This window comes from Ursus maritimus, unplaced genomic scaffold, assembly GCF_017311325.1.
Source record: "Ursus maritimus isolate PB19 unplaced genomic scaffold, ASM1731132v1 scaffold_10, whole genome shotgun sequence".
Lineage (NCBI taxonomy): Eukaryota > Metazoa > Chordata > Mammalia > Carnivora > Ursidae > Ursus > Ursus maritimus.
Genome location: NW_024423344.1, coordinates 29,689,501 through 29,761,589, shown reverse-complemented (window position 1 = coordinate 29,761,589; position 72,089 = coordinate 29,689,501). Strand labels below are relative to the sequence as shown.

The following is a 72,089-nucleotide window of genomic DNA, read 5'->3' as shown; positions in this document are numbered from 1 at the left end:
CATTTTTTTTGTCTTTACCCAGTTATCTTACTTTGGGCTCTTGAAGCAGAAGCTGAGACAGGATTTGAGTGCAAGTAATTGATTTGGGAAATGAAGGGAAACACAGCAAGGAAATTGGGAAGCAAGACAGAGACAGGAAGGCAGCCTTGAAGAATGCATTAAGATGGCTCCCCGCGGGGGCAGCTGGAATGCAGTCCCATGGGAAATTGCAGGAGCCAGTTTGAGCACACGCCTCAGTTATCCCACCTGAGGGGCCAGGCTGCTGGGAGGTTTGTATGCTGACGCTCACTAGTCAGAGATTAAGGGCTGCTTCGGGTGGGTGTCAAGTTCCTGGCACCCGTGGCCCATTATGTGAGGGCAGATCGGCCTTCCATGGTTTCAGGAAGGGCCTTAGACATACAGACAAGAGTTGTGGAGTCTTGTGCTGAAGCGGGACACCAACAGCATCTGCTACATCCAACATTTCTCAATCTTCTGTGGCCATGGAACGCCTCCTCCCTTATTTCTGAACGCCTAAAAATATCCGGCAGAACTTTGGGAAACAATCCCTTCTGGTTCTAATGTTCTAATGTGCTCTGATTTTAAGTTACTTAAAAATTACTTAGGGTGCCTCTTCAGAGCTGAATGGCCATTCTATTTCTGAGCCTTGACCTTACTCTCACAGGCTAGGCAAGGCTGGCCTCCTGCCAGGGCCGGTGGAGAGACAGACTCTGTCCTGGAGAGACAGACTCTGTCCAGGCCTGGCAGGTGGAAATCCCAGAGACTGTCATCCGTCAGATCCATAGGAATCTGTTTCTTAGGCTTTCTTCCCTAAAGTGATGGAGAGCTGGCAATCTCATCTTTAAACACACCCATGCCTTTGAAACACAGAATTCTAGTCTAGGTTCCCAAGTTTGCACATTTGATTTTATTTTTTCCAATAATAAACTGACCACCTAAAATATTTTCTTGGGCATCTGGGTGGCTCAGTCAGTTAAGCGTCTGCCTTTGGCTCAGGTCATGATCTCAGGGTCCTGGGATCAAGCCCGGAATCGCATTGGGCTCCTTGCTCAGCCGGGAGTCTGTTTCTCCCTCTCCTTTCTGCTCCTCCCCCTACTCATGTGCTCTCTCTAAGTAAATAAAATATTTTTTAAAATTAAAATATTTTCTTGTGTTCAAAAGGAGAAATCTGTCTGAACCTATGGAAAGTTTGAGGTCAGAGATTAATCACTCAGGTATAATATCATGACAGTTCGTAATGAAGAAAAGAAAGAAGAACAACTCTTTAACCAAGAAACTCAGCCAACCCCTCCCGACAGATGGATTGTCTTTAAAGAAGCACTCTGACGAGCAGTCCCCCCACCCCAGTACTGCTGTCAGCGTTCTCTCTCCTAGCCAGGCAGTTTGAAGGCTTGCCTTGGGTGGAAAAAATTGCCTTGGCCTTGGTTCAAGTCTCTTCACTCTCTTTCGCTGACACGTCTTAAAAAGAAATCAAGAACCAGAAAGAATTAGAGGATTGCCTATTTTTTCCCCATTCAGAGGCTTTCCTGCTTCCAGGATTCATCTTGAAGTTCCACTTTTGATCTTTTCCCCTGCGCAAACAAATCAATAGTTGTGCGATTATACACATACCTGAACTGCATTTACAAAATATGAGTATTAATACCATTAATAATTAATAATTGATTATTAGCAAATGGTATCAACAGTGTGAATAAATATGTGTAGAAATACATGTGAAAAAATATATAAATATAATTTATAACTATGAATATGTGTTCGTGTGAAACAGAAAATCAGCCTATTTCTAAATACCAAATGCCAACATGAAATCCATTCACGTCAGTCCAGCCATGAGCCAAGCACCACGCTGAGGCCAAAGCAGACCCAACGCAGTGGATCTGCCGGTTCTGCAGGCAGAATAGGGTCAGATGCTGGCATTTGACTATGATTCAACCTCATACAGAAATGAATGACACAAACCCTGGGTTCAAGAGGTTTAGGGTTCAGAACAAGGACTTAAAAAGGTACAAGCAATGTGTTAAGGGGCTGTTGGGGGTAAGCAGAGAGATGCCCCAAGGAAGTCAAGTTCCAGCCTTTTATAAAAAATAAAATAAAATAGGGGATCCTCAGTTGGTTAAGCGTCTGACTTGAGCTCAGATCATGATCCTGGGGTTCTGGGGTTGAGCCCCACATTGAGCTCCGTGCTCAGTAGGGAGTCTGCTTCTCCCCTGTCTCTGTCCCTCTCCCCAGGCTCGTGCTCTCTCCCTCTCTCTCTGTCTCAAATAAATAAAATCGTGAAAAAAAAAGAAATTAAATTAAATATTTTGCAAGTATCAGAAAAATGAAAAACTCCCTCATAGTCCTACCCTCCAAAGATAATTTACATCATCAATAGTTTAGTGTATTTCTAGACTTTCCCTATATGTATGCTTTTATTTCTATTTATTTTTTAAGAAAATTTGTTCATACAACCCATATTGCTTTACAGTCTGGTTTTTTTCCCACTTAACTATGTATCTTGAACATCTTTCTGTGCTGTATCCATCTCATTCTTTTCAAACTGCAGCACGGGAGTCTGTTGGGAGGCGCTATAATTTATTTCACTCTCCCTCGTGAGTGGACAATCAGGTTGCTTCCACTTTTTGACATTTCGAACACGGTTGCAGTGACCATCTGTGAACTTAGATCTTTGAATCCTTAATATCAGTGTTTTCTAGCTTAAAACCCTAAAAGTGGAATCATTAAATCAAAAGCTACAAACCTTTTCCATCTTACGAACATTGTCAGATTAGAGGAAATGAATTTTATTTTATTTTTTTTTAAAGGTTTTATTTATTTATTCGACAGAGATAGAGACAGCCAGCGAGAGAGGGAACACAAGCAGGGGGAGTGGGAGAGGAAGAAGCAGGCTCATAGATGAGGAGCCTGATGTGGGGCCCGATCCCATAACGCTGAGATCACGCCCTGAGCCGTAGGCAGATGCTTAACCGCTGTGCCACCCATGCGCCCCTGGGAAATGAATTTTAAATTGGCCTTGGGGATCAGGAGGGAAAGGGGACTCTGGTTTTCAGACTGAAGTCAGTGCATGAGAAAGGATGCAGAGCTGTAGGAGTAAACAGCATGGTGATTCCTGTAACCTACAATTTAGGGCAGCGGCAGATGAGGCCAAAATGTAGTTTGGGGGATGATGGTGTTTGGAAGGACCAGGCAGCCACAGCGCCTCATTACTTCTCAGTTTCCATTCCTGTGATTTTTTTCTCAAACTCACACCCTTCATTGCTGTAGGTGACTGAGCTGTGATTGTGCTGAGGACAATGGCTGTGGCTATGGCCCTGTGTGAAGTAGGGTTTCTCTACTTAAGGGCAAGTCAGGGGGAGGGGAATTCCCCATCCCTTCAACCAATCCTGAGCCACCTGAGCACTGGCCCTTGGCTGCCCATCCGGACCCAGGTGGCCAGGGCGTGAATCCAGCTCCGATACTCACTCCCAGTGGGGCACCAGGCCAGCCCTCTACCTTCCCTGTGCCTCAACTGATAAGTGAAGATAATAATAGCCTTACACCCTGTCGTGTTGCCATGAGGATAACATGAGGTGGTCCCTACAAAGCCATCAGAAGAGGGCCTGGCACATACAAGAGCTCCAGGACTGTCAGTTCATGGAATGATTATTCTTCTGTGACAGGTCATCTTCAGCCCCTCTCCTCTCCAGCGACAGTGATCTGACACCTCTCACTGTGTGCAGAAGGGAAGAGCATGGGCTTCGGCAACCAATGGCCTCAGATGTAAAAGGAAGGTAACACAGTCTACCTTCAGGCTTGTTGCAAGATTCCAGATGAGCAATGTGAGGAACTATGTGAGGAACCTTGCACCCAGCTGCAACTCAATAGCGATTAGGTGGTAATCTTATTACTGCTGATGTCATCAGAAGTACGAATACGCTGGTATGCGCGTGTCTCCTTCGTCGTCAAGGGGCCTTATTAATTCCCTGAGCCTCTCTAAGGTGGTAGACAGAGCCAAAGTCCATATGCGATGTCATTGATCAAGCAATAAAGTAGGAAGTGTTTAAGGTGGACAAGCGCTGTTTGGAAATCATGGAGACAGTGATAGGAACAGAAGCGATGGGCTGTATTCCATGATGGTTAATTTTATGTGTCAGCTTGACTGGGCTAAAGGATATCCAGATAGCTGACAAACAGATAGCTGTTTCTGGGTGTATCTGTAAGGGTGTCTCCAGAAGAGATGAGCATTTGAATTAGTACACTGAGTAAAGAGACCACCTTCTCCAACGCAGGTCGGTACCATCCAATCCCAGAGCTTGAACAGAATGAAAAGATGGAAGAAAGGTGATTTTGCTCTCTCTGCTTGAGCTGAGACATCCATCTTCTCCTGCCTTTGGCCACCGGACATTGGCACTTCTGGTTCATCAGACCTTTGGACTCAGACCGGGATTCTTGGATTTGGACTTATACCATCAGCTTTCCTGGTTCTCCAGCTCCCAGAGGGCAGATTGTGGGGACTTCTCAGCCTCCACAATTTCATGAGCCTATTCTTACAATAGATATCCTTTTATAGCTCTCTGTCTGTATATATATCTCCACCATACTGGTGTTGTTTCTCTGGAGACTCCTGACTAATACAATAGACAGTAGAAAATAATACAGTAGACAATAATGAGAGCATTAACAGAGACAGATGGAAGCTTACATTCCTTTGGCTTGGAGGTTGTATAAAGGGTCTCCCCTTAAATCTGAAGGGAGAGAAGGTGTTGAGAGAGAAGGGAATGACCTCAGAAGCACAGACTTTGAGAGACAAAGCATATGTGGAGAGCAGCAACCTTTTAACGAGAGAACCTGAGCCCTGGGGTATACACAGGCTTTCCAAAGGTTATGTGGGCACAGGTGGTTCAAAGGGAATTAAGTTCCACTAGCTCCATTTCCATGCAAAGTCTCTTCTAGAATTAATATTCCTGAGAACATGTCTGTGGCCAAATGTCCTGGAGATTTTCCTTCCCCACCTTTCCTTTAACAAACACCCATCCCCCATTTTTAGCTATTATTTTGTTGTGATTGTTGACCATTCCCTAAGTGCATAGATTTTCTATATTGGGGCATGATTTTGCCCAGAGGGGAGTCTCGTAAGATTCTTATGGGGAGAGCAAGAAAAGGATGGGCTCAGTAAATGTCAAGAAACTGGGAGAGGTGTCCTAACCTCCTGTGTGTGATGAAAGATAGCCAGATCAGAGCTCCCATTACACTCCGTCCAATCCGTGTATCAGAAGGGATCCCAACACACGACGGGCTGTATTCTGTAATCAATGGGAAATTGTCAAAAACAATTTTTTAAATGAATTGCTTAGATGACATTGTGCTTTGAGAAAAAATGGCCCTGTATTCGGGAAAAAAAAAATCTCATTTTTTAAGAGAGGCAATTGCAGTAGCTAAATATTTGAATGTAGTTAAATATTTATAGATTCACAACGTTAAATATTCAGGTTACCTCTGTAGGCAGATGTTCCATATCATCAGTCATGGCCTCACAGATGCATGTATCTCTCATTACCTGCTTCTTTAGTTATTCTTTTAAGCCCTTTCAAGTCATCTAATTGCCCCAGCAGCCAGGACATTTTTATCAACTCCTGTTAATTAAAAGGCTTAGTTTCCAGTGCTCTGTGCCTAGAGCCAGAACTCATCAGGAATTCTTCAGCTTGGTCCTTGGCCCGCCCCACTCCCTACTTCCACTGCCACCACAGCAGCACCTCCAGCCCCATCCCTCACCTGTCTGCTCCTTGCTCCTTCTAAAGCTCCTACTCTCCCCCCCTCAAGTGGAAAAGAAAGGGGCAGGCTCTCCCTGTGGGTCTGCTTCCTCTGCAGGAAGCAGAGGACACAATTAGGGATTGTCCTATAAATCTTACAGCTTGGGTCAAAAGTAATAGGACAGAGCCCTGTCATCAACTTAATCATCTTCTGTGATCATACGTGACCCAGATGAGTCCGGCCCTTCATCCTTCTCCCCCTCATCCTCCCACCTTTCCTTAAAGTTAACTCCCAGAGAGAAGCAAAATGACATGCAAATACGGTCCACACAACCCACAGAGCTGCGGATCCCTGTCCCTGAGGTCCTTGGAACCACCCTGGGTAGTTCGTCTTCCTCCTCAGTTCTGCAAACCCGTGTCCTTCCAGTAAACCCCTTTTTTGTCTAAGCTGGATTGCGCTGCATTTCTGTTCACACATATAATAATGAACATGCATACAAATATATAATTTCTAATCCCTTATAATCCCATTGGTGGAACATCTAAGGGGCCTCGGTTCTGTTTTTCCAGAAAACACTAAAGCTGCTGCCAGGCACTGCGTGCCAGGAATGCACGGACGGATACCAGTCCATTCGCCACAATCAACAGACCTTTTGAGTCCCTGGTAGAAGTCACTGCCCCCATGAGTTTGCTATCCCAAGAGGGCACTCACCACTAATTTTGACGACTATCAGAGAAGTAAGAGAAGGACAAAAGTAAGAGAAGGACAAAACCCTTGCCACGATGGTTCAGGATTGGAGCAGTCACACCCCATCTGGAGACAGGGGAAAGGCTTTGTGAAAGAGGAGCTATCTTCACTGGGTACTGAAGGATAGCGAGAGATCCAGCCGCCAACATCCCGAAAAGGAGCATTCCAGCCAGAGGGCTAGACGTGAAAGCAGAACAGCCACCCAATGCAGGGTGAGCCGATGCAGGTAGGGAAGCTATGGCCACACCGGGTTGGAGCCTGCCTTGTGCGAAGCCAAAACAGCATTCTCTTAATTTGATAAACAACCGGAAGAAGTCACAAAATACTTCTGAGCCAAAGAATGACCCGATCTGAGCTACACTTTAAGAAGATTAATCCGGTGGCATTATGTGGGGTGATTTCAAAGGCAGAGAGAATGCAGGCAAGAAAGGCGAGGAAATCAGCTTAGGCAGCAGATAATGAAGGATTGAATTAGGACAGTGGGAACGGGAAGGAGGGGATTGATGGACGGAAGGCATAAGGCAGAGGTAGAAACTGACAGGATTTGACAACTGTAAGTATGAAATCTTTCACAAAAGTGTGTATCGTTCTTATTTGGTGTAACTTAGGGTAGTCAAGATTGTGGACCATCTGTCATCGATGCTAAGAAGTGAGACAGATTTTATCCCCATCGAAAACAGATTGTTGGACAGTCAGAGCCCCCGGGCTTACAGGGGGGTGCAGCAGGGAATATCACAGGGCCAGGCATTTCCAGGGCCAGCCACCGACGCAGAACAATGCCAGGGATCACACCAGGCTCCTATACCCCCAACACCTCCCAAAGCAGAACAGCCCCGTAGGTAGCTGAACTATCACTGCATTCACGAGCTGTCCAGGGGTCCAGCTGGGCTGCATTGCACTCAGAGACAAGCCTGCTGCACAGCGCCCCTTGGGAGCAGGCCCAGGGCTCAGGACAGGGACAGAGTATACGTAAGTTTTCGAGGACAGTGAGTGATGCTGCCTGTTTCTTCCCGGCACCCCCAGCACCCGGCATACAGCCAGCCTACATATAGATGCCCAATAACTGAATGCATTAGGATTTCCAGAACGTCCAACGCTACTGCGGAGACCCCCACAGCTGCCAGCCCTCTCCGCTGGCAGCCCCCCCTCCTCTTCTGAAGCACCCCAGAAAAACTGAGCTTCCCATGGCTTCAGCCGCAGGCTAAGAGGTGGCAGAGCACGCCCCCCACCACAGCGGGGAGCAGAAGTGGGGAGGAGAGAGGGCTGGGAGAGGACGGGTTTGCAGAGATAGGAATCCAACGCGGCCCACCCCCACCCATTGGAAGGCCATAACAGGCACTCTCTCGGGAGTAGACAGATCTAGTGAATACATTAAATAATCATTTTTTAATTTGAGTCGGTAAAGCATTTGGGAATAGCAACAGTGTGAACAGCCCTCACAACCCAATAACATTGCAGGCGGCCACCGCAGTGGCTGCTTATCTCAACACTTTCTCCCCCCTTATCTCTCTATTGCTTCAAGCCATGATTTGATGAATCTCGGTGCCAGGAAAAAACAAAACTTATTAAAATTATGCTGTCAAACTGTTGTAATTTTCTTTTCTCTTGCTCTCAGCTGTTAAAAAAAACAACTGTTCCCTCCCCAGCCCTGGAGCCCTCAACTTGGAAACAATACCGGTCTCAGGTCCTTCTGTTTCTCTCTTGCACAAACAGCAGGGTCTCGTGTAATAAGGGGGGTTCTACAGAGGTCCAGAGAGAGAAATCACTTGTTGTCTCCCCCCTTCGCTGACTATATGTGGGTTGTCATTACATACGTGTGAGGCATTTTGAAATTGAGAAGTTATAACGATCAGAATTCTGCCCCCCACTCACACTCACGCACACACACACACACACACACACACACACACACATTCAGGCAAAAAGCCTTGACCTCTATTGGGCTGTGGTCATGTCGATGACCATGGCCCTGCAGACGACCTCAATGGAAACTTCTCAGGAACTTCTGAAGCGATCCTGCATTATCTTGGATGGTGGAAAGTAAGGGGCCTGTCACTCTTCTTCGGGTGACAGGGGGCTTCATCAAGGATGCCCTCCCGGGGGATCACGTGGCCAGGGGAGCCTCAGCCTTTTGTGGCCAGTGAATGGGAAACCAAAGAACGAGCTGGTGAAAGCACCTGTGGGAAGTGCTTTCAGCCGCAGGCTGGGCATGAAACAAAAGGTCTGGGGGCCTAGCAAGCAGTAGCAGCCATCCTGGTGGGGGGCAGACCTTTACTGAAACTAAGATAAGGAGTCAACGCTCTGTGATCCCATGCAGCTCCTCAACTCTTATATTTCTGTGTTGTTTGCTTCATATTCATATTCTATGCCTTTCCTCATAAGATTCTTTTGGGGACAGTCCATCCTCACTTCAGCTGAACAAAGGGAGGAGAGGGTGCCGGCTGCTGGACCAACGTACCTAAGGGCGATCGGGCCACTGCTTAGCCACTTGGAGGAGTGGCGGCCACGGCGGCAGCTGAAGTAGAGGCTGGCCGGGTGGGTAGGAAAGAAAAATGAGATGTGGGGGCTGGACGTCAGAGACCCGTCCTCCTGGGGACACCCCTTTCTTCCCCCTTTATCTGCTCTGGTCTCTCACCTCCATCGGCTGTGCTGGAGAGTGTGGCCGAGGCCTGGGGAAAGAGAGGTGTTTAGATTAGGGACTTGCATTTGGACAGAATGGCTCAGCAACTCACTCTCACTCTGCCGGGCTTGGCTGGGGGACCTTGGACGTGATATTGAAAATCTCTAAGACTCAGTGTTTTCATGTGTTAAAAGGGAATAACATTGGTACCTACGTCAGGGCAGTTGCTGGAATTCAGTGAGATGCTCTCTGTAAAAACTGAGCAGAATTTCACGGCCCCGGCAGCCCATCAGCCCCACCTCCCCTGGGAGAAGCACCCCTTCTCCTTCAGGGAACTGTCTTTCCTGACGCCTTCACTCTCTTGGCTACGTGGGAGTTGCCACCTTTAACACGACCTGGACCGCAGTAACGGATGGAGAGGCAACAACTACAGTCATTGGTCCAAAGAGGGCATGTGTCCTTAAGCAAGTCACCCGGACTCTTCAAAAGGAACAGGGAGTACAGATGTTGAAGTCCCTGGCTCCAGCCCCCTGCCCCTCTGTGGTTTAGCTCTGTGCTAATTCAAATCGTGTCAAGGCAACCAAAGAATCCTATAAAAACCAGAAGTGGGATGTATAAAGTGACAGACCCTAAAAAGGGGCACAGGCTGAGTGAAGGTCAGGAGAGTGGTTTTGACATATGTTTGCAAAATCTGTCCCCTCCCCCTTGAAACTGGGCAGGCCTTGGTGACGGCCTCAATGAACAGTGCAGCAGAGAGGACACTATGATTTCTGAGGTTGGGATAGAAACAGCCATGGAGCTTCTGCCAGTTTATCTTGGGACAGTCATCCTGGGAGCCTCCAACTGCCATGTATGGAGTCCAGAGCCCTGAGGCTGCCAGATGGACACACCTCGAGGAGAGAGAGTTGCCTGAGGAGGCCAGCCATCGGAGGCTTCCCAGCCAGGCAACCTTTGTGGGATGAAGAAGGCTTTGAGAGGCCCCCAGCCCCAGCTGCTGTCTTAGACCATGACTGAGAATTACCCAGCTGAACCCAGGTAACCTCCAGAACCGTGAGCAGAATAAATGATTGTTACTGTTGTCACCGTCGGAAACTGTGGTTTGCTGTGCAGCAACAGATAACCAGAGCAGCAAATGCAAGGCAGTCAGGATCCCCGGACGCTGATAGAGATCTTCTGTAAGAGTCAGTCAAGCTGTTTGCTACACGAGTGCCTGCCAGGTCTGGGGACTCGGCCCACTGAGACCAGAGCTCTAGGGGCTTGGGTAAGTTGAGAAAGATTAACTGTTCATATTGCCTGTAAATTTCAGAATCATAAGAAGCTACATCTAGGGCACCTGGGAGGCTCAGTCGGTTGAACATCTGACTCTTTGAGTTCGGCTCAGGTCATGATCTCAGGATCTTGAGATTGAGACCCGCATCGGGCTGCCAGCTCAGCAGGGAGTCTGTTTGTCTCCCTCCCCTTTCTGCCCCTCCTCCCGCTCCTGCTCACTTTCTCTCCTCACTAAAATAAATAAATCTTAAAAAAAAAAAAAAAGCTACTTCTAGAGCTAATGAATAGGAATGATGCATAGGCGGGGACATAACTTTGGAACATTTCAGAATGCTAAGGAAAAAAGCATGTTTGTGGTTTTGCACAGATGGATGCATTTTGTGGTTTTGCACAGATCGTGCACATGCACGCCCAGCCTTGAATAGCCAAGGGCGTTAATACCCGACTTCACTATCATGATGGATTAGGAGGTAAAACCTGGCCCAGGCTAGTCACCCCAAGGCCGTCCCCAGCATTGTTCGTACTTGAGCTAGGATGAGAATAGTGGGGGTGAGGGAAAGACCCTTCCTCTCTCGTCTTGAATCTGTAGACAGAAGATCAAATCTGACCGTGGAGATGGTTCTAGCCTCACGAAGAATGAAGCCAGCACACAGAGAAAAGAATTGGTGCAAGATTGGGGAAGCCCATCTGGTGTTTAACTACCTGCTTTTTCCATCATTATTTGTATTGGCCAAAAATTCACTGCCAAAGCTGTTTAATTCAATCATCTGCAACCAAAAGGATCTTTAACACAATTCCAGGGACATAGAAAGCACCTAATAAACGCTTTTCACATGTAGCTGCTCCCCATTGCTGTGCTTCTAGTGAGAAGGATAGAAGTCAACTATGCATGAGGAATGTGGTCAAAGCCACACCCCATTGGGGCTCAGAGGGCCATGAAGTCAGCTCACCTCATCACCCTACTGGGAGCCCCTAAAATACAGGAATGCCCAGATCCCACCCTACACCCCTTAATGAGAATCTTTAGGGATGGGGCCTCGGTGTCTGTATATCGTTAAAATTCCATTATCGGACTCCTGATTAAATAAACACAGGTGTTTATCTCTACTTCCTCCCAAAACCTAATAAAATGACAGCAAAAGAATTAAAGAGCTAAAAATATACAAACAAACAACAGACAGGAGAAGACTAAACAGATGAGAAATGTCAATAACATTTTGTAACATGGAAACTGTATGGGAAAGGCAACAAGGAAAGCCGAATCCAAGTGCCTGCAGGGGAAGGAAACAAGAGGCAAATCTGTTTATACCCCAGGACCCCAAAAAGCTCAGGAATTCATAATACTAGGTTCCCCTGAAGACAGGCACAAAGCAAGGCTGAAAAGACGAGGGCTGATAGGTCCACATGAGGAGGCCTGTGTCCCAGGTGCCTGCCCCACCTACGTAGCCAGGCACCAGCCCTTACCCTGCCAGGCAGAAGAGGAGGTTCACTCGGAGAGGACCAGTAATCCAGGTGCTAGAGTCTGGGGCTTAGGCATCGGTGAGAGCAAGATGAGCTGCATCCAAGAAAAGAATTAAAGGAGCACGGGGCACCTGGGTGGCTCAGTCAGTTAAGCATCTGTCTTCGGCTCAGGTCATGATCCCAGGGTCCTGGGATCGAGTCCCCCATCGGGCTCCCGGCCCAGCAGGGAGTCTGTTTCTCCCTCTGCCCCTCCCCCTGCTCATGCACTCTCTCTCTCTCAAATAAATAAATAAATAAATAAAATCTTAAAAAATAAACAAAGAAAGTACTGCACAGGATCATAGATGCGGAGAACAAACTGGTGGTTGTCAGAGGGCAGGGGGTGGGGGAGGGGCAAAGAAGGTGAAGGGGATTAAGAGGCACAATCTTCCAGTTATAATATAAATAAGACGTGGGGATGTAATGCACGACATGGGGAACAGAGTCACCAATACTGTAAAAATTACATCTGGTGATGAATGTTAATGGGGCTTACCATGGTGATCATTTCTATGTTTTACACCCGAAACTAAAATAATATTGTATGTCAATTATACTGCAATAAAAATTAAAATAGGATTGCCTGGGTGGCCCAGTCAGCTGAGCATTCCACTCTTGGTTTCCACTTGGGTCGTGATCTCAGCATCGTGGGATACAGACCCGACCTCACCCCATACTCACTGTGGAGTCTGCTTGAGATTCTCTCTCCCCCTCTTCCTCTGCCTGCCCCTCACAACGCCCCCAACTCTCACGTTCTCCCTCTCTAAAAAAATAAATAAAGTTAAAATTAAAAACAAAGAAAATACTAAAGGCTGAATGGAGAAGCTTCTGCCCTCTTCTCTTCTTGCTCCTAGAACTTAATTGGAACTCTGAAGACAGAGTAGATAGAGAGTTCCTATCTGAGAAAACTGCTTGGATTCAGGGAAGGACCCACGGGGAAAAAAATTGCATATCCCCAACAAAAAGCCAAGTCCCCATCTGTTGACCATACCAGTTCGCAGTCCTGCCCACGCATACGGAGCTTTCATGTGGCTTTTCAGGGCCTCACACGTAAGTATCGATGATGGCCAAGGATCCCAGACAAGTGAGGAAAACCACTACAGGGAAAGAGAGACCAGAAGCGATACACAAGACAAGGAAACCTGGAGGAAATAAAGACAATGCCGGGAGTAGAAGAAAGCTTCTGCAGTATTTAGAAGCGCGCATGTGCACGTACACGCGCGTGCGCTCGCACGCAGAGATCTTTACCTGTGCCATCCCTTCCTCTCAATTCTTGGGTAGCTGCTAACAAGTTTTACTATCTGCCTTTTTTTTTTTTTTGGTTGTTATTTTACTTTTCAGAAAGACTTAGTCCTTTCTGCCACTTCACAGTCTCAATTTTCTAATAAATTGGCCATTTTCTGCTTTTCATTTGGGAGCTTTGCACACAGAAAATAGGTCAGTCCTTGAGTCTGCCATACCCACTCATATGGCCCTTTAACCTCCTGTCATTCTCTGGAAGTCAAAATCCCCTAGAAGAGAAATATCGTCTTTTGTCCCTGTTCGACTAGGTACGGACCTGCTCGGGAGGGCTCTGCGGGGATACAGACAAGCACAACCGCTCTGTGAAATGCGAAGACCAGCTTGGGAGCCAATATTGATAGATCTTGGGATAGGAACAAGACTGCCTTTCACCAAGGAATGTTTTATTTGAAATTGCAAAGATAACGCCAACAGTGCCTGTCTTTGGGCTTTTTCTGAGCCAACCCTCTCCGAATAAAGGCAATGACAGAAACTTTCAAGACACGTTGGCTCTTAGGCGAACAGTGCCTATCACACGGTGGCACTGAAAAGCCTCAGAAAGCACTCGTAAAACGCCTCAAAGGGTACAATGTTGCCGCTCAGCAAGAAGAGGATTTTCTTCAAAAGAGGCAGATTGATGCGATTTCTTAAGTTCTATCTGTCCATCTACGAGTCCTCAACATGTCGGTTTCCATAGTGTCTCAGTCTCCCCTCCCACTCTGCAGAGGTCCTGTACAATGAATGCCCAACTTCTAGCAGAGATCACCTCTTCCAGAAGAGCAATGAGGGGATGAGGGTTGGCTCCAGCCCGATGTGTGCCACTTGTATGTCGCTGAAGCAGACAATAGAGAGATCAGGAAGCAGGGGGACATAACTACCCAAAGGAGAAAAGACGGGTACAAAGATGGGCCAGCATTCGTGAGGCAGTTGTCCTGGGAAGTAGTTGAAAACAACCCCGTGATAACATGAGAACAATATTTTCTCAAGCCACCAAATTGTATTTATGCCATAAACCACCTGAGAGATTATTAGAATTTTGGAAACCACCTGTAGATCAAAAGAAACCAACGGCAACATTCAACAGGCAATAGAAATCATTAAGTCATCCCAAAGTGGGCAACACTCAAGGCATTTCACTTGAATATGTTGAAATTAATTGTTTTAAATTGCTAAAATAACAAGGTCTTTTACCATATGCCTAGTTTTTCTCACATCGTTTCATTTTGAGCTTTACAGTACCTTTAGGGAGTGAATAAGGCCTGCCATTACCCTTCCCAGTTTACAAAGAAGGAAACTAAGGCTCAGGAAAGCTAAGACATTGTCCAGGGTCCCACAATTAGCAGGACTAATGCCTGACTCAGTACAGTACTTTATAAGACACAAAGCACCTTCGAAAACATCAGACGCCATGGAAGCCTCCCAATGGTCCTGTGAGAATAATGTTCCTCGAAGGCTCATTTCTCAAGCAAACGGAGGCTCTGAGAGGCGAGAAAGTGTTCACGGGTGCCAACATTGTCCATACAAGACCCAGATCCCAAATCCCAATCTCACCCTCTTCCCACTTGAACTCAAAGCCAGGTCTATTGACCACAGGGCAGTTGCGCTTTCCGGTAAGTCATCTGCCCTTGAAGAAGATAAAAAAATAAATCCTCCTCCTCCTTGACCAGGAATTGTTGAGCCAGGTGCTCTGAAAGCCTTAGCGTCCTTGGGCCCTATGTTGATTCTTTCAGCAATAGTCTACCAGACAGTCAATGTAAACTGACCTACAAATAGAGGATTCCTGAGAACCTGTCGAAGTCTTAGCATGTCCACGGATAGCACAATATTTGGCATTTTAGATCCAGCCAAGAAAGGCCATGGCTTTAGAAGAGCTAAGTGTATCTTGGCGAGCCATCACCAAGCCCTGAACCAAGGCAATGTACTAGAAAAAGCATAGGTGAGGTAATAATATCAAACCACGCTATAGGCAGTGGCCACCTACAAAATGTCCATCTGTCTGTGTGCCCCAGACACCCCCTCCCTTCACAGTAATCTCTGTCAGTGTCCATGTGGGAGACAAGAGTGGGTCTACTAGCAAAGCCCAAAGGTTATTAGTCTTCACTTGGCATTTGCTTACTTTTCTTACTTTTTCATTCAAAGCTAAACTTAATTTGGCACTGATCCGGGTGTCTAACGTATTTTCATTTTTCAAGCAATATTTAAAGACTGCCATTTCTACACTCCTCGTACCCAGTGAGAAACAGCTTTGGTGACAACTTTTTTATGAAAGTTCCTCATGACCAAACAATAGTGCTTCATTCATCTGAGTTGAAAGGCAAGGTTGTCAGAAAATCTGTAAGCTGTTTCTACACAAATCCCCGAGTGCTGTGAATAGTATGTCTGTCCGGCTCCAGCTTCAGCGCGAGACTTGGCTCAGTGGATTTCATCAAACCAGTCTTCAGATGCCATAAATGCCCAGTGGGTTTTGTGTTGACTCTGAAAATACCATACACTGTATTTAATCTTTCCACGCGACGCGCTCATTACTTTCATTTCCACATTCCTGAAGTACTAGAAATTTCTTGTATGCTCAGGGTGCACTTTTGAGAAATCAAAAAGCCTTATTACCTTTTAAGTTTTGTATAAATACTAAGCACTCCTCCTTTCAACATTTTTACTTTCCTAAACAAAGTGAAGGCAAAAATAAAGAAAAACTCAATACTGGTTTGCAAGAGTCTAAAGGTTTTCTGTTTTAGTTTTTCTAATTCTGATGTAACTAGGGAAGTAGTCTTTGAATTAATACTGAGTCTTAATGTCAGTGGAAATCCTGGTCCCAAGAGAATTGCTGGGGCTTTAAAACAGAAAAGAGTTCACATGATACGTGTAGCTGGCATACATCTGAGAAGCCAGCGCATTAGGGAAGCTTCTCTCTGAATGCAGCATGAAGGCTGATCTAGTTCAGAGAGGGATCTTGACTTCGGGCAGAGATGGTAGAGCAAGTGCCTATGGTGATTCTCAGATTATGCATTTGATTTTTTTTTTGCAATTAAATCAAAATGTAGGAGCCTCTTGATTGCTCACGTTTGCTTCTGTTACAGCTGCTCCCTGGAGAAACGGTATTTTCGCCATCTGTAAATTGGCAGCAACTCCCAGCTCTTCTTTACGCTACAGCATATGTTATCAACAGTTTTCTGTTTCCCATGCCCTGGATCTGCTCCTTTAAATCCTCACTTAAAACGCACTTTTCCTGTGCTTCCGCGTGCCAAGGCCCACCAGCTTGCTTCAGTCTGTCCCTATCGTGTGTCTCCAGTTCCTTCCCATTTAATTCAACACCTACTACGTGCCCGCTCATCTCCCGGCTCTCCACAAGCTTCGGGGATAGGTTCTGATGTCCCGATTCTACAGATGACCAAACTGAGGTCCAGAGAGATAACAAGTCACTCATCTACAGTCACAGAGCTTATCGGTGGGGAAAGTGGGATTCGACCCTGGGGCTATGGACTGCAGAGCCTGGCCTGTGCATTCCTATATTTCAAATGATGTGTTGCATCATTCCTGGAGCAGGAAACAGCACATGAACATCTAAGAGCCGCAACAAGGTGTATGGAAAGGGCACACCGATCACGGGTGAGGCTCATAGAAGGAGCTCAGAAGCTCCTCGAGATCATCCGGTTCAAGCTTCTACCCCAATCAGCAAACCCCTCTGCCACAGTCCAGGTAAATGGTTTCCCAGCCTCGTGCTTGAGTTGTTTTTAAATGGAAAAAAAGGGGGGGGGAGGGGGAGAATCGCTGTGGATATGAGCGCATTCATATATCAAGATTCATCCAGTGGTTGAGTTTCCGCAGCAACGTTGTGCTCGGGAACAATTGTGCAAACAGCCGTGCTCAGGGTGGATCTGAGTATTCCCACCAGCAGAGCCAGGCACCCAGGAGACACCCCCCGCAGTGAGGCGCGATCAGGAATTGCAGTCCTTGTCGCTGTGTATGTGCCTTCCCGGGACCGACCCTCTGGAAAGTGGTCCCCGAAAGGGCTAAACAGCATCCTTTCGAAATGGCACAAATGACGTGAGAAACACCAACTCCAAAAGATGAGGAATCCCTCACAATCCCACCAGCCGAAGTAATCTGTGTTCATTCTTCTTGCTTCCTGCCAGTCCTTGCCCACATGTAAACATGATGTTTAGAGTTGTAATCAAGTATACGTGCAATTTGCTCTTCTGCTTTGCGTGCTTGACATTATATCATAGGCATTTTTCTGTTGCTACACAGTCTGGGTAATTATAATTTTTAGTGACTGTACGATAGTCCATCAAATTGGCACAACATCATTTACTTAACTACTCTTGTTTTAGGTTTTCTTTATTATAAATTACTCCACGATGATCATCTTGATTTTTATTGACTTCCCCCCTTCTTTTGGATTATTTCCTTGGAATCAAAAATTAGCATACTCTTTAAAAAATAAAGCCAGTGCGAATGGCCTCTGTTTTGAATTTCGTGACATGCAAAAGATCCCCCATCCTTAGTAGAACTAACATGAGGTTGGCTGTTCTTTCATGTACTAATATTTAGGTGTCTAACAACCTTGTGCCATAAATAGATAAAATTCTCCACTGCACTCCATGACCGTACTTTCTAAAAGAAAATAAAAAGAGAACTTTTTAAAGAAGAGCAAAATGATTTTCAAGTCCTCCCCCCAAAGAAAGTTTTTCTTAAGATTGTTGTTATTTGCCCTTTTTAAATCGGCCACAGTCGCCTCTTATGCTCTTCAAACGGGTTTTTCAGCAGGAGGTGGGGTCATCGGATTTGTTATTCAAGCAGATCGCTTTGTCCCCAGCATGGGAGGTGGCCTAGACCGAGTAGAGGCATAGCTGGGGTCCGGGTGGGAAACCCCAGCAGTAGGCCAGGCAGGATGGTGTGAGGCTGCAAGGTAGGCATGGCAGGTGGAGTGGGGATGGCCAGAGATGGGCAAACGCAAGTGACACTTCTTAGAATGGTCAGGACTTGAAGATCAACTAGGTGCGTAAGTTGGACAAGTGCACCTGTTGGCCAGCTCTCTGGAGCTTTTCAGAAGGATGACCCTGCCCCAGGCCCAGGTGGAGGAAAGATAGATCCCTGCCAGCTCGGAGTCATCTGAAGCACTCCAGAATATCTGAGCTCACCTGCCCAAAACACCTCCCGAGAGAGTCGTTCGTTGAAGATGACGTCGTGCCTCTCCATCGGCCTCCAGTTACAAGGCCACCTGCTCCTGAATGAATGACGCCCTGTGACATTTTCCACAATGTGGTGCTGAGGACGGGACACTGGGCTAGGGAGTCAGAGAACTGAGTCCTAGTCCTTGGTGTGTGGTCATGGTAAGTCAGTTGATCTGGCGAAGGCTCAGTTTACTTAGCTGTAAAATGGGGATAATGAGGACTGTCCTCCCTGTTTCACGAGTTGTTTTGAGCATCATGTGAAATCACGTATGTGAGTCCCTTTGTAAACGCCAACGTACTGCACAGATGTTGGATGGGTTGGGGAGTAGAAAGGCGAGGCAGGAAGTTCGTCACATCCCCAGCTGTTGCTCACTGGTAGAAAGCAAAGCCTTAAAAGAATGGGACATGGAACAAGTAAATTTTGGTGAGTGTGCCTGAAGGGTTGTCTTCGTCTGCTTGCACATAGACTAGGTGGTTTAAACAGCAGACCTTTATTTCTGGAAGTTCTAGAGGCTGGCAAATCCAAGATCAAGTTGCTGGCAGATGCAGTTCCTGGTGAGGGTCCGGTCTCTTCCTTGCAGACAGCGCCTCTTGCTGAGTCCTCATAAGGTGGAGAGAGTGAGCTTTGACGTCTCTTCCTCTTCTTACAAGGGCACTAATCCCAACATGGGAGCCCCACCCTCATGACTTTATCCAAACCTAATTACCTCCCCAAACCCCTACTTCCAAATGCCATTCCCCTGGGGGTGAGGGGGTCAGGGCTTCAACATCTGAATGTGAGGGGGACACCACATTCAGTCCATAACACGGGAGATCACAGCACTGACAGGAACAGACCTACACAGGAGGCTGATGGAACTCGGAGCACCCAGAACTCGAGGATGCCTGAGGGCGGGGAATGAGGCTGTGAGTCCCGGCTCTGTCCCTTTCTAGAGCTCCACGACATGGACAGGTTACTAACTTTGTCACACCTCAACCGCCTCATCTAAAACGAAGACTCGTTCCTTCACCAAATATTTTATTGAGCAGCTACTATGCGCCAGCCCCTGCTCTAGGTGCTGAGGATTAAAAGGTGAACAAGACAGGCCACGTCCCTGCCCTTGTGAAACGCCCATCACCACGGGGGTGGGGGTGCTCTGAGGTCCTGTGGGGGTTCTGTGGGGGTCCCGTGGGGGTGCTCTGAGGAGTGCCTGCTGTAACCTACATGGCACGGCGTTGTACAGAGTAAGTGCTCTAGAATCGTTAGCTTCCATTATCACGGTTCATCATTTTTCCTGGGGCTGGTCCTGCGAAGACGCCGTATGTATAGAACAAATGAATAGAAATCAGGGGCATTAACCCAGAGGTCCATTCCTGTACTCCGCTCTGTTTGTATTTGCTGTCGTGGACAGAACTTGCAGGGTCACCCCCACACCGCTCATTCCACCGGGTAGCCAATATCTGGGCTGCTTCACCATCCACCCTCTGGGCTCCATTCTCCACTGAGTCCAGAAAGGCATTGCTTATTTAGGAAATGACATGTTCCGAGTTATTAATACATTCCAAATATTAAAATTTCAGTAGAAGCACTGGGAAAATCATGGCAGGATCATAATTTAGGAAGGCCAGGTGGCTAATGAATGCTTGGTGCCCAGGAATATCTTGATTCCTCTGCCCCTCTCTCCCAATTAACAAAGGCACTGATGATCTCGGGGCTGCTTCTGGCCAGCTGGGATAAATCAGCCTGCTGGCAGCTGCCCAAATGATGTATTTTAAGGGCACGGGCCATGTGGCTCTCTATTGCAAAGCAATTGGGGTCACTGTGTTTGCATATGGATTAACTTGCTGTGCAGGGATCCTACCCACTTACTGTGCCCGCTGTGGGTTGACACGCAATAGCTATTCAGCAATGATAAAGAGGAGGCAGACCAATGACCCTTCAGAATACCCCATCTTCATTTCTCTCCATTCCGGTTTTTATGACTTTCAGCAAAGAGAATGCAATTGGCCTTCCCTATCTATTTTCTCAGCCCCTATTCTTAGAAAGAATTTCCCACTATTGACAGAAAAAGGTATCTGGATGAGTATGGATGGAGGAAAAAAAAACCCATAAAGATCCATACAGATGGGACTTGAAAAATATCAGCTTGGCCCATATTCCTTAGTGATTCCAAGGCAAGATACGCTAAAGTTATGATCACGTTGAATAAACTGCTAATTGGATGAGCGGTTCTCTGGGGGGACCCCAGGGCAAATCCCAGCGGGCACAAGTGGTAATTGCTCTGTTGTGAACAGTCTAGAAGTTCCTGAATATTTTGTCTCCATTCCCCTGAGCAATCATGTGTGACACAGGGGAGATGACTAACTTAGTCCTTACTTAGCCATTCAATAAACTTTTATCAATGACCTGCTGTGTCCAACACACCATACTAAACATTGGAAGGGTCCAAAGATGTATGAGACAGTCCCTAGCAAGCCAGAAACTTGCTGTCTTAGAAAAGTGATTTGGAATTCACACAATAACCACCACACAAGGTCATACACTTCACGTGCCAACTTTTCTGTGATTCTGGAGACCTGTGATCACAGGTCCCAGATTTTCTGGGCTAGTTCTGATAGTTCATGTTCTATGCCATTATCCCCCTAAATCTTTGAGGTACTCCAAAAGTCAGAACCCAAGCTACATTTCTCAGACTGCCTCTTCTATCTGGAAGCAAGGCAAAAATCCTCTGATTTCTAGCTAAAAATGATGGTCACCGAACACACGAGTAGCTTATGCCGTAGGTGACTGACCATTCACAGTTCTGCAACAAGAAATCAAGGAGGGGCATGAGGCTTTCAGCAAGGGTTTCTGAACCGTGACTTGGCAAATGTTTCCGGTGGCCCTTGCACTGTTTTTCTTTTCATTTAGTAATTAACCATGTATCTGTCGAATCAACAACGGTGAATAAAACATAGTCCTGACTTCTCAGAGGCTTACGTGACAGTCTAGCGAAGAAAACAGACCAAAGCAAAACAGGCAACGATGCCCCTGGGGAAATGGCCAGAGCGTCACCCATGCATTCAAGGAGTTTAGACTTGACTCTGATGGCACTGCCAGCCGCTGTGGGGTCGTCCTAAGCAGCAGTGTGAAGGGAGAGGAGTCGCACTTTAGAAGAGCTGATCTCGAGGGGCGCCTGGGTGGCACAGCGGTTAAAGCGTCTGCCTTTGGCTCGGGGCGTGATCCCAGCGTTGTGGGATCGAGCCCCACATCAGGCTCTTCTGCTGTGAGCCTGCTTCTTCCTCTCCCACTCCCCCTGCTTGTGTTCCCTCTCTCGCTGGCTGTCTCTATCTCTGTCAAATAAATAAATAAAATCTTTAAAAAATAAAAAAATAAAAAAATAAAAAAAAAAGAAGAGCTGATCTCGCGATGGTACCAAGAGATGGAGGGGGGCAGGGTCGGAGGGAGGCAGGCGGACAGGGAGGACGTTCTCTTGTCCTTCCGGGGATGACTGCCATATAAAGCCCCATTGAGCGGGATTTCCGCTCATGAGAGCGCAAGGCTGAGGTGGAGCCAACAAGCCAGGAAAGAGCCCCTTGGCGGGAGGCAGGGGCACCTGTCGCTCTGGTTATTTCTACACAGTGCAGTATCTCCGTGCTCTGTGCACTTTCTCTACACTTCGGCATGTAGCTGAGGAGATGGAGGCAGCAGCATAGGGAAGAGCAGTTAAAGATAACTCGAAAATTAACCTGTCTATGTGCACTGACACAAATTTGGAAGGCTCAAAATCGGCTGAGCTAAAGGGAAGGAACCCTGCTTTGATAATCCCCAAGGGCAAATAATCCCTGGTATTATGCATTGCAAGACGACATTCTTTTTTCTGCAGTGCATCTACCATCAATGCAATGTCCTTTATTATGCCAACAAGGAAATATTTGCTATATTAACTCCAAACTGGCCGGAGAGCAGAAAAATGAGAAAGGAGAAGCGAATAGGACCCGCGAGCCCATCAGTTCATGAGCACAGGGATGCGGGGACTCTGGAATAATGCCCCAAAAGTTAATTGTCCATAATAGCTTTGCCTCAACGTCCTCTTCATCTCCCTAAGTTGGGGACTGTCATCGTCAGAAAATTCCAGAGAAACTCCTGCTGCCTGTGCAGTAATTCTGCGTGAGTGGCTCTGTGGGATCCCCTCTTCTGTCTTTGACAACTTGTCCCTAAGCTGCCTGCCTTCTCCTCCTAAATGCCAGCGAGCACAGAAAGAAGTCGTGGCAGAATGAGAAGGTATGGTGCTGAGCGAAATAAGTGGGAGAAAGACAGTTATCATATGATCTCACTCGTATGTGGAATTTAAGAAACAAAACAGAGGCCTATAGTGGAAGAGAGGAAAAAGTAAAACAAGATGAAATCAGAGAGGGAGATAAACCATAAGACAGTCTTAATCTTAGGAAACAAACTGAGGGTTGCTGGGGCGGGGGCTGGAGGGATCGGTCACTGGGGATGGACATTGGGGAGGGCATGTGATGTGATGAGCACTGGGTGTTAGATAAGACTGATGAATCACAGGCCTGTACCTCCGAAACCAATAATACACTATATGTTAATTAATTGAATTTAAATTAAAAAAAAAAAAGTAGTGGCAGAAAGCGGTGTGTAAAAGCAGCTACAGTAATAGTCCTGATGTTGGAGCTCTGCCGCTCTCCATGCCTCTCCCAGAAGAGGGAGGCTCTGAGGCCTCCATAACCCGCCGCCGACGGCCGTTGCTGGTTCTCCACTGTCCTTTCCAGGACTTCATCTCACCGTGTTCTTGGCACAGTCTTTTCTCCTGAAATTCCTGTCACGCCCTCACCTCTGGCAGGGGAGCTCCATGTGGGACGTTCTCCTATTCTCCTTAACCACCTCTGCAATTCCCTCGCAGTTTTCCTTTGCCACGTCCCTACTGGGCCTACTTGCAACCTCAAAACCCACCCTGACTCTGATGCCTGACCTCAGCAGCCTCAAATCCTGGAAGCGCTCACCCCCACCGTGCTTCGTCACCAGGCCCACACGTTAGACCGTGTTCCCATGCAGAACCGGTCTACCTGTAAGATCTCGAAGCCTTCTCCCTCTCTGGTTATCTCTGGAGCTCTTCCTTCTCCTGCCCCTTCACTGCCGTCATGCGAGTTCTCCCCTCTCCTCCCAGTTCATCAGCCTGTCCCTACTTCACCCCTACTTCACCGACCTCCCCTCTCAGCCACACCCTACGATCGGCCAGGCCCTGACCTTCTGCCCTTCCGAAAACCATCTTCGACGCCCAATGTGATGGCTGGGTTTTTTTTTTTTTTTCAGCTTTACTGAGGTATAGTGGACATATAAAACCATAGAATATTTAAAGTGTACGATGTGAAAAATAAATAAAAAATAAAGCATATATTGTGGTGATTTAATACACGTATACATTGTGAAAGGATCCCCCCCATCTAGTTCATTAACACGTTGTGATGGATAATTTAATACGTCACCTTGACTGAGCTTAGGGAGGCCCAAAGGACTGGTAAACATTTCTGCCAGTGTCCGTGAGGGCATTCACATAAGAGATTAGCATTTGAATGGGTAGACTGAGTAAAGAACTACCCTCACCAACGTGGGTGGGCGTCATCCAATCTGTTGAGGCCCAAATAGAACAAACAGGTGGATGGAACTTGATCCAAGACACCCATCTTCTCCCGCCCTTGGACATCTGCGCTCGGGGCTCTACACCTGCTTCCCTTGGGCCACCAGTTTATAGACAGAAGATGGAGGCACTTCTCAGCCTCCATAATTGTGTGAACCAATTCCTCGTAATGAACTCTTTCTGTATATCTATAGGTATCTTATTGATTCTGTTTCTCTGGAGAACCCTGGCTAACATACCCAATTTCCCCCAACATCATCCATCAACCTCTCTCTTGCTCTGAGTTTGTTCGGTGTCAATGGAGAGTCATGTTCTCCAGCCCCAAAGGATCATTGCTTTTGTAAACTCCGACTGTATCTCTCATATGCTATCAATTTCTCCCACACTTTGTAAGGCCTGCTCGGTCCCCCACTTTCCATCTCAGCAGATGGCCCTCTCTGCCTCTTCACTGACACTAAGTACGACATCTGCCCTTGAATTTTCACGGATCTCAAACGTAATGGGCCCCAAACTTAGCCAGTGTCTCTTACATCTACCTAGTTGTTTGTGCCTGAAACGTGAGGGTCATCTTGACATCTCCCTCTCCCATGCACCCCACACTCATCAATCTCCAGAGTGGGTGGATTCTGCCTATTGAACAAATCTCAAGTCTGTTCTTCCCCGACTCCATCATTTACGACTGTGTTAGTTCCGGCCACCATAATCTCACCTGGATGCCCAAATGATGTTTTTAAAATGCAAACCTGGGCGCCTGGGTGGTGCAGTCAGTGAAGTGTCTGCCTTCGGCTCAGGTCATGATCTCAGGGTCCTGGGATCGAGCCCCATGTCGCACTCCCTGCTTGGCAGGGAGCCTGCTTCTTCCTCTCTCTCTTTCAATCTCAATCTTTCTCTGTCAAGTAAATAAATAAAATCTTAAAAAACAAAACAAAACAACTCTCTCCCTGTCTGTCCCTGCTCCTCTCAAAAATGAATAAATAAATCTTTTAAAAAATGACTTCTCAATACTAAGAGGAAAACATTCAAAATCCTTAACACGCCCTAGCAGACCACATTTGCTCTCTAGAGCCTGCCATTCTTTCATTCTCTACAATCCTTACTTCTTTTCTTCCCAATGGCAAACTCTTCACCACCTCATGGTAACACGCTGTCTCTCCACATTTCCCACATCCCTACACCCATCTCCACCTGGAAAATTCCTATTTGTCTTTCAGTTCTCAGCTTAAATGTCACTTCCTCAGATGCTGCCTGCCTTCCTCACCCAGCGTCAGTTAGATGTTGTTTTGTCTTAGCTGCCCTGCGCTTTTCTCTCACATTGTTTATCACAAATGCAATGACACCATTATTTTGCGATTACCTGCTTAATGACTGCCTTTTCCGTGCCCCTAGAAGCAACTCAAGAGCTGGGACCGTGTCTCGTTTGCTCATTGCTGTGTCCCCAGACCTGGCACAGGGCCTGGCAGAGGACAGACTTGGGTTTTCATCTCCAAGAAACGATGAATCAGGTCCATCAGGAGAGGGGCGGAGGGGAGCGAGTCTATGAAAAGGGCACCCCTTTGCTCCCCTTCTCCACAGGCCTCCCGCTGTGCTGCTCCTTCTCATCTTTTCATCACTGTGGACCATCTTCATGTAAACATATTACTTTAAAATTGTTGAAAATACGCCACTTTCACGGAATGTGCTCAGAGGATGCCACGGGTCTCCCTGCCTGCCGCTGACTCCCATTTGTTGTATGAATGAGACAGAAACCTGCATTTCTCCCCCACTCCTCAGCCTTCCCTCAGTGTGCCTCTCCTCAGAGCCCATGTGTCCCCAGAGCCTCCCTACCGTCCTTCCCCATCTTTCTGTCATCTCTGACCCTTTCCCTGCGGCCTTCAAAGGTCTTTTGAGCCTCCACCTCCCTTGATCTAGCCTCCTTACTTTCCTCTTCCCCTCAGTTCTTGAAAGTTCTTGAAAGAATGGTCTCCATGAGCTGCATGCACTTCCTCCCCACCTCACTGTTATTTACTATTTAATTCGCTCATTTTTTGACGTTAATAAGTGTTCGCAATACAGAATTCAAAACATTCCAGAAGGCACACGGTGAAGTATCTTCCTTCCGTGGTGTCCCCACGCCACACGGCTCTCCTCAGAGGCAACCCCGCTGTCAGTATCTTGTGTATCTTGCCAGAGAGCATATGCATACATATATTCTTGTTTGCATTTTTTTATACAAATGAAGGCATTTATGCACATTTCCCATCCTTTGCTTTCTTCACGTAAAATATGTTAGGGAGTGTTCTACATCAGGAAATCCAAAGCAGCTCCCTTCTTTTAAATAGCTGCCAAGAGCCCTCTGGGAGGAGGTACCATAAATTCTCTGCTGTGGACACCGGAGATGGTTCGGGTCCTTTGTTCTAATGACCATGCTGCAAGAATCCCCTTGCAACTAGAGGATTTTTCCACCCTTATGAGGGCATCCGTGGGATAAATCCACAGAAATGAAATCGTATTTTGCATTTTGGAGTTAAATTACTTTCCATAAGGGTCATACCAGTTCACCCACCCACAGCAATAGATGGGAGGCCCTCCGTCTCCCCAGCCCAGCAGCTGCCAAGTCCTACAGATTCTTCTGTGGGCGCCCATTCCATTCTTGCCTCGTTGCCTGGCCCCACGGCGCCATGCCTGTCACACGTCCTCCCTCTCCAGCATCCCAGAATGGAACACTTCCTCCCGCTGCCGCCCTGCCTGTCCCATCTGCCTTCACTCAGGAAACCGGGCTCCTCCCGTGGACCCCCCCCACACACACACAGTTACTCCCCAGCAGAGGTCTCCGCATGAAACAGGGCGCAGTATGAATTAGTGAAGCCCGGTCCTATGTCATCCTAGTGCTGGCAGATGGCATTCGTAAAAGTGAAAAAGTACTTTCCCCAGTCTGCTTTTTAAAAAAATATATCTGTTAGGTATTCCTTTGGACATAATGTTTTTGAGGTGTGTGAGTGGTGCCATTGTTGATTTGTTTGTTTAACTCACTCAGTCAACCAAACAGAATGCACTCTTATTCTGGTCTCCCCAACTCCTTCCCTCCAGCCCCCTCTGCCTGGCTTTCACTTTTGCTGGCACTCTACCCTCCTCCTAGACCTTCTAGAGACATGGGTGGCAAGGGCCATCTCCAGGCCCTGCTCCATGCTCTAGTCCCAGGGGCCCTCCAGCAATGCCAGACTCTGCTCTCCACTCTGTCCTGTTCCACCAGCTTCCAACACAAAGTCAGCAAATGGGCCCCAGCCAGGTGTCACGGCACAGTCCACGGCACAAGCATGAATGACATTTGAAAGGATCCCTGGATGGTAGAAAGAGTTCTGGCACTTTCACATTTTGGGGATCGCAGGACTCAGCATCCTCGGTCCATCCATCCCTCCCCATCTCCATCCCCACCGTGACACACTCAGGGGCGGGGGCAGTAGACAGGAGAGGGCGGGAAGAGGGAGCGTCCGGACTGCAGGACGATCTCACAGGGCTGATGGGGCGGGAGAGGGAAGGGAGGAGAGAGGTGAGGCGCTGGAAGGGGTGGGGACCGCTGGGCTGGCCCGGGCGGGACGGGGCACTGTGTGTGCACGCGCGTGCGAGGCGTTGAAATGCCCGGCACGTCGGGGCAGCAGGACAGAGCCCAGGGCGCGCGCGGAGCCTCCCAGTGTCTCGCTCCCCCGGCCACGGCCATGACAGAAAACTCCGACAAAGTTCCCATCGCCTTGGTGGGGCCTGACGACGTCGAGTTTTGCAGTCCCCCGGTGAGTAGGGCTCGGGGATCCCCCGTGCCGCGGCCGGGTCAGTCGACACGCAGGACCCGGCCTTTGCGCCGGTGTCTGAATCCACTGCCGGGAGTCAGTGATCTGCGCCACCGAATGTGGCAGGCAGGTGCCCAAACCTGCGCGTGTGCAGGGGGCTCGGGACCCCAGACGGGCGTGCAGGGGAGGGCGGGACGGGACTCAGGAGGGGGCGTCCTGTGGCGGCGGACACAGCCGCGGGGCCGAGGTCCTGCTCCGCCAAAAGTTTGCTTATCACACATCCACGCCTGAGTAAAGGGACCTCCGGGAGGGAGCGCAGCGAAAGGGGACGCGCCGTTTCCCACCCCCACCGGGGGTGCCGGGCTGCGTGCGGCGCAGACGTGACCGGTCCCCCCTCCCCGGCCCTCCCCGCCCCCGGCCCGCAGGCCTACGCCACGGTGACCGTGAAGCCCTCCAGCCCCGCGCGGCTGCTCAAGGTCGGAGCTGTGGTCCTCATTTCGGGGGCGGTGCTGCTGCTCTTCGGGGCCATCGGGGCCTTCTACTTCTGGAAGGGGAGCGACAATCACGTAAGTCCGGAGAGCGGCGCGCGGGGCGCAGACCCGAGTCTGGGTGCGCAGGGCGGGGAGGTGCGCGGGGCTGAGAGGCGCGCGGGGCGGCGGGGTCCTCACTGTCACCCGCATGTACCCCTCTAGGTGGAGCCAGAGCGCTGGGCCGCAGGGTCGGCTCGCAGTGGCCCGCGGGCCCTCTCGCGCCGGCGCCGCTTTCCACTAGGTCCCCTGGGGCACCTTCTCCCTTCTTCCATCCAACACCACCACGCTGCTTTCTGCTCTTGGCAACTTTGTAGAAAAGCAAGTCAGAGTTTTAAGGGAGGATATTAAAACGTAGGGTAGCGGGAGAACGCAGTGGACAGTTCCAGTAATGCCCTTTTCTGCGGATCTCAGCCTGGCGCTTGCAGCCAGAAGTTGTGAGACTGGGTGAGGCACCTCACCTGTCTGGCCTCAGCCTTGGGGAAGAAATGGAGCTAAATCATCTCTAAAGCCTTTCCCAGCCGAGAAAGCCTGCGAATTTAAGAACCTAGGACAAAGATAGTCCTAGGGAATATTCAGACCCAGTATTGGGGATGAATTTGAACTTTCAGGAGGTTTTTGTTATTTTTATTGCGTGTGACCTGTCCATGAATGCTCCCTTCTGTCTTGCCCTGAGGAAAAGAAATGGGCTAACTTCGTTAAAGGTGGCAAATCTCTTTAAAAATCAATTCTGGCCTAGTCACGTGTGATTTAATGGTAAATGTTTCACTAACTGCTGTCCTAATTTCTTTGTATGTAACTATTTATTCTAAAGCTCCACCAGCTCTCAAAGAGTATGAAAAGCTCTTCTGACTTGACTGGGCAGGATTCCAGGATGTCTCTAAGTACTCTGAATTTTGTTCACCTATGTAAAGGGGGCATTTTATCTTGATGACCATTGCCAGGCCTGGTATAAGCTTATTTCGACTAATGGAAAAGAATTCCATCTCCAGCTTGCGCACAAAGGGCTTTTTCTTAATCACTACCCTCAGAGGATCTGTGACTGCTGTTTGTCACCCCCCTCTCTCCCACCATGAAATTCAAAGCATGAACGAATTCCAGTACTTAGAGAAAATGGTGCTGAAAGCAATTCAACCATTTTACACATCACATCTTCTGCAGTCACTGCATAATTTGTATTTTTAACTCAAATGCCTACTGTAGATAATCATGCCATTTAGCACTGAGTCTGTTTTAGAGACTATATCAAATTTACAAGCATCGATTTGTAAGATCAGAATTGCACAGTATTTTGTGTATATTTGAAAAGTGCCTTAATGTATTTGTATTTTAAATATAGAAGTTAGGCCAGATGCTCGTGTCTGAAAGCAGCAAATCTGAACAGGAGAACAATTTCAAGATCTACATCTCCATTAATAGCGGGGTTGAGATCGGCATCCCTTGGGAAATTGTATGGTATTCGAATGTAAATGCTATCTTTTAGATGACAAAACCTCAGTGGTATAGGTCATTTGGAGATAAAAATAGCTTTGCTCTTTTGGGGGGAGGGTAGAGATTTTAGACATGATATGTATTAAAATGAATATCATTTGGCATTTAATTATTCAAGGCAAACACAACTAACTGACAAGCTTCTAAAAGGAGAGACTGAATGATCGTCCTAAGTGGGGCTCCCTCTTTTCATCTTGTCCTTCACCACAAGAGTCTGGTTCAAGAGAGCGGTATTAAATTCTTAGACTACAGAGGAATAGTGAATCACGTTTTATTGCCAACAAAGTTATTTCTACTTCCTGTACAAGCAGAAGAAGGACGAAAATCATGGTATTTTTTTTTTTAACTCCCAAAATACTTGGTGCTGCTCTAGATTACTTAAGTCTGAAAAACAAATCACAAAATACTAAATAGGGTCCGTTTGGCACCATCTCTGCAGAGCACACGCACAGGTGTGCTTTCCCTGAAGTATAAATAGCCCAAACAAAACGTAAATCCAAAAAGGTAAGGCTCTGTCAAACAAAAAGACATCCCCCACCAAAAGGACTCCCCACTCTTCGGGAAGGATCCAAGCTCTCCTCCTCTACATTAGTTTATAGAGGAGAACCAGCTGTCATTCCCCTCCTGTCCCTTTCCTATGGGGACATCCCCTCAGGACAGGTTTACTCAAGTCAGCTGGGGGACTAGGAAGCATCAGCGTGCTCATAATTGGGCGACGAGGGAGGGCCTGGGCTCAAATATTGAGCCCATGTCTCATCCACGTGACTGTAAATGGAACAGGCATTGAAATATGGGGAAAGTCCCACCAATAAGAGAGAGCGGGCAACCCTGCCCGGTGGGAGGAGGGGATGAGATCGGTGCTTGAGGCCTTTATTCTCAGACTGATTTTTCTAGAGTGTCCCAAACATTATGTCATCAATCTTATAGAACCCAGGCTTCATTAGAAACTCATTAGCAAATAATCCTGGCTGTAAAAGGCACCGTACTGAGAGGAATTTTGGCAAATAATAAACTTCATTGTATTTAGAGAATCGCCTGAGGTGCCAACAGCCCCACTGGCTCCGCAGACAGGAGATTACAGCTCCCCCAGCCCAGCCTCCCGAGCCCAGGGCCCAGTCCTGGGGCAGAGCTCTGCCCTGTGAGTCTCCCACCGTTCGCTTCGGGAGGGCACAGACCTCTCACGGCCGCCCCGAGCCCCGTGCGCTCCTTCGACGGGATGGGCTACAGCCACATTACAAATGACACCACTCCCGTGCCTGGTCAGGGAGCTTCTGTGGGTGCAAAGGTGGCGGGGCGGTGGTGGAGGAAAGCAGAACGAGGACCACGAACCACTCTTCTAGTGTTATGACTTTGTCTCCTTAAGACCCGCTAAGAATTTAGAAACTGTTTCTGAAATTTTGCCTTGTTTACTAGTAAAAGCCATGTGCCACGCTTTCTCTCTCTCTCACACACACACACACTCACACACACACAGACACACACACAGCCTCTTACTGCATGAGCGAAGGACGCGGGTGCCAGCAGGGACTCACACAAATGCTGTCTGCCGTGCTCCTTTCCACGGTCCTACTGAGCCCACGGGAACAGTGGCCGCTCAGAGAGCCCAGGGACCGAACAGAGCCCGCTTTCTAAGCCTCACCTGCGGAAAGCACGGGCTCGGCCAAAGAAAACAGGTTTCCCAAACTGGGCTGATCATGAGGACCACCTGAGCTGCAAAGTGAAAACAGGCCGGCGGGCTCGGCTCGGCTCCAGTTCGGCTAAATCAGGGCCGCTAGAAGTGGGGGCAAGCGTGGGGGACAGCGTACCGCAGGGACCCAAGCGCAGGAGGGAAGGAAGGGCACCGAGAGACGGTGCCAGCATTTTCTGTGCCACTGAATGAAGGCTGTTGCCCGGAAGGGGACTGGCTCACAAAGCCATTTCTACATCTCTGCTGATAAAATAAAACTGTGCTCCGTGGGTCTCGTGATAATGAGTTTTCTACAAGTAATGATCTGGTAATAACAGATACTTCTTCCAGTGTCTGTCTTGTAGCCGTCTTTCTTCATAATGAGGGAGAAAATCGGACTTGAATTGAACCTGAGCTATTTGCAGTTCTGACCTACTGACCTGACACTAAGTAGCAAGTGTCTCTCATCAGTTCTCAGTCCTTCCTCTTTAGAGATTTTATATAAGATATATAGAGATACACACACATGCATATGCTTCTAAGTCAGAAAAAGAAAGAGGGAAGGCAAGGGAAGAGAAGACCCACCTACTACCCCCCAACACAGAGAAAGTTCTAGTAGGGCAGCACACACTGAGCAGGAGCGGTGTGCACATTATTTTGTAAGTCAGTATACTAACAAGATGTCTAAACTAAGAGAGCCCTTTGGATCATCTAATTTAGTGGTAAACTGGAAAACAAGTATTTCAAGGAGTTATTTTTCTAAAGATTTTACTTGTAAATCCAACACGTAACACAGATAAGAGGCAGAGCTGCTCTGGCTGAACTGTAGGTGGACAGGAGAGAAAAGACGACCGTCACAGTCCCACCTGCTCTGCCACCCTCACCTCTGGGCCACCTCTGTGAAACCTCAGAGCTCGAAGGCCATAAATGAAAACCATCTATGAAGCCAAGCTTCTTCATTTTACACCCAAGGCAACTCCCAAGACCCAGGGCTAAGGGGTGTGGCCACTCGTCTTTGATTCGTGATCCGGTGCTCTTCTCTGATGCCAAGTCTCCCTCCCTTCTTCCCCCGCACGTCTCATAACAAGATGCTCTACAACACCATATGCCTGTCCCATAGTCATTAAAATGACTAACTCCCACTTTGCGCTGAAACAGATGTGCACATTGACCTTGCTCTCTGCGTGCTGCTCGGTATCAGGCATAACCCAGCCTGAGGGTCCTCACTGGATACCATACCCCGAGCCGAATCTTAACCAGAGGATTTTTTAAAAACCTTTCAAATGGAGGTGCCACCGCAGGCTTGTTTAGTTAACAACCCAGTTAACCATTTATCCATTGATGGCTCTCAACTCCGACTGCAAAGTAGAACTGACCTAGGAAAATAAAGATCCACGTCCAAGCCCCATCCCCACAGGGTCTGATTTGAGTCAGCCAGGCGGGACACGCATGCACAGTAGCAGGAGCTTCTACTCCGGTACTTCTATGCACAGCCAGGATTCAAACCACTGAGCTATTTGAATAAGTATCGGAGACTACCAAAGCTTTTACTCTTAAGGTATTTTTAAAGAAATCATTGTATTAAGTGATTGGTGTATGGATGAAGTCCTCATATATAAATATATTACTATTAACAATGATGCCGTGTATCTCTAACAGATGTGAAAGCTACCTCAGGTACCGCAGGTCTAAAGATAAGCCCTGAATTGCTCTAAAAGGAAAGCATCACTGACTCCTGTGTTCACTTCCAGATTTACAATGTCCATTATACTATGAGTATCAATGGGAAATTACAAGATGGGTCAATGGAAATAGATACCGGGAACAACCTGGAGACCTTTAAAATGGGAAGTGGAGCTGAAGAAGCAATTGAAGTTAATGATTTCCAGAATGTAAGTATATTTCATGCATTTAGAGAGTTTAACCAGGCAAGCCTGGAAGGCTTTCCTAATCCAGGGAGAAGCAACATCTCTCACACACAACCAGATGGTAACTGTTCTTTATGGCGGTCATGGTGCCATACTAATTCACATATGTTATGCAGCACATTCTGTCTGAGAAAGGACCACTCTTTGTCCTTTATATTTTCAAAATGAAAAAACAACACCTTGGCACTGAAAAGAACAGGTACTTGGAACTATATAAAGTCTTGGCAGAAGGACTCGAAAGAGCTATTTCTTTCCAAGCAGCTTTCTGTAACACAGTGAGTAAAATGCTTAAAGCAACTCAGAATGTTCCAAGGTCTAAAATGTGAACCTGCAGAGAGGAGGGAAATTGTAATGACCTAACAATCTCATCAACAACAGGTGGGATCTACTTACATACTTTTCTCCATTCTTCAGATTTCCCATTTAATCCAGAAAATTGGAATGGAAATTCCCCTATCATAGTCCTATGTTTTCTGACCATGGCCAATTACAGATAAAACATCCGAGTCTCCTTTGAAAGGAGCAAACATGTTTGTTTTCAAAAGTTCAATTTATAGGCAATTGACCTCACGCTCTGCGACAGTGCTTGGGCGCACGTCTGCAACACAGTGGCACTTGGGGCCCTCTCCTGCTGGCCCATGTAAATATCTTATTCTCTTCATGTTCAAAGACGAGGAAAAGGCATCACTGTTTGTGTTTTCCTGTTAAATCTGTAGATGGAGTAGGTGAGACTTGATAATGAAAAAAGGCACTTGAAAATAATGTCTCTTTTGACAGTTTATTGGCCTACAAACATCTCATCGACCCGCCTTGCTCCAATTGATGAGAAAAACTAGAGATGCTTTTCATTTGAATGAAAGAACTCCCCCTTGCTGATGCCAAAACGCATTTCACAAGTCCTGTTGAATACCAAACAGATGCTAACCCTCGAGACACCCCCCCCCCATGGGTGATGTTCGGTATTTCTTGCTGATGACAAGGACTGGCTGTGTTCAGAGTGGGCTCTGCCTGGGGGTGGGAGGGAGGAGGAGGGGCAGGCTGTGCAGCCCTGGACCGGACTGTTTAGTCAGAGCTTTGCAAATGGTTCTGGTCAGTGCACAAAGATAATTTCTCTGGACCTATTAAAGGCTTTTACTGCTAGACCCAGGACAAGGTAAAAGCATTTTTTCTTTGTACTGCTCAATGAAAGATGACAAAATGTGGCTCCCCCCCACACATCATTCAATCCAGAACAGAACTGAATACCTATGATGTGTCACAAGATCAAGATATGCAAAGGGAGCTACACAGATGAATAAGAAAAGATCCATCTCTCTCAAATGTGCATGAATCAGGAATACAGTTTTAAAATATTTTAATCCCAAACCTATATTTCTGTTTTATAATCCTTCGGTTCTAATAATGGTATTGATTGTGTTTTGTTCTCATAGGCCAACAGGACCACAAATATTTTATAAACTGATCAATTCTCTTTGATAGCTTCCACATTTCTCTAAGTCAGAACTGGTGAGTAGGACATTTTTTTGATGGATAGAACCTGTTAGGGGTTTAAACAAGCCTGGACTTTTGAAAACACATGAATCAGTCACTTCGGTACCCGCACTATTAACTTTCTCCTATATTTTAAACCATCCGTCAAATTCAAGAGGTGTTTATCAAGGCCTACTGTGTGCAAGGGACAGTGCTGAGCACGGGGGATGCAAAGACAACTGACACTTGGGCCCTCCCTCAAGGACCTTACAGTCTAGGCCGGGAGGCAGACATGCCACGCAGAAGTGACTTCAGGTCCGCTTGGGAAACATGCTGTGACAGAGCTATGAACAGAGTTCTGTAGAACACACGGGGTGGGGGCAGCTGCTGGCAATTAGGGGGCTGGAGCAGGTTTTACAGAGGGGATGACAGTTGAGTCAGGTCTTGAAGAATGATTAGGATTTCAACCAGCAGAGAAGTAGGGGCAGGGCTTTCCAGACCCAGGGAGGAATCCTGAACACAAATACCCAGGCCCACCCTTGAGTTCTAAGTAGCGTCAGGTGGTGGAAGGTGGGCAAAGGGGAAAGAGGGGCGGGGCCAGATTAGGGAAGGCTCCTAACTGTGAACAGTGAACAGTGTCCCCGGCTAACCTAGGACCCCACCAAGATTTTAGTAGAGCCAGTGGGAAAGAAAAAAAAAAAAAAACAAAAAACAAAACCCTCCTGAGAGGGAATAGCACTGAACACAGGGCTCTGGGCTCTATGCCGTGAAAGAAAAAATTATTCAGGCCACTTGTTATGAAAGGGAAAGCAGACCATAGTCAAAGGAATCTAGTACAGTGGGGTTTTACAGAGAGATTGGGTTCAACTCTGAATACCATAAGGAAAGGTGAGGATTTATAGCCAAGGAGTAGGGTGGGGGTATTGGTGGAGAGAAAATTACTAAGACATAGAGTAGTTTTTTTACTAAACGAGAACCAACAGGGTTTTTGCTACAGGCAAGCCAGGGTGGTCAGATATCAACGGTGATCAGACCAAGGCCAACTCAGCAGGATTCCTGCTAAAACTGGAATAAACTGGCCAAGGCAGAGCGTATGGTTGGGGCCTAGTCAAAAGGAGGACTCAGAGCAGCCTGACTAGAGGTGGGTCAGGGAGTGTCTTTGTCAGTGCCCCAAGGAATACAAAAAGGGGTTTGTTCAGAGTGTATGAGCTACATTCTAGAAAGTTTTACCCTCAGAAGCATCAATGCTGTTGGTTTAAGCCAACCCTTTCTGGGCTAATGACTCATTTCTGTAACTTAAACCCCAGTTAGAAATTATATGGTGGGTATATGCACGTGTTCACTACCCAGTTCTTTTAACTTTGTGTATATTTGAAAATTTTAATTTAAAAAGCTGGAGGAAAAATAAAAGAACAGCATAATCTACCTGGTAGATAGGTTAGTGATTTCAAAAATCAATATGACCCTTCCTCAAAAAATTAAAAATAGAAATACCATATGGTGCAATATTCCAGTACTAGGTTACCCAAAGAATATGGAAACATTAATTCGAAAAGATATATACACCCCTATGTTTATTTCAGCATTATTTACAATAGCTAAGATATGGAAGCAACCCAAGTGTCCATCGACTGATGAATAAAGAAGACGTGGTATATATAAATATATATATATGTGTGTGTGTGTGTGTGTGTGTGTGTGTGTAAATATAGATATATAGTGGAATATTACTCAGCCATAAAAAAGATGAGATCTTGCTATTTGCAGCAACATAGATGGACCTAGATGGCATTATGCTAAGTGAAATAAGAGAAAGACAAATACTGTATGATTTCACTTACATGTAGAATCTAAAAAACGAATGAATAAACAAACCCAAAAAACCCAAAAATCAGCATCAGACCTACAAATACAAAGAACAAACTGATGGTTGCCAAAGGGGAGAGGGATGAGGGGATGGGCAAAATGGATGAAGGAGAGAGGGAGATACAGGCCTCCAGGTATGGAATGAATAAGTCAGGAAGGTGAAAGTCACAGCACAAGGAATATATTGTATATGTAACAGGTTGTATGGGGCCGGATGGTAGCTACCCTCGTGGTGAGCACAGCGTAACGTACAGATTTGTTGAATCACTGTCTTGTACACCCGAAACTAAGGGAACACTGTGTGTCAGCTATACTCAAAACAAAGTTTACAAAAATCAATATGGACCCAACTATGACATCAAAGAAAAATAAGACATTAGTAATTTATACTATAACTTGGACTTCAGTGTGCGCACGCTCAGCCTGATGTACTCAGAAACGTCGTGACGTCGTGCGCTTGCTCCGATAGGCGCGTCACTGCAGGTGCCACAGCCGAAAATGCAGCCTGATTTAAGCGTGTGTTGGCAAATTAAATACCAGGCTCTTCTTCTCAAACGGTGAACAAACTACCGTTTTCCCTCCATTTTCTCAGGAATTGCATTCCTTACAATGCCATCGTGCGTGGAGACTGTAGCGGAGGTCACGCTGTGCTGATAAGTCCAAGAGTGTTAGATTCTAGGCACAGATACTCGCAACCAGGTTTTCCACCAGGCCCCCAGGGCACTCAGCTCTTCCTACTTCCCCTGGCTCTGTGGGATCCAGCCCCCCGGACCCTGACCACGGAAGGTCAGGGGAGCCCCAGTCTTTGTGACAACCAAAAACTCCCTGGAAGATTTCTAAAGTGCCCTCTTGGGGGAAGGACCCCTTTTTGGAATCCTGGTCTAAGCCACAGAAACCCATGAGATCCTCTAGACAGAAAAAACACACGGCTAAAATGAGATCGCCTGACTCTTATTTAAAAAAAAAAAAATGCTAGAGCATTGGACTCGGCACTCATTATCTTTGGTAGCAAATTTCTTCATTATCGCCAGCTTCTAGGGCCTTGTTTGTTTGCAGAAACAGGAGGTTTGGTTGGCTTTCCTGTGCTTTCCCATTCCTCTGTTTAATCTCTTAATATATCTGGCTGCTTGATATGGATTTGTAGCCATAATATGTGCGAATTTCTTCCCACAGGACCCATCCCTGTGGGGTTTCAGTTCTCTTTGCAGCATGTAGACCGTCAGAACTAACTCAATACTAGATTCACACTCGGGGCTGTGAATCCTTCGATAAAATCGGCTCTGTCCTTTGGGGATATAGTAATGGTGATATGGTGTTTCCTCCCTTGCAACTCACATTCAGAGGATATGAGAGTTGCAAGGGAAGAGAATATATTGCATGGAGGCGGCAGTCATCTCCCCCCACTGCCTTCTGTTTCTCAAGCCATGAGCCCTGGATTTACATGCAGAATAAGAGCAGCAGGCCTTCAGGAGAGAGCAGGGACCAATGGTTCTCAAATGTGTTCCCTGGGCCACCAGAGGCAGCAGCACCTAAGAGCTTGTTGGAAATGCAAAGGGTCGCCCGCATTCAGACCTCCCGCATCAGAAACTCTGGGGGTCGGGCCCAACACTTTTATTTATCAAGTCCTCCAGGGGATTCTGATGCAAGGGAAAATTTGTGAGCCGCTGGTACAGAAGAAACTTGGATTCAAAGGCTGTGTCTTAGCCCATTCAAGCTGCTGGAATGAATTCCCAGAGCCTGGGTGATTTCTGAACCCCAGACATCTCTCACTGTTCCGAGACCTGGCAGTCCGAGATGAAGGCATCAGCGGATGAGTGTCTCTTGAAGGCTTGCTTTCTGGTTCATAGTTGGCCCACCTGTGTCCTCATGTGGCGGGAGGCGTGAGGGAGCTCTGTGGGGTCCCTTTTAGGAGGGTACTAATCCCACTCGCCAGGGCTCTGCCGTTATGACCCAATCACCTCCCAAAGCCCCTCCCTCAAATACCATCACATTGGGGGTTAGGTTTCAACACAGGAATTTGGGTGAGGGGACAAAAACATTCAGTCTGTAGCGGCTATTTCAGTCATTTAAAAACTTTGTTGCCCTGCATAAGTTCTTTTCTCCCTCAACTGGTGGTCCTTCACCCTGGCTATACCTTATAACCGCGTGGGGAGCTTTGAAGCACGCCGCTGTCTGGGCACTGCCCCAGGCCAATGAAATGGGAATCTCTGTGGAGAGTCCCAGGCATTGATGGTTTTAAATTCAGTGGTTTTAAAATCTGGTTCAGGGAGTCCCTCCTCCTGGAGAGGGCAAGGATATTGCTACCCCTCTCTGGGTGAGACATGATGCTAGGACACACGTGTCACATATGTGAACATGGCCCATTAGGCTGCAACGCAGAGCACGAGGAGCTTTAGGCAGAACGAGCCTTTCCTTCTCTGAGCTCCGGCACGTCACCCCTCAGCCATTGTAGGGCTGCTGGCTCTCAGATTACATATGGTGGAACTTGCCATGAATGTCCTCTGTTCTTCACGGAAGAGGGCTGAGTCCTGAGCCAGGACCCTGAGATTTCTGAATGCTCTTCCTCCCCCCACTCTGCAGCATTGACGCTGGAGCAAGTCCAGATCTTCCTGACATTTGTCTCAACTGAACGGAAGATTAGCAAATTGAGATGTTTGGATTTCTGTGGGTGTCTGCTGTTATGGCATAAGATTTGAAGGCCTTTGCCACTGCTTTTAGCCACTCAGTCATCATGAAATCCACCAGCTTTCCACCAGAGTGGAAGTACACACTCTTGGGACAGAACGCACTGCCAGTCCTCATGCACCCGCTGTGGCATCGGGACTGCGCCGTCGGCCAAGCCTGGAGCCCTGCGGCTGATGTTGCCCTTGAGGCTGGTCCCTAGGCTGACAGGGAGGAGACACTGTTTGTGTCTCACAAGGGACAAGAACAAAGCATCCAGGCCCTCTGGTAAGGTCTAGGAACAAAGGTCAGCTCCCGGTGTTGTAGGAAGCTTTACTATTTGCCTGGCTCAGTGACTTAGGAAAAATCTGCATTCATGGAATTAATGAATGTAGCCCACATCTTTCGAGAACCTTTGTGGGATCACAAAAAAGAAAAAGGTTCAGATACTTATGTCAAAAGTCTTATAACTGAGTGGGGACAGAACCTTGACAAGGAGCGGTCACTCGGGCACGGAGAACTAAGTGCTAGACGAGGGAATGAAGGCTGGGGGGCTTGCAGATGTTAGAGGAGGGGGACCTGCTCCGCCTGGAGTGGTGGAGAAAGCTGCGCGGACAAGGCAGCATTTCATCTGAGCATGGCAGGGCTGATGGAGCAACTAACAGACTCTGTCTCAGCTCACATGCCCCTGGCAGGGGTCTTCCCGACCACACCGTCAAAGGTACTATCCTCTGTGTTCCTGCCTCACACTCTGCTTTATTTTTCTCCATGGCACGCACCACCACCTGACTTGACCTTTTTTTTTTTTTGTAAATAACGCTATAAGGTCAGCTCCATGAGTGCAGTCATTCCGTCTATTCTGTTCATCCCTATACTTGGTGCTTGGAACAGTGCCCGGTTTGCAGTAGACACTCAATACACTGAATAACTGAACGAATGGATAGATGGATAAACTTATCTTTCCTAGGGCATCACTGGAATCCGTTTTGCTGGAGGAGAAAAGTGCTACATCAAAGCACAGGTGAAGGCTCGCGTTCCTGAGGTGGGCACTGTGACCAAACAGAGCATCTCCTCCGAACTGGTGGGTACCTCGGCATGCTTGACAGCAAGAGGGTCTGGCAGACATCGTTTGACCACATGGCCCTTTCTGTCTCTCGTTCCTGGATAGCTTCGTGACCAGAAGTTCTATTCCTTCTCTGCTGAAGAAATTGAAACTATTTTAGTCCTACTTGTTGATCCCCAGAGTTCATACTTATATGACGTAGTGTACTTAAAGGTTTTGGTAAAATGCATAAAAGGGCTTGGTCTTCACATGGCCCTTGTTTGCCTAATATTAGGGAGGGAACTGTCTGATTAGTGATGAAAACAATATAAAGCGCTTCTCATGACAGAATCTTCATTAAAGGGGCTTCAGGAGCTTTCTAGCCTCAGTTCCACTCAGTGTGGGAATTCCTCCTGAAAATCTCAATTGGCTGATCAAGCAGAGACAGGGCTCCCTTCCCTGGGCACCAGACAACTTTCGGGTGTGGGGCGGAGGGTGGAGTTCAAACCATTGTGCCCTACTCTGAGTTGAGCTGGCTCCCCCTACAGTTTCTTCCCCTTGGCTCGAGTTCAGCCCAACGAAGCTCCTTAACGTGTATTCATTCCTTTCCTATGTGTCAGATTCGTGAGGTTTTTTAAGCATAATTCTTTCATTTATTATTAACAATTTGCCTTTGAGCTCGATTTTATAAAGATTTACTTTAAGAATTGCACGGAATTCTAAAGACAATCTAATACCTCCCATTTATTTGATGCTTTGGGTCTTATGAAGCGGTCACATGCATTACCGTCCTCCATTTGAGTTGTGGCAGGGTATAGTGGGGAGAAAATAGGCTTTGAAGTTAGAAAAATGTGGGTTCAAATCCCAGCCCTGACACTTGCTATGGATGTGGCTTCAATTCTTTGAGCCTCGGTTTTGTCATCTACAAACTAAGGGTCTGCATCCTGTCTCCATGGCCCTAGAACCCACTGGATAATGACTACACGCTGCTGCTATAAATTACCAATTCCATTATGATCAGCTCTGGTCCTTCCTGTATCCCTGAGAGGAAGGTAAAGCAAGCCTCAGCTCCCTTAAGGCAAAGGAAGAAAAATAAGGGTAAGCAAAAGTGCCTGGAAACTGCCTGTTTGCTGTCATAGCAGCAGCAGCAGCTGTCTCAAAATAAAACAAAACAACACAAAACAAAAGCTACAACAAACCTATGAGTTTTTAAAGCTGGCCGTTACAGTGCAGATTATAAAAATGACACCCAGCCCTCCTTTGTTCCGAGCCTTGTGCTTTTCTTACTGCATTACCATTTTGTTGCGGTCCTATCACTCCATTTCTGTAATGCAGAATCCTTTACATGTTCTCCGTAAATGGACATAGAAGTCGTTTTCCTCTCCTGCCTTCCGAAAGAGCCAGCTCTCCAGCCAGCTGACTGAGATCTAATCATAAGTTTGCAGGACATTCCTGAGGCTTTTGAAGAACAAGTGGGGTTTTTTTCACCCCTGATTTTTAAAAACATACTTGGTCATTGTAGAAAATTTGGGACATACATAGAAGAATAGAGAAGAAAATCACCCACAATTGCTTAATCCACAGATGTTTAGGTTAATACTAACGTTAATGTCTTGGTGAATTATTTTCATGTGCGGGTGTGCTATTCTTTTCAGACTTGAAGCTATATAGCTCTACATTCTTATTATCTTCACTTAACTTTAGTTCTTCTACAATGCACATTATAATGGATATATTATGTCCTCGGATGGTTATAATTTGAAAGTCTTTTGTTCTTGAATACTTCAGCCATCTTCAGTTTTTCCACTATTTCAAATAACAATTCAAAATGATTATTTGAATACAGAAATAATTCACGGTGATGAACAGTTTAGCATTTTCAAGCTTTGTCTGCATCTGATTCTTTTCTTAGATCGTAGAGGCGAATTATTTTTCCTGTGCTTTAGTTCTTTCTATTGTGCTTGGTGGATTCTCTGGTGGGCAAAGCCAAATTCAGGCAACATGTTTGTGTGAATTAGGAATGTGTCCAGCTGTCGGTAGCAGAAAACTACACTCAGAGTGACTTAAATACAAAAGGATTTGTTTTTCTCCATAGTAGGCAATGTTTGGAGGGGGCTGCCGGCGTTGGCTGCCAGCGTTGCGGGGCGGGGGGCGGGCAGCATTGCTGATGTTTTTGGCCTTGCCTTCCCAGCTCCAACCATCAACCATGCATTCAAGGAAGGAAGTCAGGAAGAGGTTGAGCAGTGCCAACCATGTCTTCCCTTTCATCAGGAAGAGTAGAAGCCTTCTCAGCCCTCCAGTATACTCCAGTGTGAACTGCAGAGTCTAGAACCGGTCACGCGGGCACCCCCAGCTGCTGGACAGTCTGAGAAAACGAGCAGCCAGCGTCTCTCCTGGGGGCGGGGGCACTGCTGCCTCACACAAAAGCAGGACTGCGTGGCAGGGTCAGGGAGAGGCGAGGCAGGGTGGGCAGCTGAGACTACGCTGCAAGTAGATTGCACACTGCTAGCGTGTAAGATGCATAGGTGTGCATTACCGATGGGCTGGATTTATGCACCACTTGCTCTTATAAATTTTTCATCAGTTTTGTATAACTTTAAAAAGCTGCTATACCCAAAGAGCATTCATTTCCTGGATGGAGCCATTTAATTTAAGGTAAATAACTGGACTACCTGAGTGTTAGCTTCCTCCAATAACTTTAAGTTGTCTTAATGCAGCCATAAGCCTGGGGGACAAAGTATAAATGAAGTGCTGCTTTTAGCTAAAAATATGGAGAAAACATTTTAATTTCTCCAACCTATTGCAAACTAATAAATATATGAAAGGAACAACCTGGCAAAATAAATTTGTCTCCTGGGTTATCAGACGGTTCTCGGCATCTCGCTGTAGAAGAAAATCCAGGGTTTAGCTCTGAAATCTCAGTGGTGTGCCTGATGAGAGGAACATTGGAAATGTGTTTTGTTAGAGCTGGGAAATGTAGAAACGGTTTATGTTAAATCATACTTTGAACTGAAGACATTAAAGAACCAATCACTTGCTTTTCCCATTGTTGTTCAGAAGCTGCAGAACAAAACCCCAAAGGATTTTCACTTCAAATGAAGGGCTCCTCTGTCCTTTATAGGATTTCAGAGTCCGTTCAATTGCTTTTCCTCAAAAAATCTTTGATCAAAAACATCAGATTAACCTAAGTCTCAAAGTTGGTATCAAGTAATTTTCACTTCCACTCAGGACACTCAATATTCACACATTTCAGTTATCCAAAGGCAGGGGGACAAGAGGGGCAAAGACAACATTGTGAAGAGAGTTACAAAGACAAGACACACACCACACCACACCTCCGCCCCCCCACTACACACCACACACATACCACATACACATCCCACAACCCCACACATACTCCCCTACACTTATACACCCCACACCCCCTACATACCCCTCCACATACACCACACCCCCCACACCACACCCCAAATCTCCACACCCCCACAACCCCAAACATACCCCCTACACATACACAGCCCACATCCACCCCACACACACCCCCACACCACATACACACCCCATAACCCCACACATACCCCCTACACATAACACCCCCACCCCACACACCCTACATATCCCAAGTACACCACACCCTCCACCACACACCCCAAATCCCCACACTCACACCACACACATGCTGCATCCCCACACCATACACACATACCACATACGCACCCACAACCTCACACATATGCCCCTACACATACACACCCCCACCCCACACACCCTACATACCCCCCATACACACCACAAATCCCCACACCACACCCCACACACACATCACACATACCCACAACCCCACACATGCCCTATATACCCCACACAGTTCTCATTAAGGTTTTATTAGGTGAAATAATCCACCAGCACGTGACTCTTAATACACAGCATGTTTCATTGTCCTCTTTGCTCAATGCATTTCATTTTTACTTACTTGCAGGAAGGCAAGATCATGCCAGTTAAATACGAAGAAAATTCTCTTATCTGGGTGGCTGTAGACCAGCCTGTGAAGGACAACAGCTTCTTGAGTTCTAAGGTCTTAGAACTCTGTGGCGACCTTCCTATTTTCTGGCTTAAGCCAACGTATCCAAAAGGTAACATTTTAAATTCTCTTAATGCTGCTGGGAATTCTCCCTGTTTGTGTGAGTTTCCTGTGAGCCCTTCCACAGGCCTGAGCCTGTAACAAGGAAGATGCATCAGGATGCGTGCCACAGTGTCTCAGTAATTGGCAAGAGAGATCAAAGAGAAGGAAGGTGACAGCCATGAATGTTTTAGGGAAGGGACTGAGCAGCAGGGTTAACAGGAAGTGGATCAGGCAGACAGAATACCACTGCATTATCTGCCATTTTTATTTATGACACTCCCCCCTTCTTTCTGCTCTGCCCCTTAATCTAAGTTGTTTGCACTTTCCCATTTTACATTTTTTTATTCCTATGGCAGAGAATCAAGGGACTAAGAAGCTGTCATACTGCTGAATCTTTATTATGTTCAAACCTAGAATTATGGGACGGCCAAAAGCTGCTATGGGTATAGGTTGAGATTCTTCAAGTTCAAGGCTTGAGCATCGGCTTCCAAGTCCGTTCAAAAGAAATGAAGGGCCCCTGGGGTTCAGAGCTAGCTTGGAACACACCTTTGAGCTATCTATCCGTGGGTGGTGAAGGGCAGGTGGGCCCTGAGGGCCAACTTTCACTCCTCACCACCAGTCTTCCCACTGGCCCCCCCAAAGGCCTACTTTGTAGCTGTGGCTCAAGTGTAAAAGAAAGGCCTCTCTCCCAGCTCAGCTGAGATATACTCTGTCTTCTGAAAGATTTTATCGGGCACAGAGAGAGCAGCATGGAAATAAAATACAGGCATTAAAACCACCGAGCTTAGGAGGGGCAACCGGCAGTGACTATGAAAAGGGTGCAGTTACAGTTTTACAAGATGAAAGTAGTTATGCAGATAGATGGTTGCACGGCAATGTGAACGCACGTAACACCCTCAGCTGTACAATTAAAAATGGTTACAATGGTAAATGTTATATTTTACCACAGATTAAAAAAAATCTCACCAGGCTTAGAAAGTCCAGGCTTCTGATTGTGCCACTGCTAATTTATTCCTACAGGTCACAAGTCTCATTATGTCCCAAAGCTTGGATAAGATGGTTACTTTCTGGCCCAGGCAAAGCAAATAGGATCCAATTTATACTGTGGCTTCCTGGAAGAGTGACTCGAGAAGGATCCTGAGGCCACATGCAGGCTTAGTAAGGAGTAGCATGAGCAGTGTCTGTCACCACTGGAGGGGCTGGAGAGGGCTGCCAAGTGGGACTTTCACTTTTGCCGTCCCTGCTCTTGCTCCAGTGGGTGCTTGCAACTCACAATTCTGTGGCCTTTTGCCAAGTGCTGGCTTTTGACTCCTCACCTGCCTCCACATGAAACGGGCCTTCTTGCTTTCCACCTCCCAGGAACTACTTCTCCAGTACTTGTCACCTTGTCCACTCAAGGACAAAAAAAGCCTCTGACTCTGCTACTACGTAGAGCTCTCTCTAATCACTTTGTTTGAGGACAAGCCTCTACCCAGTTCATTCATTCGTTTATTCAGCACATACTTTTTTGAAGGCTTATTACATGCCATTGACTTGCTCTGGGTAGTTGGGATGCACGGTGCAGAACAGACAAGAATCCCTGCCCACAGGGAGTCTACGCTGAAGCAAGGGGAAAGAGCAAACAAACACTAAATTAAAATAAGAAAACCATATGGTAGGGATCCAAGGTGCTATGGAAAAATAACAGAGCAGGGCAAAGAAGGTGGGGGTGGGGACGTGAAGGTGTCGCTGGTCTGACTGATAGGATGAGTACCTTCACCCCCTGGCAAAGAGTGCGCTCCCTACTTCCGAGATGTAGCTTGGCCCCGCACCGCCCGCAGCATGACCACATCTTAAGTATTCAATCATTACATATTCCCACCCCAGAATTACATGTTACGTACGACACCAGAAAAGTGGAAACCACCTAAATGCCCCCAGAGTTGGAAAGGGTTAAATAATTGCTGGGGTAGCCATAGGGTGGAATATTACACATATTAAAGATGAAGGATTTTTTTTTCCCAGTCTCTCATAAACACAGTCACATTTAACGATAAATCAAGAAAATAAAACCCCCTCTGAGGATGCCTGGTCCCGAACACCTGATTCTAATAAAAGCTCCCCAACTCCAGGGTCCGGCAGCCTCTGCCCTTGGATCCTTAAGCTGGCAGGTCCCCAGCATCACGCAGCTGTATTATCAGACAGTGGAGACTGCACAAGGTCAGAGGGCAGGGTGAGAGCTGGCAGCCGCTGAGCCCTGGCTGTGTGCCAGCTGCCAGCCACTGTGCTAGAGCTTTAGGTGTTGTCCTTGGTCACTCTTTACCAGCAACTGTCCAGGGAACTACAAATGTTCCCATTTTACAGATGAAGAAACCAAGGTTCACAGAGATTTAATAACTCGCCTGAGGACATTCCATTAGTTAAAAGAAGTGGTGTTGAGATCTGAATCGGGCTCCCTGATCCTCTCCAACCACGAACTCAGAAACTTAGAAGCTACCTGTGGAAGCCCCCCGTGGCTGTAAAGCCCATCTAAGTTCTCAGAAATAACACAGCATGATAGAATCATCACCACCTAACATTTGAGTGCTTATTATATGCCAAATGCTGTGCTAAAACCCTTGGACACAGCTCTATCCTCTATCACTACTCTGTGAATTGGATACGTTATCCCCATTTTGCAGATAAAGAAAGTGAGACTCAGACACCAAAGCCAAAGCTGTGTGGTACTTTCCATGTGCGTTATTTGGCAGCCTCGGGTCATGCTGCAGGCCCCCTGTGGTAGTGTGGTGAACTAGAACACTGGGCTAGGAGCCAGAGAGATTCATGTTTGGCTCCTGTCTCTGCCACCCATTCTGCGATCTTGGCCAAGTCTCTTGGTCTTTCTGAGCCTTGATGCCCTCATAAACGTTGCTTCTTCTATCCTGCCCATAGGATTTTTAAAAGAATCAACCAAGATAACCAATCTCCTGAAAATTATAAAGCTTCATACTGTCAATCCATTAAGAATGCACAGGGCTGGGGTGCCTCATTGGCTCAGCTAGTAAAGCATGTGACTCTTGATCTCAGGGTTGTGAGTTCAAGCCCCATGTTGGGTGTGGAGCCTACTATAAAACAAACAAGAATGCTCAGGCCTGCAACTAACAGAATACCTGATCAACAGTGGTTTCAATAAATAGTTTGGTTCTTTTCAAATAGTCATGAAGGCTGGAGGTCGGTTTCTGGCATTAGCAGCTACTCAGCAACATCAGGGCACTTTTCCTAGCTGACTGTTTCGCTGCCTACGCCATATTGGTTTATCATCTTTGGGCCTATCCCTTCTGGTCACAGATTGGCTCTCATAACCCAGATACATCTATGTTCAAGAAAAGAAGACAAGACAGAGAAAGCTGTTTCGGCCCTCTTTTACCAAGAAAGCAAAAGCTTTCCCAGAAACTGCACCAATATATTTTGCTTACATCTCACTGGCCAGAAATGTTCCATCTGGTCTCTCTTAATTGGAAGGGAGGCTAGGGAAACAAGTGGTATTTTACTCCCTCAGCTCCTATTGTAGAGGCAGGTAAGGAAACAAAGAACTGAGAATGGATTTTTGTCGGCTGTCTCACGATATCTGCCTCAGGACTATGAAACCAAATCATGGTTATCTGTATGTTAAACTACTAACCTAAGACTCTGAAACATGCTTTATTATTTAAAAAGTCCTCAACACAAATTTCAATAATTAGACAAGAATCTGTTTTGATGCCCTTTTATGCTTTTACCCTGATAAACATCAATTATTTACTTCCTTGGTTATCCAAATAAATGAACTTAAAGCAATTTTTTTTTTTAAAGAAATCCAGAGAGAAAGAAGAGAATTGGTAAGAAAAATTGCTACAACTACCACAAGAAGACCACACAGTGGACCACGGAGCAACCCAGGCCCTGGAGGACCAAATAATGAAACCAGACCCAGTGTTCAAGAGGATTCAGAACCCTTCAATCCAGACAACCCTTACCATGTACGTACTGATGTTTTCATGACTGCTCAGATGAATCCCTTGAACATAACATTGAAGTGGTGGTTATTTCTACTTGAGGTTTCAAATGAGCACTTAATATTCAACGTAGATTTTTACTCAATTATTTAAAAAAATACACCTGAATTTGTGTCACGAAGTTTATAAAATGAGGGTAAGACACTTAAGCGTGGTCTCTGGTGTGAAATCCAGTTTGGTCGTAACCCTTATTCAAAGTTGTTTTCTGTGCTCTCCCTTTATTGAGTCACAGGCAAATCCGTAAAGACACATTCATATCAGGAATTTGATTATTCAAAAAATGTTTCCAAGAATGTGCCCTGGGGCCAACACACAGAATGAAAGTATTCTCTTTCCCCCTTTATATCCACTTGATTCATCCATTCAACAGACATTTGCTGAGAACCTGCTCTTTTCCAGGCCCTGTGCACACAGACAGGAGTTAAATTCTGCCCTCAGGGGCTCTCCGTCCAGGCGGGAGATAAAACACTTCAGACTGAAATGCTGGGAACTAGTGTTTATAAGGATGGCACTAATGTGCTAAAAACTTTTCAAATCTTCAAAAAATATTATTGACCATTACTATAAGTGAAGGGAGCAAAAGAATAGTAATTAAATTTTTGTAACTAGTGTTTTAAATGAAAAAATAGTACATGCCTATGTTTTTTTAAAGTAGAAAAGGGTATATCTACAATGAAATGTGTTTCCTGTCCGCCTCTGACACTTTCCCCAGGGCAATATATTAACAATAGCTATTTGCCCACTTTTCAAGAAAGTGTACCACGCAAACACACACATTTTTAACACAAAAGAGCATATAACACTTCTATACCTTACTTTCTTTCCAGTTACAGTATTTTGAAGATTGTTCTGTATTTCTACAAACATCTACCTCATTCATTTTAATGGCCACATCATATTCCACTGTGCGGGCAGATGTACAGAAATTTAACTAGTTCTACTTTGACATGTAGATTATTGCCCTATCTTTTGCTCTTATAAAATACTGTTAGTAGTATACAACATTGTACATGCCCCACAGTCACGGGAAGGAGTAAATAAGATAATGCAGGCAAAGCTCTTAGCACAATGATTGGCACATGGTAGGCATTACCTTGCTCAGTGTTAACTAGTAGTCTTATTATACCTCTTGTACACGTGTGGGAATGTTTTTCAGCATAAATACAGATGTATGGGTCTACTGGGTCAAAGGAGATGGAATTTTACATTATTTAATGGAAGATGCCAAACTGTCTCCCAAGGAATTACACCAGCTACATGTCTTCAATGGTAATGAAAGGGACTCATTTATTATCAAACTTTAAAAAAATCTTTACCAGTCTCTCGGATGTGTTTTTTCTCATTGTTTCATCTTGCCCGTCTCTAATTATGTGTAAGGTTGAGCATCTTTTCATAGACAGATCAATTCATTTACATATTTTTTCCTGTGTAGCCTTTTCAGTCCTATACTGTTTCATGTGTTGCAAATTTATTTTCTAGTTTATCATTTAGACTAACATATTTTAGAAAGATTAGAGCAAAAAGTATTTTTTAAATGACCCGAGGCTTATTGGACAATTCAGAACGCCACAGTACTTCATTCCCTAAAGCTCAAATAGTAAAAGGAAAGAAAGAAAGAAAGAAAGAAAGAAAGAAAGAAAGAAAGAAAGAAAGAAAGAAAGAAAGAAAGAAAGAAAAAGAAAAGAAAAGAAATCTGAATAGGCAAACAAAATTTAATATAGTTTACTCCCCCAGGTAGCTGGGCTAGCTAATCTGGTTCAAGGGAGGGGGCATCAGGCCCTTCACAGAGGGGCAGGATGTAACTTTGTCTGCCTTGCTTCCAGACTTGAATGATCCATTTTCCTTGAAAAACTCCAATTCTTTCTATCAGTTTTTCCTTTATTTCATGCTCAGCTTTAAGAAGAAGCATCTCCCCATGATCTCAGTCCTTCACATGTTCCTTTAAGGAAATATCCTGGGGCAACAACCTGAGATTTCCTCCCAACTTTCAAATCCCAACAAACCTTTGTTGAACCCTCAGATGAGGAAATGCCTCAACGGACAGGCTTCTGACTCCCCCTGCCCTGGAAGAGTCAGTCAGCTACAATCAATCAATGAAGTGGTTTTCTTTTTGCTGTCCCAGATTAACTTAGTTCAAGAGATAAGGGGGAAAAAAATGGAAAGAGTCTGAAGAATAAGAAAAAAATGGTTTAAGAGAGTAAGGCAAATATTTTGACGATAAAATGTGAACATAAGCTCTATCAGATGGTGTTAAGGAATGGTCAGTTTCGTTAGGTATGATGATGGCACCATAGCTGTGTAGGCAAAATACTGCTTTAGAGGTGCACTCTAATGTCTTTTTGGGTGAAATGTTGCAATACCTTCAATGTCTTTAAAGTCACTTCAAAATTTAAAATACTTCAGAAAAGAAAATGTCAAGCAAATTTGACAAAAGGTAAGCAACTGTCGAAACTAGATGATGTTCAGTACACAATTTTCTCCACTTCCAGTATGTTGATATTCCTAATAATAAAAAGGCCCTCTCCCCCAAAAAACTTAAAAGACTTGTTTGTATACCAGAAAAGGTGATAGGGTTGCGAGGTTCACTTTGCTCAAGCCTAACCTACGTCTGGTGCTGCATCTCCCCAGGTTCAAGTCCCTCAAGGAAAGAGACTTCAAGTGAATGAAGAGTACACATTAAAGGCTTCTTGGCAATGTAACTCAGTAACATATTCACGAGAATGCAGAATCTAAACCCCTAGGGACCTACGAAAAGGAAAAACAGATACATAGATTTGGCAGAGGGCAACTTCCTTCCAGTTCTGTGATACCTCCAGCAGTGAAAATGGGGATTGTGTAGGTGATTTTTACTCCATCCATGATTTTGCTTATATAATAATAATGGCACATAGAAACTAGAAAATCAAGTTTAAGGTCTTGAATTTTTAGACATTACATGGTGCCTTTTCCTGAGTATTATAGACCCCTTAAGGTTGAAATGAAGGCAGAATCTAAATGATGTCAGTGTCCTCAGCCAGTGCAATTGTAATAGCAATCTGTTAGCCTAGGTCAGTGAGTTTCAAAAGGTGCTCCAAGAGCCCTGGAGGCCATTCGTACAAAATGGCACCAGTGTTCCACTGACTTTAGTTAGCAGTGGCAGAAATGCTACTTCTGAATACTTCCTTTTTGTTTGCCTAACTTAAAACAGTCACTACTGAGTGGGAGTCATGACTCATTAAAGGCATGGAGAAACTCCGTAATATTAAAAACAAAAAAACCAACAGTCCTGCCAGTGACAGATGGAGGTTCCTTGATGTTTTAGAATGAATTCTGAATTATAAGGTTATAATAAGACTGAAAACTTCTTAACAGAAAATTATGCTGATTTCTTGTACCAGTGCAACATTCAGGATCTTATTTTAAAATAATGTGCATGCTACAGAATTCCCATTATGAAGAAAACACAAATAATTACCTTTTATTTCCCAGCAGCAGGAAGGGGAAGGCATGACATTTGACCCTAGACTGGATCACGAAGGAATCTGCTGTATAGAATGCAGACGGAGCTACACTCATTGCCAGAAGATCTGTGAACCCCTGGGGGGCTACTACCCATGGCCTTACAATTATCAAGGTTGCCGTTCGGCCTGCAGAGTTGTCATGCCGTGTAGCTGGTGGGTGGCCCGCATCTTGGGCATGGTGTGAAATCCCTTCATATACCAGGTGCTTGTATCATAAAAACTAACTCAAGAGACAACCAGAGTATGAGGCATCTTGATGCTGAAGGGACTACAAAGTATTTTATACTCAATTTGAGCAATGTTATTCGATACTTTTAACAGAAGCTCTCAATTGCTTTACAGAACTTTATCCACAATGTGCAAATGTACTGAAAGGGTAGTTTAATTCTAAGAGGCCATAACAATCCTTTTATTACTTGCTATTTTTTATTTGCTTTGCTCTGCCAATAAGGCCTACTCATAAGACTAACTTCCTAAGCTACTTTGAAATAAACATGAAAAATCACTTACAATGTCAAAGATCTCAGTTGTACACTTGAGTTCTTTTTAATCGAGTCATTGAAGTAATTGTTTTTGGTTGTTATTTATACAGAATTCCTCCACTGTTCTTAACTTTTATTTTTCTTCCCAGTGCTGCAAATGTACTCCAAAGTTCCCACATAAAAACACAAACAAAAAAGTAAAACGGGACATATAATGGAATTTACCTGAGAGCAAGCATTATAAACTTCAAGATGGTAGCTCACAGGAAATCTTTAATTTATAGTTTGTGCTGGCATGTGATTAACAGGTGGTTGCCCTGTGTTAGGAGTCACCCCATGGAAAAGAGCATTAGTATTAAGGGGGAAAATGAAGTCGAAGATAAATCTGACTTGTGGGAAAGGACTTTGACATTCTGAGAAGCAGGTCTTCACACCCTTTTCAATCTGTTCAGTACGTGGTCACTGGGCATGAAGAAGCAGAGTGATATCTACCTTTGTAGTACAGATCAGGCTGGTGATGTAGTCCAATTACCAGTAAGTTACTCTCATAGTCATAGGACTAACAGTGCTGCTTGGCAGATCTGGCTGAGAGGAATGGCTTATTTATTTATAATGACATAAAGTCTCTTAGGAACAAGGACTGTCTTTAGAAACTGAAATATTAGATCAGGAAAATGAGCAGGTATTTCATATTTTTGACATTTTAGTTTTGAATCCCACAGTCTGAGAGACAAAGAACTTTCTTAAGGAAAAAAAAAAAGTTTTCCAAAACAGTACAATGATTCAGAGAGATGACAGAAAGGTCTTGATACCATCTCACTACAGTCCCATATTCTAAATAAACCTTATTACTGTACCTCTAGTGTTTGCCAATTTAAGTTGGTAAAATCTTACAGTTTCTTAAACCTGGTTATCAGATGAACATTCGTATGTCTGCATTTACTGGAATATACAGTAAGTTAGGTCTCTGCATGAAAAAGATATGAAGGAAAGAGACATGCAGAATTATACGTTGAATGGTCACACTGTTCTCAGGCAGCAGCTACTTCTGGCACAGATAGGAATTTTACATGTTTAGTCTTTAAAATAGTTGTTACTCTATTAACTAAGCAAATACGTGTCAATGGCTCTGCCTACCATCTCCAACCTCACTATGCAGCAACCTGTACTTAATTCTACAATTAAATAAAAAGGAAAAAAAAAAAAACACCAAAAAGACTCAGTGATCCCAGCCCAGAAGAGCTTCTGGTCTCATGACAGACAAAGATAATCAGGACTCAGTACACAAAACGCCTTGACAAAGATGGGCACATTGGGCTTCTTGGAGGCAGAGAATGCCTTTGCTAGGTCTTCAAGGATGAACAGGAGTTAGCCAGGTAAAGGTGACAGAGGAAGGGCATTCCAAGCAGATGGAGGAGTTCAGTAAAGTCAGGGGTGTGAAGATGCACGATATAATCAGGCAAACAGAGCATTCTGGTTGAGGTAGAACATATTAAGATGGAAATGTAAATAGAAAGTATCTTATATTGCATGTTAACTTTGAATGTATTTATTTGGACGATAAGGAATAGGAAACCAATGAAAGGTTGCTGGCACGGAGGGAGCTGGTTAAGTCTCCATTTTTAGATGGACCAACCCTGGTAGCTTTCCTCGAGAGAACGGAGCAGGTGCCAGACTTTGTAAGGAGCAAAGTGTGTCTTGGGAAGGAAGGCTGTCTCTTGAAAAGGTGCTCCTTTTTCAAAGTACCATAATTAAACAGAAATGTGGGAAGTGAATAATTCCCTTCATAATTAATAATAGAGTTATGTTGTGTTATAAGTCACAAAATACCCAAGGAAGTCAATTTAATAGAAAAAAATATTGATGTTTTAAGGGCAAAGGGGAGATTCAAGGTTGGGTTAAGGGTAGAAATGACAGACTCAAATTATGTTCAAGGAAGAAAACTAAAGGCCTATTTTGAAAGAGAAGAATCAAGTGTACAAAGGAAGGACATTTAGTAAAAGAAGACACTGCAGAATATAAACTTTTCACAAATTGGTACTAATACCTGGGTTACCTTTAACCAGGCCAATCTAAAATGTAGCCCAGTTTGCTGTGCTGAATCTTAACTGTGTGTGTGTACTGTGTATGTATATATTATATATGTGAGATATTTTTTTATTTTATGGGTACTCATGTAATTTTCAGCAATTCTATAAACCAATCCTATGGACATCACAGGTTAATTTTCAAAGTCCTCATCTGACTCAGACTGGAAGGGCTCCTATACAGCCTTAGATGTGATAGTTGCTGCTGCAAAAGCACAAAGAAAATGAAGAATGGTCATGCCGGGTTCCAGTAGTTTCTATGTTATATTAACATATCTCACTAAAATATGCCAACATACGTCCACTGCCATTTTAAAAACTTGTCAAAACCTCATCCTTATACCTCCTTCCACCACCACCTCAAATAAATGACACTAGAAAAGTAAATACATTCAGAATAATCACTTAACCCACTCAACAGTTTATTTCTTACACCAGATTTTATTGCACTCTGAAATACAAGCTGCATTCTTACAAAATAGAAATTCCTTGTGTGGAGGTGATAAATTAATTTCTGTATAAGCTGAATATGCTGGATGTTTTACGAACATTTTATAGAAAGGGTCACAATATTTTTTAGATTTAACTGCCTTATTGAGGGGGGAAGAGGGAGCTGACAAAAGTCTACATGCATAGATAGTCCTAGTAGCATATCTGAAACATGAAGGTGTAAATTTGAGTCAATGATGCAAACGTTAGCAAAAACATTTTACAGGCACAGTTGAGTTTTGGTGTTTATAGAAGGAAGGTGAACTCCTTCTGAAGGGCTTTTGTACATATATGCATGCTCACACCTATATGCATATATAGGTTACACGTTGAAAAAGCCCAATATAATATTCAGAATCAAATTTACGAACAGGTTAAGTTAGTGTTGCCTGATTTTTAACAATAAAAGGAATCACTACAGATTTTATTTAAACTGTTACATTCAAAAGTAATCAATTTCCATACAGTTTTTAGGTACTTACCTCGTAAAGGTAAGTACATTTATATATACATTTATTGCATGGATAACCTAAACCTAGCAAATAGCTGGTTTTAGGCTTACTGAATCTTTTTCATGTCTTAATAGTTTTTAAAATCAAATATATAGGAGTCAGTCATTATTAGGGTACACGTTATCACCAGAGTGATAAAAAATCAGTAATGGGACTGGAAATAGTATACCCACGAAGCTATAACTAAGTCCTTAGATTAAAACACCAAATTTACTATAAACTGTTTAAGAGGTATTCCCCACTAAATTCTCTGTATAAGCTTAGTAAGAACTTTACAGATGTTCTTGTCATAGTCCTGTTCTCTGTGCCTGCTCCTTTACAAAAATTCTCTTCACATCAAATTCCTACAATTGAATTAGAAACCCAGAAAATTCAACCTTTTTTCTCAGATGGCTACAAAAATCTGAATAACAATGAGACAGCTTGAAATAACCTCTATCTACTTTTTTAAAACTAGAACTGTATTTGTAAATTTACTTCCAAATACTTAAAAAAACAAAAAACAAACCCACAAAAAAACCCAAACATGATTTTGGTGGCTTTCTGTCTTTCAGAGTTCCAAGGTGTGGATTATTTCATTGCAAGAAGTTCTCTTTTCAACTGTTATATATTCCATTAACCTAGACTATTATCCATTTTTATATAAAGAGTCCACTTTATACTGACATAGCCAAAGATCTGGAATAAACTACTCAAGCATGAACTTTCCTTTAGCGGAACATAATGCTTTTTAAGGCAAGTGCTTTCTTTTCAATTAAAACCGTATTCCTGCCTGTTACTGAGTTAGCACAGTAAAGAAGATCTCCACAGGATATATGATACTCAACCTAACACACATGATACTCAACCTACTCAACCAGCCCCGTAATTTTTAATATTCACTTAGCACCTATGCATAATCAGACAGCAAGTATCTGAGAACATTCCAGTTGCTAAAGAAGAAATAATGCCTCATTATACACCAGTATTATGCCATGGCTCTCCATGAATACTGAGTTTTCTAATATTCTCTGCTCGATTTTAATATCTCAGCAGTGATAAGCTAGCATCTTATCCAAATATTCTCAATTTGTTTCACTTCGAAACAGATTTCTTTTCATCATGTGCAATACCACAGTTATACAGATTCAATGAGTTTATCATAATGACCTTAAGGTTCTAATAATGACAGAGGAACAAAAATAGTCATTGAGCGCCTCTCCTCTGCCTTTACATCCATGTAAGAGGGAAACAAATTCTACAAAGGAACAAGCCCCCAAGCAGCTGAAATTTATAGGAAATAAGGCATTAGAGAACATTAAGTTCTAATATCACTTCTTTGGTCTCTCCTCTACCCCCTTGAAATGAGTGTTTCTTAAGGGCAGTGCCCTTCACACTTCAAAATCACCAGGTCATTAAAAACATGGATTTTTCCCAGCCCTATTCCAAACCTACAGATTCAAAATCTCAGGAGAGAACCTGAGAAAGCCTACATATTAAAAAACAAGCTTCCCAGGTGAGGGTTATTCCCCACTGAGAACCACCATGCTATATATTATACAGAATATCTAATGCTTTAATTTTGAGTTGCCTGATATTTGGGGCAACTGTCAGAAAGTCAGTACATGTTAGGGGAAATAAAATTTTAGGTGAGTTAGATTCTGATTCAATCACCAGCTATGTGTCTGAGCTATGTTAATGAATTGTTATGAAAAAAAACCCCAACAATATTATGAGTATACTCTGGAAAAAAGGCTTCTGTAAAACCAAAGGTTTGGACTAGACAGTATTTAAGATTCATTCTAGCTCTAAACTTCTGATTTCATTTTTCTTTGTTTTGTCTCCTCATATTGACAGGGGATGAAATGCAAATACATGTTTAAGGGAGTAATAGGTACCAAAGCTATTTCTAGTCTTGGCAGATGGGCCATAAAAACATGCTCTGCTGATCTGATTTTTACAATTCTATTAAACATAAAACCCCATACCACACTTATTCTTAAGTCCCTATTCACAACCAGTCATTTTATTTAATTCAATTTTGACTCCGTATCTATTCCGCTATAAACTAATATTCCAGACAAGAAATAGTTTGCTGAACAAAGATTACACTAAAATGTGATATTACCGTAATTTAACATGGAAAGGGCAGGTGAGTACAGAGACTGAGGACTTCCCATATACCTATTCAGTCATGTAACAAACTGAAATTCATTCACATCAACACTTCCAGATTGACAGAGTAAAACTCCACAACAATCCCTATTAGATTTATAAAGTGAATTTAACTTGACTGTATGCACATTTGGTAAAAATAAGAAAATTTTCAAAAAGAATGACAACTGAGAGAATTTTGAGTGAGGACAACAGGATTTTATATTCAGCTAGAACAAGCTCTGGCTTGGCAACCATCGTCTCATCTGTACTCCCTGCAAGGCCCGACCGCGTCAGACCTCCCCACTCTCCCTTCTCCCCCCATCAGGAATCTCAACCCCCTGTTCACTTCTGCATCAGGGCCTTCCCTGCGGCCATTCCTTCTGCAGGGCGTGCGCTTTCTCAAGTATCTGCACAGTTCCCTCCTTTGCTTCCTTCAAGTCTGTGTTCAAATGGCACCTGCTGAGTTCTTACTTGATCTTCTATCTCAAATTTGTCCTCTTCACTTAGTTTTCTTCCTTAGCACTAACATCATTTATCATATGTTTTAATTATTTCTCTCAAGAGCAAAGATCCATGAAAGGCAGGGAATCCGGGTTCCTCACCAGTGTATCCCTAGTGCTTAGAACAGCGTCTGGCACACACTTGGCATTCAATGAATTAACGAACAGGTACATCTTCAATTATGTATTTTTCACTTACCTATATTTTTCTAATATCTATATTAAAGTGAAAACCCACTTAAAAAATACATAGCTTTTGACAGAAAGACTTCAAAGGTGTTTACACTGTTAAAATATAAAGTATGTATGCAACCCCCACCAAGGAGGGTCATATGGTATTCAATATCTCAAAATTTCTTTGGAGGTTTTTGAGAAAAAAAATGTACAAGTAGTTCAAATTTTTGCAGCCAGAAAATGGTTATGTTTATAAATGAAATTGCTTGACTCATTCTTGGTTTCCAGACTTTTCCATATGCCCAAACCAACTCCATACCTGGATTTATAAATCTCTGGCCTCTCTGCCTCTTTAACTCTACCCAAGTTCCCTGGGCTCTGGAGTCATTCTGGAAGAATAACTAACCCAGTTAGAAAGTAAACTTCAGTCCCATCTTTAAGAAAACATATACATTTTGGTTTTAAAACAATTAGGACAAAAGAAAAAGAAATCTGAAAATTAAATAAGACAAAAAAACACATGGATATCACCTTGGTTTTGATTACTTACACAGTAACTGCTATTCCCTTTAGTAATGCAGGTAAATTAAAAACATATTAGATTTAACTCTCATGGCCATGGGTTAAAAACCTACTGAAAAATTACTATTCTATCTATATTGATGAATAAGTGATCAATTTCAAGGGCAGGATATAAAAAAACTAATTTTAAAAAACTAGTTTGGGAAAAGTAGCAGTTCCAATACTTGATTATCTACTATGTGAAAGGCACAGAGCTCTGCATCAATGATCAAAAGCTAAGAAAACAACACTCTAAGGACGACACACAAGGTAAAAACGATAACTGCAGCTGACCCTAAAACCAGGGACTGTGAGAGATGCCGTAAGAGGCATCAACAAGGCACTTCCACATCACGGCTGGAGTGGCAAAGAATTCCTGTATAGGGCATGGAATGGGGCATTTCCTAAGACCACTGACATTCTCACTGGGGACACTTAAAGAATAAATGGAAAAAAATAGGGACATTCTATACAGCGTTAAGACCATAAGCAAATGCATCCATCATCAAATAAATTCTGAGGGCCTATTCCTTATGTACCAGGTACTCCAGATACAAAGTTGGAAGCCACCACCCCCAACCCCTCGCCCAAGCAACTGTCACACAGGGGAAGAAAAGGGTCATTTATAGTGACTTAATAACAAAGAATAGATCTGACTCAAACATACTTATGAGACAGTCAAATAGAGTAAGACTTGGGCCTATACACAGAAGCCCAATAAACCCGTGCATGATTATGACAGCCAGCTCCAAACTGTTTTTTAAGAAAATGCCAGTCTTCCTTTAAGTCACTGAATTCACTTGGGTACCCTTTAACTCTGCCAGGATCTTTTTCTTCTAGTTAAAAGGACCAGGATGGAATAGGAAACTACGTCCACTCCAGATTTAGTTAATTTAGCAAGCCAGCTCACTTGAACCTAGATGATTTAAAAGGAAGACCACTAAAATCCTTAACTTTCAGCTCCAACAAATGGAGGCCCCTAAACAAAAACACAACCTTTCTGGTCTCTGCCATTACTGTAAAAGGCCAGGCAACTGGAAGAAGACTGTTGCAAGCTTAAGTGTCCAGGCACCTTCAGCCCTCTAACCAGTCTTGCCAGGGCCCTGCCAATCCCCAATGTCAGAACTCCAAGCAACTACAGGGGTTGTTCCCAATCCTTCCCCTTAATCAGTTCAAAGAAACCACTCTCCAGATTGAGAACGAATGTCTCTCTGTCCTTATTGACAATGAAGCTATACTTGGTGCTCAACTGCACTGTTATTAAATAGCCCCCAACCTGAAATATTAAAATAGTCCAAATAGTATGGGTCTCCAATAAAACTCAAGAAGTTTCTACCTCTAAACCTATTCCCTTTTGTTTAGGCCAAGAGATATTCACCCTTTTCTCCTTAGCTCTTCTGCCCCTATTGATCAGGCTGATATTTCTTAGAAAATATGCTGGAACTTCTCCTGAAAGGGGGAAATAATTCTAGAATTTGAAAGCAGCAACCAAAATAGCCAAATAGGTGAACCACATGATCCTGCAACATGTTTTATTTGTTCCATCTCTGATGGCACTAGAGCTAAGTACAAGGACACGATCATCTGTCCCTATTGAACCAGCTACCATTCTCCTTATGGGCAAAACCCTCAACTGTTATTGGCGTAGTGTTACAGTGCGCCTCCTATTAAGGTCCAAACAGATCTCTCAAAGCCTCTCCTTAGAATTAATCAATATCCTATAAACAAGGAGGTTCTCCAGGGTATTAAGCTCACAATGGAAGACTATAAGGCCTGAGGCCTCATTATCCCTTGTACTAGTCCCTGCAACAGCCCTATTTTACCTGTTTTAAAAAAAAAATAGGTTGCCAAATGGAGATTTGTTTAGGACCTCCAAGCCATAAAGAGTACAGTCATCCTTCATCCAGTTCCCAATTTCCACATTCTCCATTCTTTCCTTTATTGGCCTCCATCCCTGCTGAAAGCAAAATTTTCACCATGGTTGTCTTCTCTAGCAGCTCAGTGGATAACACCAGCCACTACTATCTCTTTGCTTTTACTTGGGAAGGACAACACACCTAGATGGTACTGCCCCAAAGTTCCACTGAAAGTCCTTTGTACTTCTCACAAGCCTTAAAAACTGATCTAGAAAATCATATAAAATTTCCTGGAAGCTCTGCCCTAATACAATATGTAGATGACCTGCTTCTCTGCTTTTCCACCTGTTAAAACTTTTAGCCTTATAGGGACACGCAGTCTCCAAGGAAAAAACTGCAATTCGTTCAAACTCGGGTTTGGTATTTAGGGCACCTAATTTTGGAACAGGGGCTACGATTAGATCCAAACAGGTGTCATGGCATCCTAAACGTCTCGAAAACCAAAACTAAGCACCAATTACAAGGTTCGCTCTTGGCCACTCTCAAAAATCAACTCCAAACATCTTTCTTATGGACCAATCCCTATACGTTTACTAAAAAACAACAAACCTGACCCTATTATTTGGTTAAGACCAAGATAATTTAGTCTTTAAAGTCTTAAATGAAAGACTAACCAATCCCCCTGCCCTTGGACATCTCGATGATCAACTTCCCATTTTCCTTTTTGCATAATGAAAGAGAGAGGAATGCCCTTGGGGTACTCACCCCAAAACATGGGCAACACCATTGGCCCACAGGTTATTACAACCAACATCTAGACCCTGTGGCATAAGAGCACACCCACCCTCTGCCTCAGAGCCATTCCTGCCACCATTCTTTTAGTCAAGGTCCCTGAAGAAAAAATCGTGGGATCCCTCCTTACTAGTCTTGTTACTATTCAGAAGCCATTCTAAATTCTAATCATATTCAACTCCTGTCAGTTGCCTCACCTCCTATGAAATCCTCACGCTAACCACTCCTCATATAGCAGTACCCTTTACCCGTGGTTTCACTGCCTAGCAGAGCTGAAGAAGTTGGTTAAGGAGAAAAGATAGCATCCAAATCAAGTCTGCAAATGCAATGAAACTGGGCTCTTCTGAAAGAAGACGGCCAACAGAACCTACATTAATAGAAGTGCAAAAGAGGCATTACCGCATAAAACATGGAAGGACAGAATAACTCTGATACTATGTGACAATGCTGCAGGGCATATGATAAGGCCAGGTGTAGTGTACAGAGGAAAGAACTCGTGTGCTTGCAAAAACAAAAACAAATTATCTGCCTGCCTTCTGGTAACATAATCAGAAAAGCGTGGGTGACAGGGATTTAATTTATGGGATGGTTCCACCAATGCTTCATCTCACAAGTGAAAAAAATACTCAGAAGAGGAAGAGTTGGAATTTAAAGTCCTATTAATAATAGACAATGCACTTGGCTGTCCTGAGTCTGTTTGCTATTGAAATGAAAATGTTGAGGTTGTACTCGTACCTCCAAATACAACCTCACCGCTTTAGCCCCTTGACCAGGACACATCATTAGGTTTGTCAACGCCACATACACCTGCCCTGTATTTGATCACATTCCATCGGCAATTGATGCAGACCCTAATCTGGACATAATGCAATGCCGGAAGTCATTCACTAGTGCTGATATAACAACATTCATAAAAGCTGCAATGAATGAATTAAAACCAGAAACTGTACATGACTGCTGGAAGAGCTTACGGAGTGAAGTCATGAGTGATTTTAAAGGCTTCTGAGGGATTGATGGAAAAGTTAAAAAATCCTTCACAAAGCAAGATAAATTAGTGGATTAGAACGAGCCGACCTATTTGCTGAATAAGCTGAAGCACATACTGAAGAACACCTAGACGTGTTAACAAGTGAGGAGGTGAAAAAACTGGAGTCATCTACAAAGAAAGAAGATGAAGAAACTGAAGCAGAAAATAAAGCACAACCAGCAATGTGGACATTAGCAAAATCTGCTTAAGTGTTTTGAATTGCACAGTGACAAAATTATGGAATATGATCCTCAAATGGAACACAGGATTAAAGTCACCTGTATGACCCCTGAAGGATAACAATCTCTGCAGCAACACTCTGATAGTTAAAAAGAAAAACAACAAATTCCAATGACAATATTCTTCCAAAAGTTTTAGGCAAAAAAACTCTTCAACTTTTAAGTACCCCAATCATTGACATTGTCATGGCTTGATGATCCAGGACCATCTGAAGCAGATGATTATCCTTCTGGATTTATTATTGGAAAGTCTGCCACAGATCAACAGTGCCTAACACTGTGTCACAATGCCTACACCACTCATCTCATCATGTAGGCATTTTATCACCTCACATCATCACAAGAAGGAGTACAGTACAATAAGGTATTTTGAGAGAGAAAAAAACACTCGAATAACATTACAGCATATTGTTGTAACTATTCTAATCTTATTACCATTAACCTATATTTTATTATTTTTAAAGACAGATTTACTTAAAATTTGAGAGCAAGTGAGTGCATGGGGCGGGGGGCAGGAGAGGGAGAGAGAATCTGAAGCAGATTCCATATGAGCATGGAGCACAACGCGGGGCTTGATCTCACAACTCTGAGATCATAACCTGAGCCAAAAACCAAGAGTAAGACACTTAACTGTGTCACCCAGGCATCCCAAACTCATATATTTTAAACTTCATGACAGGTATGTAGATATAGAAAAAACACAGTATATACATAGGGTTCAGTACTATCTGCTGTTTCAGGCAACCACTGGTGGCCCTGGGAAAGCATCCCATGCAGATTAGAGATGGAGCGGAAACTACTGTATAAATCTTTCTCACTGTAACAACCTTCACCCTGCTACTCTTCTCTCCTCCACTGATAAAACTTCTCATGACTGCTTACTATGAATGGACTCTCTCCATGAAGACTTACAGGAAACTCCTTTGGATAGCACTGACTCCATCGTTTACTGATGGTACTTATTTAAAAGGTGAAAATGGGGGGCACCTCGGTGGCTCAGTTGTTAAGCGTCTGCCTTTGGCCCAGGGTGTGACCCCAGGTTCCTGGGATCGAGCCCCGCATCAGGCTCCCTGCTCCGCTGGGAGCCTGCTTCTTCCTCTTCCACTCCCCCTGCTTGTGTCCCCTCTTGCTGGCTGTGTCTCTGCCAAATAAATAAATAAAATATTTAAAAAAAAAAGGTGAAAATGGTAAATAATGTGCTGGCTATGCATTTCCAACTTTCAGTTGAAGTTAGTGACCTGACACCTTTGCCTCTGGCCACCTTAGCCCCACAGGCTGAACTGTATGGTCTTGCTCACGCCTGCATTTTACCTGAGGGCAACACTGCAAATATAGGCGTACCTTGTTTTATTGCACTCACAGCTCCTGTGTTTTTAAAAATTGAAGGTCTGTGGCAATCCCTTCAAGCAAGTCTACTAGTTCCATTTTTGAACAGCATTTGCTCGCTTTGTGTCTCTATTTTGGAAATTCTCACAGTATTTCAAAGTTCTGCACTATTGTATTTGTTAGAGTAATCTGTGACGGGTTATCTTTTTTTTTTTTTTTTTTCTTTGAGAGAGTGGGCACATGAACAAGGGAAGGGGGAGCAGGGGAGAGGGAAAGAGAGAGAATCTTTTTTTTTTTTTAATTTTATTTATTTATTTGACAGAGATAGAGACAGCCAGTGAGAGAGGGAACACAAGCAGGGGGAGTGGGAGAGGAAGAAGCAGGCTCATAGTGGAGGAGCCTGATGTGGGGCCCGATTCCATAACGCCGGGATCACGCCCTGAGCCGAAGGCAGACGCTTAACGACTGCGCCACCCAGGTGCCCCAAGAGACAGAATCTTAAGCAGGGTCCACACCCAGCGCAGAGCCCGACGCAGGGCTTGATCTCACAACAGAGATCGTGACTTGAGCTGCAATCAAGAGTTGGATGCTTAACCAACTGGGCCACCCAGGAACCCATGACCAGTTATTTTGATATTACTATTCTAGTATGGGGGTGCCACAAACCACACCCATATAAGACAGTGAACTTAACTGATATGTGTGTTCTGACTGCTCCACCAACCAGCCATTCACCCATCTCTCTCCTTATTTTTATAATTTGACAGAAAGAGCAGAAGCGGGGGGAGCAGCAGGCAGAGGAAGAGGGAGAAGCAGGCTCCCTGCTGAGCAGGGAGCCCGATATGGGAGTTGATCCCAGGAACCTGAGCCGAAGGCAGACGCTTAACCAACTGAGCCACCCAGGTGTCCCCGCCCATATGTTTTTCTTTAGTCCTCCCTATTCTCTGAGACACAACAACACTGAAATTAGACAAATATCCCTACAATGGCCTCTCAGTGTTCAAGTGAAAGAGTCACATGTCTTACTTTAAATGAAAAGCTAGAAATGATTAAACTTAGTGAGGAAGGCATGTTGAAAGCTGAGACAGGTTTAAAGTTAGGACTCTTGTGCCAGTCAGCCAAGCTGTGAATAAAATAGAAAAGTTCTTGAAGGAAATTAGAAGTGCTATTCCAGTGAACACACGAATGATGAAAAAGCAAAATAGCCTTATTGATGATGCGCAGAAAGTTTTAGTGGTCTGGATAGAAGATCAAACCAGCCACACAATCCCGTAAGCCAAAACCTAATCCAAAGCAAGGCCCCAACTCTCTTCAATTTTATGAATGCTGAGGGTAAGGAAGCTGCAGAAAAGTTTAGTTAGCAGGTTGGTTCAGGAGATTTAAGGAAACAAGTAACGTAACATAAAAGTGCAAAGTGAAGCCCCGAGTGCTCAGATGTAGAAGCTGGATCAAGCTACCTGGAAGATCTAGCTAAGATAATTAATGAAGGTGGCTACACTAAGCAAAATGTCTTCAATGTACATTTGGCCCTTGATCAACACAGGCTTGACCTGTGTGGGTCCACTCACACACACATTTTTTTTTTCAATAAATATACTGGAAAATTTGGGGGGGATTTGCAGTAATTTGAAAAATGAACAAACTGTATAGCCCAGAGATACTGAAAAAATTAAGAACATTAAGGTCTATGTCATGAATGCATAAAATATATATGATTACTAGCCTATCTTATCATTTACTATCATAAAATATACACAAATCTATACTAAAAAGTTGAAACTTACCAAAATGTACACAGAACACACTAAACAGCATGCTACTAAACAATGAAGGGGTCAACTAAGAAATCAAAGATGAAATAAAAAAATAAATGAAGTTAAATGAAAATGGGGCACCTGGATGGTGCAGTTGGTTAAAGCATCTGACTCTTGGTTTTGGCTCAGGTCGATCTCAGGGTCACGAGATCAAGCCCCCTGTTGGGCTCTGCACTCAGTGCGGAGTCTGCTTGGGCTTCTCTCTCTCTCTCCACCTCTGCCCTCCCCTCCTCCTCCTCTCTCTCTAAACTAAATAAATAAATCTTAAAGAAAAAAAAAAAGATAAATGAAAATAAAAACACAAGTCCGAAATCTCTAGGACACAGGGAAAGCAGTTGTAAAGGAAAAGTTATGGCAACGCAGGCCTCCCTCAAGAAACAAGAAAAATCTCGAACAATCTAACCTTACCCCTAAAGGAACTAGAAAAAGAATAAAACGGGCGCCTGGGTGGCACAGCGGTTAAGCTCCTGCCTTCGGCTCAGGGCGTGATCCCGGCGTTCCGGGATCGAGCCCCACATCAGGCTCCTCCGCTGGGAGCCTGCTTCTTCCTCTCCCACTCCTCCTGCTTGTGTTCCCTCTCTCGCTGGCTGTTTCTGTCTCTGTCAAATAAATAAATAAAATCTTTTAAAAAAAAAAAAAAGAAAAAGAATAAAACAAAGCTCAAAGTTAGTAGAAGAATATAAATAATAAAGATCTGAACAGAAACAAATGAAATCGAGATTTAAAAAAAAAACAATAGATTAATAAAACCAAGAGCCGGTTCTTTGGAAGATAAAACTGATAAGCCTATTATTGCTTGTTTTTTTAATAATAATTTTTATTATGTTATGTTAGTCACCATACAGTATATCCTTAGTTTTTCATGTAGTGTTCCATGATTCATTATTTGTGTATAATACCCAGTGCACCATACAATATGTGCCCTCCTTAATACCCATCACCGGCCTATCAAACTGATAAACCTTTAGCTAGACTCATCAAGAAAAAGAGAGGACCCAAATAAAAAGAATAAAAAATGAAACAGGAAAGGTAACACCACCACAGGAATAAAAAGAACTACAAAATACTATGAAAAATTATATGCCAACAAATTGGACAACCTAGAAGAAATGGATAAACTCCTAGAAACATAAAATCTCCCAAAACTGCTGAATCAAGAAGAAACAGAAAAACTGAATAGACGAATTACTAGTAACGAAACTGAACTGATAACCAAAAACTCCCAACAAATAAAAGTCCAGGACCAGAAAGACTCACAGGTGAATTCTACCAAATATTTAAGGAAAAGTTAATACCTACTCTCCTCAAGCTATTCCAAAAAACAGAAAAGGAAAACTTCCAAATTCATCCTATGAGGCTAACATTACCCCAATACCACAACCAAAGACACTACAAAAAAAACTATAGGCCAATAACTGTGTTGAATACAGATGCAAAAATCCTCAACCGTTATTAGCAAACTGCATTCAACAATACACTAAAAAGATCATGCACCACGATCAAGGAAGATTTATTTGAGGGATGCAAGGATGATTCAATAATCGCAAATCAATCAATGGGATACACCACATTAACAAAACAAAACAAAAAATTCACATGGTCATTTCAACAGATGCAGAAAAACATGTCAAAATTCAACATCTGTTCATGATAAAAGTTCTCAACAAAATGGGTTTAAAGAGAACATACCTCAACGTAATAAAGGCCAAATATGGAAAGCCCACAGCTAATATCATATTCACAATGGTGAAAAACCGAGAGCTTTTCCTCCAAAATCAGGAACAAGGTAGTGGTGCCCACTCTTGACACTTTTATTCAACATGGTATTGGAAGTCCCAGCCACAGCAATCAAACAAGAAAATGAAATGAAAGTCATCCAAATTGGTTAAGGAAGTTATTGGCACTATATGTAGATGACATACATAGAAAACTCTAAAGACTCCACCAAGAAACTATTAGAATAATAAATTCAGTAAGGTTGCAGAATACAAAATCAATACCCAGAAACTGACTGCATTTCTACACACTAATAATCAAGTAGCAGAAAACGAAATTAAGGAAGCAAGTACATTTACAACTGCACCAAAAAGAGTAAAATACCTAGGAATAAACTTAAGCCACGGAGATGAAAAACCTGTACTCTGAACTATGAAATACTGATGAAAAAATTGAAGACAATACAAATGAAAAGACATACCATGCTCATGGATTGGAAGAGTATTGCTAAAATGTCCATACTAGCCACAGCAATCTACAGATTTAATGTGATCCCTGTCAAAATACCAACAGCATTTTCCACAGAACTAAAACAAACAACACTATAATTTGTATGGAACCACAAAAGACGCTGAGCAGCCAAAGCATTACTGAAAAAAAAGAACAAAGCTGAAGACACCACAATCTCAGATTTCAAGATATACTACGAAACTGCATTAGTACAAACAGTACGGTACTGACACAAAAATGGACACACATATCAATGGAACAGAATAGAGAGATCAGAAATTAACCGATGCTTCTATGATCAATTAATCCATGATAAAAGAAACAAGAATAAACACCAGGGAAGACAGTCTCTTCAATAAATGGTACTAGGAAAACTGAACAGCTAAATGCAAAAGAATGAAACTGGACCACTACTTTCTTACAGCATACACAAAAATAAACTCAAAATGGATTAAAGACCTAAATATGATACCTGAAATCATAAAACTCCTAGAAGAAGCACAGGCAGTGCTCTCTTTGACATCAGCCTTAGCAACATTTTTCTAGATGTCTCCTCAGGCAAGGGAAACAAAAGCAAAAATAAATTACTGGGATTACATCAAAATAAAAAGCTTTTGCACAGTGAAGGAAACCATCAAGAAAATGAAAAGGCAACCTACTGAATGGGAGAAGATATCTGCAAATGATATATCTGATAAGGGGTTAATATCCAAATATATAAAGAACTTATACAACATGCATTCTGCATCTTATAGATCAAGGCATAATTTTAACTTCAAGTCTTATTATTTAAGAAATATAATTTCATATCATAATGCTATAACTGCCATAATAGTGGTTCCTTTGATGGAACTGGGTAAAGTAAGCTGAAAACCTTCCAGAAAAGATTCACCATTTTAGATGCCACTATGAACATTTGTGATTCATGGAGAGAGGTCAAAATATCACCATTAACAGGAGTTTGGGAGAAGTTGCCTCCAACTCTCATTGACTTTGAGTGATTCAAAACTTCAGTGCAGAAAACAACTGCAGATTTGGTGGAAATAAAAAGACAGCTAGAATTAGAAGTGGAGCCAGAAAATGTGACAACTGCTACAATCTCATGATGAAACTTTGAGAGATGAAGAGATACTGATGGATGAGTAAAAAAAGTAGCTTCTTGAGATGAAATCTGCTCCTGGTGAAGATGCTGGGCAGATTGTTGAAATGACAACAAGGGACTCACAATATCACATGAATTTAGTTGATAAAACAGCACCAAGGTTTGAAAGGACTGATTCCAAGTCTGAAAGAAGTTCTGTGTGTAATATGCTATCTAACAGCATCACGTTACAGAGAAATCATTTATGAAAGAAAGAGTCAATTTACAGGCAAACTTCACTGTTGTCTCAAGAAACTGCCACAGCCACAACCTTCTGCAACAACCACCCTAATCAGTCAGCAGCCATCAACACTGAGGCAAAACCCTTCACCAGCAAAAGGACTGACTTGTTGAAAGCTCAGAAGCAATGTCCACAACAGCCAAACTGTGGAAAGAGCTGACATGCCCTTCAACAGGTGAATGGATAAAGATATATATACATGGTATATCTTCTATATACAATGGTATATTATTCAGCCATCAGAAAGGATGAATACCCACCATTTGCATCCACATGGATGGAACTGGAGGGGATTATGCTAAGTGAAGAAAGTCAAGCAGAGAAAGACAATTATCATATGGTTTCACTCATATATGGAACATAAGCAATAGCATGGAGGACCATAGGGAAAGGGAGGGAAATCTGAAGGGGGAGAAATCGAGAGGGAGACGAACCATGAGAGACCATGGACCCCGGGAAACAGACCGGGGGTTTCAAAGTGGGGGGGAGGGGGTAACAGGGGGATGGGTATTAAGGCAGGCACGTGTTGTGATGAGCACGGGGTGTTATATGGTAACTAATGAATCACTGAACACTACATCAAAAACTAATGATGTACTATACAGTGGCTAACTGAATATAATAAAAAAAAAACTGAAAAAAAAAAAAAAGCAAGCTCAGAAGATGGTTAGCGTTTTTAGCAATAAAGTAGTTTTGTTTTGTTTTCCAGAGAGAGCACAAGCAGGGGGAGCAGCAGAAGGAGAGGGAGAAGCAGGCTCCCTGTGGAGCAGAGAGCCTAATGCAGGGCTTGATCCCAGGACCCTGGGATCATGACCCGAGCCAAAGGCAGACGCCTAACCAACTGAGCCACCAAGGCGCTCCAGCAATAAAGTATTTTTTAATTAAGATAGATGTTATTTCAGACATACTGCAATTACACACTTAACAGTCTACAGTATAGCATAAACAAATTTTGTATGTACTGGGAAACCTCTGTAATGCTTCTCTCAAATGATAATGTAGAAAAATTGACTAGCAATGCTCAAGAACTGGCCTCAGAAAGGAAAAATAAAATCAGAAATCTAATAACTGTTGGTTCAGTAAGTGAGACAACTCTGGTTTGGCCAAGGAGCAGAAACCTAGTCATACTAGAGTTTTAAAATTCTCATACTGGGGGCGCCTGGGTGGCTCAGCTGGTTAACCACCCGACTCAGGATTTCGGCTCAAGCCATGATCTCAGGGTTGTGGGACTGAGCCCTGCGTTGGGTTCTGCACTCTGCTTGAGATTGTCTCTCTCCCTCTGCCCCTCCCCATGCTCGTGCGCTCTTTCTAAATAAATAAAAATAAAATCATAAAGAAATTTTGAATTATTGGTCTTCTGATGAAATGGTAAGCCTTTGTGAACCAATACTGGTGGGGAATTATCAATAAAGACACAAAAAGTGCCTCCTTTGCTTGCTCCACCTGCTCCAAATACAACCCAAGGAATATTAGCTGTACTGCTCCTGGACACTTTTATTTATTTAGCGTCATGCAAGTGGGGGAGGGGGAGAAAGACTCTTAAGCAAGCTCCACACAGTGCACAGCGTGAAGCGCAGCTCAATCTCAGGACCCTGAGATCACGACCTGAGCCAAAATCAAGAGTTGGACACTTAACCGACTGAGCCAGCCAGGTGCCCTGCTCCTGGACACTTTAAATTGCCCAATGGACTATTCAAAGTTTGGCAAATGAATTTCAGTCAATCTCACCCATTTTAGTCATGGTTTGTATGTTTTCTCACTGTACTGAAGCTTTTCCTTTTTAGGCAGGCTACTGCCTTTTTCATGGCTAAAATACTATTAGAAAAGATTGTCTTGGGGGCGCCTGGGTGGCTCAGTAGGTTGAGCATCTGACTCTTGATTTTGGCTCAGGTCTTGATCTCAGGGTCTTGAGACTGAGCCCTGCATTGGGCTCCACACTCAGTGGGGAGTCTGCTTGAGATTCTCTCTCTCCCTCTGCCCTGACTCCCACTCATGCACATGCTCTTTCTCAAACAAATCTTTTTTCAAAAAAATTGTTCCTACCTGGGGAACCCCCTTGGAACTTCATAGTGGCCAGGGAACTCAATTTACTGGTCAAGGGCTTTAAAGGCCTGTGCTCATTAAGCCATTCTACTAGACTTTCATTGTGCTTATCATCCTCAATCCTCAGCTAATCAAATGCACTAATGGCATCAAGGCTCCACTGGCAAGATTTATAGAGACCCCTTTAAATATTCAGGCCAAAAGCACTGCCATTAGTCCTTCTAAATTTTAGGAACACACCTCTTTTGGAATCTAGAAACTCTCACCCTTTGAGATAACCTCAGGGCACCCAAAGCACACGGCTCCAGCTTCTTTGATTACCGCTAAGAAAAGGAAATATAATTTAATACTATAAAGGTTTAATTACTTCTGATGAAAATAACCAGCTCTAGTAGAACAATCTTTTCCACAGCATGCTCCGGGACGACAAAAACCTCAAGCATCACTCCTTATAACTCA

General features: G+C 44.3%; 1 protein-coding gene and 1 long non-coding RNA gene across 3 annotated transcripts; one reads left to right on the top strand and one right to left on the bottom strand.

Moving 5' to 3' along the window:
* The first annotated feature begins 27,628 nt into the window (after positions 1-27,628).
* CNMD (chondromodulin) lies at positions 27,629-54,027 on the top strand. 2 transcript variants are annotated; one of them, XM_040623315.1, is made up of 7 exons: positions 27,629-27,700; positions 28,123-28,263; positions 33,133-33,273; positions 40,274-40,387; positions 44,328-44,481; positions 48,282-48,448; positions 51,956-54,027. In XM_040623315.1, the coding sequence occupies exons 1-7, from the start codon at positions 27,629-27,631 to the stop codon at positions 52,166-52,168; spliced, it is 1,002 nt and encodes a 333-aa protein (XP_040479249.1). In that variant the 3' UTR covers positions 52,169-54,027. The 2 variants fall into 2 exon arrangements, with proteins under 2 accessions (XP_040479249.1, XP_040479244.1); XM_040623310.1 differs by having other exon boundaries at positions 51,953-54,027.
* On the bottom strand, positions 36,725-43,694 carry LOC121101019. The gene is made up of 3 exons (XR_005832879.1): positions 43,181-43,694; positions 41,352-41,420; positions 36,725-40,502 (listed from the first exon to the last, which is right to left on the bottom strand). It is a non-coding gene; the product is annotated as an uncharacterized LOC121101019 (long non-coding RNA).
* Positions 54,028-72,089: the final 18,062 nt, after the last annotated feature.

Coding starts and splice junctions, on each gene's coding strand:
- CNMD (XM_040623310.1), top strand. CDS start 27,629: ATGACAGAAAACTCCGACAAAGTTCCCATCGCCTTGGTGGGGCCTGAC. Junction 27,701..28,122: donor TCGAGTTTTGCAGTCCCCCG/GTGAGTAGGGCT, acceptor CCCGGCCCGCAG/GCCTACGCCACGGTGACCGT. Junction 40,388..44,327: donor AGAGCATCTCCTCCGAACTG/GTGGGTACCTCG, acceptor ACTTACTTGCAG/GAAGGCAAGATCATGCCAGT.